This window comes from Nyctibius grandis, chromosome 2, assembly GCF_013368605.1.
Source record: "Nyctibius grandis isolate bNycGra1 chromosome 2, bNycGra1.pri, whole genome shotgun sequence".
NCBI lineage: Eukaryota > Metazoa > Chordata > Aves > Nyctibiiformes > Nyctibiidae > Nyctibius > Nyctibius grandis.
The window spans coordinates 115,159,961-115,230,561 of NC_090659.1; the positions used below are offsets into that span (position 1 = coordinate 115,159,961).

At 46.8% G+C, this 70,601-nt stretch overlaps 2 protein-coding genes across 4 annotated transcripts; one reads left to right on the plus strand and one right to left on the minus strand.

The window, feature by feature from the left end:
- Window positions 1–8,210: 8,210 nt before the first annotated feature.
- ENDOD1 (endonuclease domain containing 1) lies at window positions 8,211–19,448 on the minus strand. Its single transcript, XM_068425161.1, has 2 exons — window positions 18,938–19,448; window positions 8,211–12,777 (listed from the first exon to the last, which is right to left on the minus strand). Exons 1-2 carry the CDS (start codon window positions 19,229–19,231, stop codon window positions 11,641–11,643), a joined length of 1,431 nt encoding a protein of 476 aa, XP_068281262.1. The 5' UTR covers window positions 19,232–19,448; the 3' UTR covers window positions 8,211–11,640.
- A 21,230-nt stretch (window positions 19,449–40,678) lies between these two features.
- On the plus strand, window positions 40,679–58,796 carry CWC15 (CWC15 spliceosome associated protein homolog). 3 transcript variants are annotated; one of them, XM_068395493.1, is made up of 7 exons: window positions 40,679–40,757; window positions 43,041–43,179; window positions 45,203–45,315; window positions 46,230–46,318; window positions 47,109–47,219; window positions 57,482–57,600; window positions 58,338–58,796. In XM_068395493.1, exons 2-7 carry the CDS (start codon window positions 43,049–43,051, stop codon window positions 58,465–58,467), a joined length of 693 nt encoding a protein of 230 aa, XP_068251594.1. In that variant the 5' UTR covers window positions 40,679–40,757; window positions 43,041–43,048; the 3' UTR covers window positions 58,468–58,796. The 3 variants fall into 3 exon arrangements, with proteins under 3 accessions (XP_068251594.1, XP_068251596.1, XP_068251595.1); XM_068395495.1 differs by having other exon boundaries at window positions 40,723–40,741; XM_068395494.1 differs by lacking the exon at window positions 40,679–40,757 and adding an exon at window positions 42,686–42,730.
- The last annotated feature ends 11,805 nt before the right edge of the window (window positions 58,797–70,601 follow it).

A 70,601-nucleotide genomic window follows, 5' to 3' on the forward strand; every position in this document is an offset into this window, starting at 1 on the left:
TTTTCTCCTTTTGCTGGAAAGCCACACGATGAATGTATATGCTTTATCTTTCTGTCTGACATAACTGAAAATCAGACTGCCAACTCCTTATTTTGTATTAGCCTTTTTTTTTAAAAAAAAAAAAAAAGTTTGTGAGCAATATATGTAGCATGCTGTGAAACGTCTGTTTTGATCTTTATAGTTACCCTTTAATCCATCAGTATTAACACCAGTTCTATTTTGTGTCCCCCCGGTACTCCGTGTGCGGTGTAAGCAGAAGCTGTGATCGGCTTTGCAGTCCTGTGCCGTGTTACTGTAACTCCTGGATTTTTTTTTTAGGACGCACCTGACTGTGGGCCACCCTGGGGCAGGCAGTGTGCCTGTACACGACTGCCATTTCGGTCTCTTGTACTATGTATAGTTTTTAAGTAGAATAAGCTTTTTAACAGAATATTGATGCGGTTTATGAGTCACGCAGGCTGCAAGTGTCTGGTGTGTGAGAGTCTTTGTATTTATAGTTGTTGGGATTTGATTTTTTGTTTTTTCCTTTTTTTTTTTAATTCATAAAGTAGCAAACTTGATAAACATAGCCACTTTAAACTGCTCTTGCTAAACAGACCCTGCTGTAGATAAAATACCACTGTAGATAGCGAGAGGCATGCCGGCAGCGCGGGGGGACCTCTGAGCCCTGGGTGGGCTGAACCCCTCTCTGCCAACAGCACGGTCCGAGCTGCACGGCTGCCCCAAGTTTGGCCACATGTGGACCCAGACGCCAGGAAGGCCGGGGTCTGGCGCGTGTTTCAGCCCCCCGTGGCCATAAGCCTGCTGCCGGCTGCCCCCGCGGTCCGCTCGCCGATGCACAGGGGGAAACGTGAGCCGCGCTGGATTGGGAGGGATGGACGGACCAGCCGCTGGACCAAAAACATGGGCACGGGGTTTCTGCAGCCAAAAAGCTTCCAAGCCTCTCTCAAGTGCAAAAATTAGCCCTTGATTTGCTGTCTGCAGAGCCCGGCACGTCGGAGATAGGAAGCGGCGTTGGGTCCCGGTTCGGCTGCGGGTGTGAGCGCCCTTGCCCGCAGGCTGGGCAGCAGGGCAGGACAGGGCAGCACTGGGGTGCCGCATCGGTGCATCTCCCACCTCTCACCCCCTGGACAGGGGGTAAATTGTCCCCAGCCCCAGCCCAGCAGCTGTGAGCCCCCTCCTGCCGCGGCCGCGCAGGTGTTTCGGGACAGAGGATTAAGGACAAAGCTCTGATCCTGCTGCTCCCTCGCACCACCCCAAAGGGGGCAGCTCTGTGGGTCCCACGGTCCCCACAGCATCCCGCGGGCGGGTGGCACGTCGCCTGTCCTGCCTCCCGGGCCACCACCTGCCCTGAGCTCCCGAGGCGTGCCACGGGCTCCATGCTTTCGCAGGAGCTCTGCCTGCGAGGTGAGGCAGCTGCTGGGAGCTCACTGTGGGTTCCCGCAGCAGCTTTCATCATCTATTTCTTTCTGTTGTTGCTGGTTGGGGGTATTTTTTGGTGGGGTTTTTTTTTTTTTGCAGAGGACAGACTGACCTAGTGGGATGGATTTTTTTTTTTGTGTGTGTGTGACTTTTGTTAGTTTTTAAGTTACCCGACTTGAATTTATCTGAACAGATGCAGAAGGAACTTTCTTTTTTTTTTGTGAGTTAAGAGACAAAAATGCATTTTTAAACAAAGGAATCATGTATTAACATTTTAACAGCAATTCATAAATCTGCACTTTTTATGAGGTTTTGAAAAATCTATTTATAGGTACGGAACAATGGGGTTTGTTTAAAACTGTATCGCATTTATACTTGCTGAAATTACTTTCATTGTTATCAGTAGGAATTTCGTTGGTTAAATAAAATGGATAAAACCCGTCTCCTGTTCAAGCCATCATTTGCCACGTCCTGGGGAACATGTCTCTGGAGCAGAGCGTCATGTGTTTTGGGATGAGGTCCAGGAAGTGTCCTTCCCCTCCATGCCCTTGTCCTGGTTTTTAATCTATGTATTGTTTAATATATAGATTATTTAATCTATACATAGATATAGATAATAATTGTATTTAATCTATATGAACATAGGTCCTGAAAAATGTATAGTGCTCACCGAAGGGGAGCAGTTGTCAGTGGTGAGGGGTGGGGTGATGGGCATCGCGATGTTCACTCTTGATACAGGGCTTGTCACCTTCCCCTTAGAAACTTGTTTTGTTAAAGCCCTGGGCGGTGGGATGCACCGGGAGCTGCTCCCTCCCTCTTCCAGGGAGCCCTGAGCGAGCCCCGGAGCAGAAGTTGACGAGAGCCACAAAACCATGAAGGAAATGCGAAGGAGAGAGGTACCATGTGCCGAGGGTGCTGGCTTGGGGCAACACCAAGCTTATCTAGCAGCCGAATGGCCCCAAGCCCCTGTGGTCCTGCCATCGGCCCCATCCAGCCCCCGGGGAAGGGGGCGTCACCAAGGGGCTCTGTCCTGGGAGAGGTGCTCCTCTCCCCTCCCAAGGAGCCAAAAGGAGTTAACACAAGCCACGGACCTGGGTAGTTTGGGTGTATTTTACCCTCCAGCTGCTGGGTGCTCAGCTGGCCTGTCCTCGCCTCACCCTGCAATGGAAATAATCCCCCCCAAAAACCCCTGTCACAGCATGGTCATTACCTGCTGGCATCTTAGGCTGGTTCAGCTTCATCCTGCCCTGAAAAATACACTTATCACAATAAAAAAAAAAAAAAAAAGTAGATCTCTAAATACATCAAGTGCTTATTTATTTGCTTTCAATGAGAGTTTCAAAACACTGAAAACATCTGTCATGTCGGGTCCAGGCAGAGCTTCCTGTCCCCTTACGGGCACTGTGGCTGTCACCTCTGGGCGCCGGTGCAGCTCCGGGCGGGAGGGAGGGTGACTGTCGCCAGCACCATCATGAAAAAGATGAAAACCTTGCGATACCCCTCCAAGCCAAGGGCTGCTGCAGGGTTCCTGCTTTGCTTCCCAAAGGCCCCCCAGAACGGGTAAGCAGCAGGGCAGGACACTGCCCACCCCAAGGGAGCCCAACCCTGGATTTGGTCCCTGCACCTTCACCCTGCATGTGGTGTGAGGGCTCGGGCTCCTCGTGTCATGGCACTGGGAAGAAATGGAGACCAACTCCAGACACCCGTATAGGGCCACTGGTGGATCCTCTTTACCAAGCGTTTGCATTAATTGCTGCTGCTGAAGTGCACCCACCAGCACAGGACTTTTTATTTCAACACTACAGGCTAAATTAGCCCAAATTACAGGCCATGTGGGAGCACGCAAACTCCCCACAATAACTTTTAATTTGATCGTGGTGCAGCAATCTGGTGTGACACCTGGACAGCAGAGCTGAGGCTCTGCAAATCCAAGCTCGAACTATAGATGTTACCAATAACATCATTCATCACGCTAATGAGCTCAGGTAAATATCACTAGTATTTTGTAAGCTTGTCAATGTATAAAAGAAGAGAACCACTGGATTTGTATTTCCTGCTAAATTAAAACCTACCCTCTGCATCCTCTGCACGTGCTTTTTTGTCCTTGGGCTTTTCTTCAGGCCCTTGGAGCAAAACTTGAACGTTTCCAAAGTGCTTTTGCAGAAGGGAAGCCTCCTTCTCCTCCTGCCTGGGGCTGGTGTGGAGAGGATCAACATGGCCAGGGAACAGAATGTTGCCAAAAAACGGATACAGAAAATACAACAAAACCTGTGATTTCAGCCCAAACCGAAGTGTTCCAGCCGTCAGGACCTGCGATGTTCAGTGTTGACTTGCCCAGGAATGAGTTCCCCATCAGTTTGCTGCTGCAACGTGCAACCCCACAGAAGAGGGTTTAGCTCAGCCCACACCACCTTCCCATGTTGTCCCCAATGTCTGGTGTCTCTCATGATCCACCAAAAGCCCCAGGAGGAGAAGAGCTGGGCTGGGGAGATGACGGTGCCTGAATACAGATGTTTAATTTATCTTATCTTGCTGAATTACCTAGCTAATCTTTCTTGGCTTCCTCTGCAACCAGTGGAGAGATGGAGAGGCTCCACCAGAGGGTGGCATCTGCCCTGAATCGTCATCTCCTGGGAGAGTCTCATCCACCTCCACCCTCCACGTCAGGGGAAACGCTGCTGGGTTGCAGCGTTCAGTTCACAGAAGATCAAACTCCAGTGCACATCTGCAATACAGCACAGTGATACTGAAAACATTTTTTGTTAGATGTAAGCTAACCCCGAGGTTTTTTCTTCAGTTTTCCTGCTGAAAAACAAATCAAGAAAAATGCGATTTTTGCAGAAAAAAGGAGCAGAAGGAGCTCAGATACATCCCACTCCACCAAACCTCCCTCTGACTGGCCTTGGGGGGATGCCGCTGCACCCTGCACTGGTGAGGCCGCACCTCGAATCCTGTGTTCAGTTTTGGGTCCCTCACTACAAGAAAGACATTGAGGTGCTGGAGCGAGTCCAAAGAAGGGCAATGAGGCTGGTGAAGGGTCTGGAGCACAAGTCTGATGAGGAGCGACTGAGGGAACTGGGGTTGTTTAGTCTGGAGAAAAGGAGACTGAGGGGAGACCTTATCACTCTCTACAACTACCTGAAAGGAGACTGTAGCGAGGCAGGTGTTGGTCTCTTCTCCCAGGTAACAAGTGATAGGATGAGAGAAACGACCTCAAGTTGTGCCAGGGGAGGTTTAGATTGGATATCTTCACCGAAACAGTTGTGAAGCATTGGAACAGGCTGCCCAGGGAAGTGGTGGAGTCACCATCCCTGGAGGTATTTAAAAGATGAGTAGATGTGGTGCTTAGGGACATGGTTTGGTGGTGGACTTGGCAGTGTTAGGTTAGCGGTTGGACTTGATGATTTTACAGGTCCTTTCCGACCAAAACGATTCTATGATTCTATGATCTGTGGCATTACAGGATCTGGGGATGAACAAAACTTTCCTCCATCGCTGGAGCCTGAGTGCCTGTTCCCTAGTCCTTGATGATACCTGCCATCTGAGTTGTCACCCTTTCTCCTTAACTGTCTACTGGTGGGATGATAAGCCTCAGAGATCATTTGCATCTGGCACCAGGATGCTAATTGTTACCATTCAAACCTCTTCTGCAGCCACTGGGCTCTGTGGTCTCACAGATCCTTGAGAAGGCAGCCCCTTTGCTCCACATCAAATAACTCATCTCAGTTTTGCAGAGTGCAGTGGTTTTTTTAAGTGCAGGCTATCACCTACAGTGCAAAGGGGTACAGTTACATCCCGCAGATGCCTGAGGGTGAAGGATGCACTCAGCCACCCCACAAATAGGCATGTTTTCCATGAACTTAAAAAAATTGTGGTCCAAGTTCTTTGAGGGATGGGATCACTCCACACCAGTCAGGCCAACTCATAGGATTTGAGTTGGGTTTGATTAACCACACAGTGGTTAATCCCATTTGTTGCAGCAGGACCACACACAAATCCCTACCACCACCTGAATGTGGCCATGAGCACTGGGGGTCATTTCCAGCAGCACTCAGGAGGCATCAGCCCCTGGTATCATTCCTACCCGCATGGATGGACTTAGTGACCAAAGAGCCTTCCAAGGGGCTGTGGGAAAGACCATCCCACCTGTACAATCATCTGGGTGACCCCCATCAATGGACCCCTCAAAGGTCTCCGTGTGTGGGGCAAGCCTCATCAGCCACCAACCCCAGCTAAGCTTCATTGGCCCCAGCTTCAGGCGTGCAGCTGAAGTGCCCAGGTGAAAGCCTGGTGAGATATTTATACTGAATGGAGGGAGTCCAGTGCCCGCAAAGAAGAGATTTTAAATGCCCACACTTGGGTGGCATAAATCCAGATAGCGATGTCTCCCTGAGTCTATCGTATCATCCCTCTGGAGCTGCTCCACTCATCTCAGCAGCTTGTTGGTGTCAGGACCAAGCAGAGATCACTTCTCAGCCATTACTGTTCACTATTTAGCTACCAGCCACTTGGTTTCATAGCATCATAGAACAGTTTGAGTTGGAAGGGACCTTTAAAGGTCATGTAGTCCAACCCCCCTGCAGTGAGCAGGGACATCTTCAACTACATCAGGTTGCTCAAAGACCTGTCCAGCCTGACCTTGAACGTTTCCAGGGATGGGGCATCTGCCACCCCTCTGGGCAACCTGTTCCAGTGTTTCACCACCTTCATCGTAAAAAATTTCTTCCTTAAATCTAGTCTGAAACATCCCATCCATCTGCTGCTCTTCTCCCACCAGTGAGGAGCTCCCATGGTTCCTCCCTGCCCACTAGCATCGTCCTGCTCACCTGCTGCAGCTCCTGGCTTTGGTCCATAACCATCTTCTACCAGCAGACACTGGGAGGTTCAGCAAAATCCACAATATCACAGCAGTAAATACGCAGTGACATCTGCTCCAAATGTCCATTCTCCACCAAGTTAAATTAGTTTAAAACACCAAGTTATTAATAAAGATGGTACTGCAGAGGAATTTGAAGCCACTGCTTTGGCTTTGCAGGCAACTTTGCTGCTGGCTCAGTGGAAGATGGCTTCTACCTCCCAGGAAAATGGTCACAGTATTTTCGGAAAGGAAACAGGTTTTTTTTTTCACCCTGACAAATGGGAGAAAATGAGACATAAGCTCAGATGGACCATGGCTGGAAGGGCACTCTGAGATGGAGACAGCCACGTTCACATGCCAAGCCTGGCTCTAGGCAGGAGTGGGTGCCGAATGTCCATGTCCAAACCTCTAATCCACACCCTGGGCTGCTCTTCGATGATTCTGGTCCTCGTTCTAGCCTGGACCTGAAAAATCTTTTCCACTAAAAATGGCAAACAGCCAGGAAAAGAGCCCTGTTTGATAAATCACCCTGTTCTGACAGGATACATTTCCTTGGAGATTTTCCAACTGGCTGTAACTCTAACACCGCTGGAAAGTCTGTAGGCCTTTCTGCTTGGGTGGAAACACCAGTTGGTGGAAATCAATGGCAGATGTCACCCAGTGAGAGATCCATTCCCAAATCGAAGTAAGTCCAACAGCCTGGGATACCATCACATGAAGAGAAATCGTCCCATGCCAAACCCACAGGATCACAACCTCGCTAACACGCACACCCCAGACACACCTCACGCTCCTCGCTCCCAGGCAATCCTTCCTGGCCAAACGAGTTACACTGGCACTTATTTTCCAATATCTTTTCAATTTTCTGGCACTGACTGCTCTGGAGGGAGAACCTGTGAACAAGCGTGGCCAGGTTCCCGGATGAACTGGAGCAGCTCCCTGGCCGGAGGGAGGTACAGAGCTGGTGATGGAGCTCCACGCAGACGTGAGCCGCTCCAAAACACACAATGGCAGCAGAGGTGTGACCCAGAGGAGCTGAGCCCAGGGTTGTGACTGAGGGGCTGTGCTGCCAGGGTTGCTGAGACCCTCTGCCATTAGCAGTGCCCAGCCCCAGGCTGGAAGCAGCAGAGACAAGGGCCACCTCGAGGTGCACACAGACACCCGTGCCAAAGTGTTGGGTGATCTGGTGGAGGCAGGGACATCTTTCACTAGACAAGTTGCTCAGAGCCCCATCCAACCTGACGCTGAACACTTCCAATGATGGGGCATCCACAGCTTCTCTGGGCAACCTGTTCCAGTGTCTCACCAGTTCCTGCAGATCTGAGAGGAACGCAGACTCCGCTGGAGGGGTTCATCTGTCCAGAGGTACCTGCAAAATGCAGGTGCCAACATCTGGTTTACTCATCCCAGGATCTCGTTTTCCTCAGTGGAGGAAAATGGCTACTTTTAGGGAGTGCTTGTTCTCTCCTAAAGAAGTTGTGATACAACCAGGAACGGCATCGCACAAGAGGGAGTTTCTCCCTGTCAGCTGTGAAGAATCACCCTGCTGTGATGTGATTTTTCTGTATCAAAACCGGCCATCGTGTTGCACCCCAGGTGCACCTCACCAGACTAAAACATCCCCTCTCTCTTCTGGCACACACAGAGCTAAATTCGCTGCCTGCAACCCCGCAGCTTTTACCTACATACTCTGCAGCTTAATGAATTGACTCTTTTAAAGACCTTTGAGAGAGGAAAGGTGTTTTAAAAGCACCAAAGGGCCATTAATATCAGATGTCAAGTGGTAACAAAGAACAACTGTGCTGCTGGTGCTTTCTTGATTAGTCAGGGCACCCCGGGTTGCGTTATCTCGTTTGCAACGGTGACAGAAACATGATTCCAGCCCCTCTTTGGAAAAGTAACTTTTATTTTGTTGAAGCCATATGTTTCCAAGGATAGAGCAAAGCTCAGAAGCCATAAATCATGCCCAGATGAGAATAATCTCAAACAACAGTTAGTCTGTAGCAGGATGTTGCTTGTTCTGCGATAATTGCTCAGCGTTCAAGGCAGATTTCCCATCGCCTGCTCAGACACGCAGTGCAGACAAAAAATGCCTCGTGCTGGTTGCGGTTCTCAGCGTTCGAAATCTGAGCACGTTAAGACAATTTTAATAGCACTGATCCACATCTGGCCAAATTCTACAGTGCTGTAGCCCCTCAGATTTCAAACACTCGCAGTCAGAAGACAGGGTTGCAGCATGGAGACGTGCTGGCCTGACCCTAGCTAGGCTGGGTAGCGATGGTGATGGAGATGCACCAATGCAGACCTTCCGAGGTGCCTCAGCTTCGCTGGCTCTCAGCACGTGAGCTCCCACGTCACTGTGACCTGAGGTGCACTGGAGATGCTGGTGGGGCTGGGATGCGGGGGCTGCTGGGTTAATGTGCAGGGAAGCTGCTCTGGGCGCAGGACCCCTGAGAAGCGCATCACCGGCTGCTGCGCAGCACCGCACAGCTGAGATGGGTCAGAGATAAGGGCACAAGACAAGCAGCTGTGGGGGGCAGCTACCTCCACCCCAATGCTTGGGCTGCACTTGGGAGCCGCTGCCACCACACGTGCCTTCAGAGGCTGCTGGGACCCTGGGTCCCCCAGGCTGGCACCCCTGTCACCCCACCCTGGCATCTCCTGGGAGCTGAGCTGGCTGCTCTGCTGCCTTGACGGCGACCATGTAGCCCAAGAGGAGTGTTGGGGTTGGGACAGGGTCTTATGAAGGAGTGGGAAACCAGCTCCACATCTGGCTCTGCAGCAGGGAAGGCACGTTTGAGTAAGCAGAGATGTAAAATCTGATTTGGAGAGAATCTGCAAGCTGCTGTCTGCCTGCTGGGAGTAGCGATCTGGACCTTGCCCCTTGCACCCGAAATCCCCCCACCTTGCACCCGAAATCCCCCCACCTTGCACCCAAAATCCCCAAACCAACAGCTCCAAGGCGAAGGAGGGACTTGTAAAACACTGCTGACTTCACCCAGCGGTACCCATATTGGCACACAAAAGCTGCCTCTCCTTTCGAACAAAGCCAGCGCTGCTTGCGGGAAGCCTCTCTTTCTCCACAAACCAGCCGTGGCGTGCAAAGGGTGTGACAAGGAGTCATCCTCTCTCCCCATTCATCCCACCACCTCCTCACTTCATCCCCATCACTGGCATCTGCAGCAATGCCATTAGCATCACTGCTGAACAGGATGCCACCCGGTCAGGGTGCACTGGTCTGGGATGTGCGTGCACAGCTGGTTCCGTTGAACGCAGCCCCTGAGCTGAGGAAAAAGCCCTGTGTCACCGCCATGAACCAGACGGTTCTCCTTTACCCCCTGAATCCGTGCCCCCCAGCTCAGCCTCGCCACAGGCAGCGTGAGGAAGAGAGGCAAAGCTGCCGTGTTGAGTACTTGGACTTTCTTCAACCCAGAACTGGCCACTGCCAACGCAGCACTGCCGGGTCCCCCATGGGGACAGCAGCACTGGCTTGCACACCCCTAGGACTCCTTATGGGATGCTACGGCAGATCAGGGGGCCACAACCAACCTGGCGCTGGAGGGGGGGACAGAAGTGAGGGTGAAGGGAAGGATCTGTGTATGTAGGACTCCCAAATGCCTCTTGCAGTCCAGCCAGAGCAAATGCTGCTGAGACCGAGAGCCTCCCTCCTGCAGGCAGCTACACCAAGAGACCCAAAGCCCCTTGCTGAGCCAAGCCCCGGGGAAGGGCAGCACCCCTGTGCCCTCCTCCAGCAGCGGCGGGTGTCCCTGTGCTCCTCGTCTGGATGCAAGGCCCTGATGGTCCCCTGGCTCCAGCGTCCCAGATGTGGGGGGTCCTGGCTCACACCAGCAGGGAGAAGGGATGAAGAGCGAGCAGAGAGGATGAGCGATGCAGAAGAAAGGTTGGGTGTCCCTCTGACATAAACGTGTCTGCTTGTGCATGGGCTCACCAGGTGGGTATTTACACAGCAAAACAAGCACTGCACCCCAGATCCCCCTCCTGCCTCTCCTCCCACCTGACAGTCCGTAGTCCCTGCAGGAGACAGAGGCAATGCAACCACTTTCTCCTTCCTCCAGGTTTCCAAAACCAGCCAAGCAGGGGAAATGCCCAGCAGAAGGCTTTGCTGTTAGGGCTCAGGCTGAGCTTGGCCATGCTGGCTCCTGCAGCTGCGACAGCCACGTGGACCTCTCTTCCTCTCGTGGGTGACAGGGGCCTCTTCCATGAGTGCTGTCGGGACCTCCAAGTGCAAGTAACTCGCCACGAATATCCTATTCCCTCTGACTTTTCTCTCCTGATTGCAGGACTACCTTCCTTGACGTCCCTCAGGCCAGCTTCACCCCCTGCGAGGTGTGCTTTCAAAACAAGCCTCAGAAGGACAGCTGTGGTGTTACCCGCTGCCAGCCTGGGCATCGTCTCACGGAGACCTCAGGCACATAAATACCGCTGCATGTTTGGGGAGCTGTCAGCTCCCAAGAGAGGGAGGGCAGTTGGCAACTCATTCAAAGACAAAAGCGTGACTCCTGGGTGCTGCTGGGCTTCAGAGCAGGCACAAGGGCTTCAGGGCTGAGACATTCGGGGCTTAGACCTTCAGGGAATGCCACATCTAGAAGCTTCGGGGCTCAGACCTTCAATGGTCATCAGAGAGGAAGGAAGGGTTGGGGGAAGATGACCTTGGTATGGCTATGGGAAAATGTTTTCCCACCACACAAAAGAACGGGCAGCGGGTCCTTCCTCACAGCAAGATCCACGTGAAGTCAGCTGCCTGGAAAGGCCTGCGGACTACGAGATACGCCCAGTCGCATCCCCTCCATCAGTGGGACCATGGTGCAATGAGCAGTTCAACCAAGAGCAGGACCTTGCCCCCATCTCTCTCCACTCCCTGCTGTTTCCCAGCCCCAAATCCTTGCACCTTCGCCTCCTTCTCCTTTCTCCAGGTCCCAGAAAACCCCCCGTAACTAAAATCCTCCCCTGACCACGACCTCCTCCCTGGCAGGGATGGGCTTCTGCAGAGCTCACTGCCAGCGCACAGGTCTCAGTGTTATCATAGCCGGAAAGAAATAACCTCGTACCACATTTAGTGCATCTCCCAGAGGAAGCATCTTGACATCTGCAAATCACAGAAATTTTGTGGCCTGCACTGATAAAACCCAAACACTTTACAGCAGACAGAACTTGAGTTACAATGGTGGCGGCCTCCGGCGACGCTACCTCAGCCCTCCCTGTTACTCCCCAGTCTGTTCATTACCATTAATGTCACTACAATAAATACCAGAACAAAACTGACAGCATTTGGCCACGTATCTTAAAGCATTGTCCCACTCCTCCTTCACTCCGTGTCTTTGCGGCCTTGGTTTCCATCCCTACCAGTCACCAGAGGAGCCTTTAGGGATAAACCGTTTGACTATGTGACCAGCCAGGTAATAAAAGCCATGCAGAAGTGTAGCTGTGGCATCGATGACCAGCGAGAAGGTGCCCCCGATCCCGGTGACCAGGTCTTTGAGGACAGAGGGAATGGCACAGATGGAGTGGTAAGGGAAAGCAGCGAGGTGAAGGACAAACCCCACAGGGATGCGCAGGATTCCGTAGGTGAGGGACGCCACATCTTGAACAATCTGTAGGAAGCCCAAGAAGATGTTGATGATGACCCTCCCCACATCATAGGGGATGCTGATGAGCACCATAGTGATGGCTTTAAGGTAGGACACCACCCCGTTCCACAGGCTGTAGACTCCATCCAGAATTGTACCACCAACCTGCTTGATAACAAACCACAGAAAATAAAACACAAATTTCACCAGCCCCACTAACACATAGATGAGGAGTTCCAGAAGTTTGACAAAAGGGGTAGCAATGATGCCAGCTACTCTTCTCACAAAGCCGCTGTCTTTGGCCTCCTCGTTGTCACTTCTTGCTACTTGCTCTCCAGAGCGGATCTGACTGACAGCTTGCAGTATTGCTTCTGTTTTATCCTGGCTTTGGTTGTCTTCCCCACAGTTGCCCTTGAACAAGTGAACTCCTCTTAGAAGCTGCTTCTCCAGCTCTCCCACCGTGAGGTCCACCAAGCTGTTTTCATCCTTTATTTTTTTCACCAGTCCCAGGGACCACCCCTCCGGAGCATCACAGCAGGATGCCAGCCAGAGGGTCTCTGGCACCGACACCTTGCCTTTAACTCGGACGCTGGAAGGAATTGCACCTGCAAGGAGATACAGATGGTCCTTGTTGGAGCAGTGAGGGACCAGAGCTTGCTCCACTACCCTCCCAATGTCTCTGTGCCAGCTTTTGCTCAGAGATGGGCTCAGAGGGACAGCGTTTGTGAGCGTGTAAGTGGCCATCTGGAAATCCTTCTCATTGAGCAAGCTGGGATTGAGCAGCCCTCTCTCGTAACCAGAGCCCACGTAGTCTGAGGTCAGGGCTTGATTTGCACCAAGCTTGGCCACAATGCCAACGACATCGGCTTCATGCACCATTTCATGCAGGTCATTTTCCGGATCATCTATCTGAAATAGTAGAGAAGAGTTACTGGATGCAATTTGCCTTCCTAGAAAGCAACTTGTAAAATGGGCCTTGAAGTATATTTTCCATTATGACTGCTACTACCCGCTGTGCCTCGGACCACATCCTGCACTCCCTCCTTATTTTCCTTGCAGCGCTTCAGAGGAGCGTATGCTCTACTTAGCTGCCCTGCCAAACACACCGGTTTAGGCTGCAAAGGATGCTTGCAGCTCTCTAGTCTGGTCTGCAGCACAACACAGCCTTCAGAATCTCACCAGCCAGCCTGCACCAAGCTGCTAACTTGTGGTTTTCTTTCTGGAAGAGATTTTTAAGACCAATAGGATTTAGGGCCATAATCATAGAATCACAGAATGGTTTGGGTTGGAAGGGACCTTAAAGATCATCTAGTTCCAACCCCCCTGCCATGGGCAGGGACACCTTCCACTAGACCAGGTTGCTCAAAGCCCCATCCAACCTGGCCTTGAACACTGCCAGGGAAGGGGCATCCACAGCTTCTCTGGGCAACCTGTTCCAGTGTCTCACCACCCTCACAGTCAAGAATTTTTTCCTAAAATCTACTCTAAATCTACCCTCCTTCAGTTTAAAACCATTCCCCCTCCTCCTATCACTCCATGCCCTTGTCAAAAATCCCTCTCCAGCTTTCCTGTAGGCCCCTTCAGGTACTGGAAGGCTGCTAGAAGGTCTCCCCAGAGCCTTCTCTTCTCCAGGCTCAACAACGTCCTACAGTGGCAGAAGGTTATGGTCTCATCTCCTACAGTGGTAGTACCTCCAGTTCATTTAAGCACCTACTGTGGCACCTTAATTCAATCCATCTGAACTATGAAATCCAAGCCATGAAGAAAAAAAAACAACATGGTATATAAGATGCCTAGGGAAGGCATTTACCTCTCACCACTGATTGTGTAAGAAGCCAGAAGGAAGCCAGGCACCATGGCAGGTGACCTGAACTTCCCTGCCTTGAACACACACATGGCAGTGAGCTCCTAGGGCTCTCTCAGGGCTTGTCATTAGTAGTCTGAACCTCTTGTCATTAGTAGTCTGAGCTTCATCCTTAATGACCACACACCTCCTGGATACCATCACCACAGGTCCTTGATGGAATATGTGCTACCTACTCGTGTCTGCCTGCGCTGCGGAGCCGAAGGTAGCAATTGCTGCAGCAGGAATTCATCCTGGAGCTATGCACGGAGCCATGCGTGGGGAGGTAATGAGCAGTGGGAGCAGGATCACTAAACGCCAGAGCATGCTCAGGTCTTTCTCGGGTGGCCACAGCTCTGTCTGCTCCTTAGTCACTTCTATTGACACTGCCTGCAGCTGCTCTAGGGGGGTGTGCCAGATAGATTGTAATTTTCTTCCCCAAATTAGAGGGTGAACACGTTGGTAGAAGCTCAGGGGTGGCAGATGGTCTCTAGCAGTCCCGGCCTCCTGTAGTCTCTGTTTCAGAGGCTGTGGCCCTCAGCTCCCAGCACTGTGATAACCCAATTAAACGTGCTGCCTTTGCTCCTGGCCTATAAATTGTTTACTGCACCATATAATATGTACTTTGGACACATCTGCGGCAGACAATTCATTTTCTACCTTGAATCACTCCTCAGTCATTCTTCCTTGTCCCTTGGCCGTTGCACTTGGACAGATGTCCTTCAACCTTACTCAGAGTTAGTGCCGCATCACCCCCTCGCAGCTCTGCGCCAGCCTGTGCTGAGAGTCAGGGTGAGGGGGCCAGCACCAGTGCCTGTCAGCAGCTATCCATCACCCTCACCGTAGGACTGAGCTCTGGCTGGCTCTGAGTCAAGCCCCTGCGGTGCAGGCTCAGGGCTCCCTCTGCACCCAGGCTGGTCACAGGGCCAATGCTGGCCATTGCAGAGGGCTGCATTACCCCTCATGTCCTGCTAGGAGGTTTCTTGCACTTCGTTTTGAGGCATCTGATGCCTATTGCTTCAGGACTGGAAGGATCACAGCGAGTCCAACGTGCTGATGCACAAGCTGTAGCTTTTTCTAAATACACCACCTACAAAAGACTCGTCCTGCGCTGCTTCTGCCTCATTCTGCTCCTCTTGCTCAGACACCCCAAGCTCATGGGCTGCAGCTGGCTGATGAGGCCAGACATTTTGCCTTCCACAAAACCACTGTCCCCCCCTGCCCCCCCAACCCATTCTCCCTGTTCTGATGAGACAACAGTGTTGTGCCATGGGACAAGAGATGCACCCGGCGCGTTTAATCCCACAGTACGGGTGATGGGGGCAGTGGGCGTGGGTGTGAGGCTGTGCCTGGGAACTGCCCCCCATGCTATGGCCCTTTTGAGCCTGACACCCTGGCAGACACTCTTATCCCTTCTCGCTCCCATGGCAGCACTGCAGCCCCTTTCCTGCTTCAGGACCCTACTGCCTTCTCAATAAACGTAGGGAAATGGTGAAGGGCTGAGGTGCCACACCACAAGGACACATAGACCTGAGATGGGTCAGCTCTGCCTCCTGGCAGAGATTCCCAGCCTACGTGAAGCAGATGGTATAAACTTAATTTTCTCTGCTTATGAGCTGATGCATGCAAACCTTGAGGTGCCTATCAAGAAAATATGTCTCCGGTTACCTGCTCAGCTGCAGGCTTTTGCACATACCATTGGGATTGTTTAGGTGCAATTAACAAAGAACATGATAAAAATGCGGCTGTGTGCTGTTCGTGTGTAAGGCTCTGACATCACTGAGTTATGCTTATAATAAATCATATTATGGTTTGTAATGACTCATGTGTAACTCAGGTTTTCATGCCTCCTCCAGCTCAGCCCCAAAGGCAAGCTGTCTCCAGCACTGCATCTAATCTGCAGTGCAAGCTACCTTTCCTCACTGCTTCGAAAAGCTTTTGGCTTGTGTCACCATCAAAGCCTATCTGCATTGATGGAGTCAGCCATGAAACCACCTGTCCAAATAACCTGGAACAGCTAAGGGCAAGATCCAGGCAGACAGGTAAACACCTCATGCATAGGATGGGGATTTAAAAATAAATTATGCATCTGAACACCTGTACGGATGTGAGCACCTAACAATATTGATGTGCTTCATAAAGGGGGGGTTGTAGTTCCACAGAAGGGGCAGAGGGGGATTAAAAGTATGGCAACACACAATTATGGCAGGCAGCTTCCATCAAGTTTGGTCATTTAACAAGGCAGGACACTGTTACCTCTCACCTTCCCCACCCTAGTACTTAGGATCCCATGTGAAGTTCAGCAACCCACTCCCCTTGCTACTGCCGCAGGCACGCTTACGCCTTTGATTGCAGTGGAAATATTTCATCCAACCTTTGTGTGGGATTAGTTTCTCAGGGAGGAGGCTCAGTGCATCTTACGCCAAGGTTTCTGTTGTAGGACGTTCACATGAGCGGCTCTAGAAGTACCTGTTTCTCTTGACTGTCTACCAAGAGAGATGGCAAGAGCAGCTCAGAGGCAGCTATACTATAGCTGGGTGATGCAAATCCATCGTTGGTGGTGGTAGTCATCAACCAAATGAAAACACAAGGTGATTCATCCAGCCCCTCATACATTAGGACAGATAAAGCAACTCCAGAGTTTTCCATCTCTGTCTAAGCTACAGAAAGAGTCAAAAACACGTCTTCAGACAACCAAAATGCGATGAGGTGAAAGCCACCTAAGTGACTTGCTCTCAACCCCTAGGAAATCTGTGGCAGAGCAGGTTTTCAGACCTGAGCCTGGGGGAGTCCCATCAGTACCCTGCTCATCAGCCGACCCTTCCTGCTCTCTAATTTTTCACTAATTGCTGAATTAATTCTCTGTTTCCAGCTGCCAGTCGGCAGTGGGTGGCACTGACATTCCTCGCACTTCTCACCCAGTTACTGCCTCTGTGCTACATTTGGCATCTGTTTCTCCCGCAGACATTCCTGAGGAGGTAGGCACACAGGGAGTGAGGCAGTGCCCTCACTGCTTACACCATTGCCCAAAAAGAAAGCACGTGACAACCCTGAGGCCCTCACCAGCGTGCTCAGAACATTTTTATAGCAATTTCTTTTTGCTTGCTGTGTTTCTGCATCTCCACGTGCATGCACATAGGTGTAAGCACATATCACTGTGCAGCTGGGCCTGCTCATACCCAGTTATCCCTGTCTCCGTCAAGAAATTATCCAGAAAATAGGCAATATAGCCTCACAGGGCTATGCTGCAGAGCAGGTGTTGCTAAGGGTTCCCTTCAGCAGCCATCTGACCTTTCCTAACCATCTGACCTAGCCTTGATAGGAACACACATAACAGGCATGAAATCTCTTCCCTACTTTCTCCTCCCAGATCCGGCATGGCGGTGTCCGAGAGGGGTGTACGTGCTTATTTCTTGAGTTGTAGGAATTTTACAGTCCTGATTTCTTCCTGTTACAGATTCTTCTACCGATTTTTTTTCCTAGTAGTCTTCTATCATCAGACTGAGGTTCTTCCAGTGAGCCACAGAGCTGCTGCCTCCCACCTCCAACACCTGCATTTCAGCAATGAGTGAAGGGGACCCATTAGTGTAAACTAAGAACGGACCCACAGTAACCCATGGGGATGCTCGGAAGAAGCCAGAGCAAATAAAGGTAGCACCTGGCCAATTATTTCTGGAGCTGCAGAAGGTTTTGGTGGCAGGAGATATAAGGTTTGGGGCTCTGGAGTGCTGGCAGGGACAATGACAAGGTGAGAGGTGAAGAGGGATGAAGTGGGGAGGGCAGGTGAGCAGGCTGGAGAGAGGTGCTGGAGAACCGAAGATGCTGTGGAGGGGCTGCCCACTGCTCCATGGCAGGAACGGCTTTTGAGCCTGCCTGGGCAGGTCTGGTGAGTCAGATCATGAGGAGCAGGAGGAGGTATGGGGGCTAGAGGTGATGAAGGATGTCAGTGGCCAAGGCAGATGGGAAAGGATCTCACCTCTGCCGCTTTGCCTTGCTGCCACCATGGCATTGACCAAAGATCCTCGCTCGCCTAGGCCCTCTTCATGCTTAAAATATTCATCACTCTTCCTCAACTCCACAATGACATAGTCTGCAAAAAGCTTCCCTCTGTTTTAAAAGGGCAAGCAGACACCTCCCACAGCTGTCTGTGAAGTGGAAGGAGAGCAGATCAAAAGACCCTTGGGAGCTCCTGCAACTTAAAACCCAGCCCAGAGAGCACGGAGACAGTCCAAACTGAAGACAGGGATGTAGGATCTCCTGACTTTGCTGCCTGTGACCTCATGGCCTTAGTATCTCATCACCCCACATGAGGAAAACAAGCACAGCAGCCATTCTCCTGGGACAGGGGGGAGCCTTTTGCAGACATCCAGCACCCAGCACCCGAGGGCCCTGCGCCCAACACGCTGCTCTGATACTGCAGCCGTTCCTGCCCTGAGAAAGCAGCCCTGCACACTGCCAATCCTCCCTGAGCTCAATGGACTGGGTAGCTTGATGTTTGCTACAAAATTCCCCATGATCACTGCTGAAAAACCTGAAACATGGCAGAAAAAAAAAAAAAGGTAAAGTGTACATGTTATCTTAGGGCACCAGTAATTTTTTAAGGATTTCCTTTAAATTTAACAGCCTGAAGGAGTTGCTTAAACATGCCAAGTGTCAGGGGAGACAAAAACCACTGAGGCTCCAGGGAAATTCATTTTGTCCTGGCCACTTCTGACCTGACTGAAGCCTGCACGCTCCAGGATACGGCTACTCATTTCCCTACTGGAGTCTGCAACACAGGGACACAACAAAAAGCTGCAGTGTCAACTTGGTGAACCACAAATGGATGTTTTATCCCTGTGCAGCGAAGCTAAAGAGCTCTTATCAACACTGCGATCACGCTGGCAAGAGAACAAACTTGAACTTGACACTGCGCTGTTTAACCCTGCTACCCACCGCAGTGCTCCCTGCCTGCCATAGCTGGCCAGGCAGGACGGGCGCATCAGCTGGGGGCAGAGATGACTTGCCTCTCCCATCCCAGCTTCATTAGAAGCCCCGTGGGAAAAGCAACTCTTTGTTTGCTCAGTTCCAAGCACAAAAATAAGTTCTGCTTGTGTTAAATTAATATAGAAAGAAGTTCAACAAGCAAGAGCTCCTGCCTCCTCTGCAAAATCCTATCCCCAGCTTCACCCCAGAGGAATGTTCTCCAGGAACGTTTGCTTTACAGGGAAGGAAAAGCTGACTTACCTGCGGTTCAACCAGCCAGTTCTCCTCCTCGTTTTGGGCTGGCTTTGTATACTTAAAAGCTGAATAAAGAGGGATTTTGTCCTTAGTACTGTAGAGGGTCGCAAAACGTGGCTCTTTGTTGTACTGCTGACAGATTTTCACGTGGAACGGCTCTGTAAATCCTTCGGGTGGGACTTGTGCAGGGAAGAACACGTTACACTCAGCAAAACCAGTTTCATCCTCTCCAACAACTCTGCCCTGGGAAAAGCCTGGGAAAACTGAGACACAAAGCAAAAATACAATTGACGTCTTCATGGTCCACTCCCTGGAGCTGAGGGAAGCCCCGTCTGCCTCCGCTGGGTATGGCAAAGGACCTGTGCTCTGAGTCCATGCAGCAGCGCAGCCAGAAAGCGTCTGGAATTCGGGTGTAGCGTGCGAGGGAAATGAAATACGAAACCAGAGCCGATCCCTTCGGGGAGCCAGCGCTGTCCGCAGGCAGCGCGTCGTGAAACCGAACGTGCGCCACGGGCTGCTCTGACGCCCGCCGGCCGCCAGCTGCCCGCCGGAGATAACGCCGGGCAACCCGAAGTCACCAAGGCGCGTTGGGAAGGGAGGAGGGAAGCCTACGGCAGTGCGGGGCTGGGGCTGAGCAGCACCGGCTGTCCAGGCTGGGGCTCAGCGCCTGCGGGGGTGTGGTGTGCTGCATTGCAGCAGAGTCCCCGGCAGGAATTTTGGCTGACGCAGCCAGAAATCTTCCTGGGGCTGCCAGGCGGATGCTGCAGAGTCAGATTCACCACCCCAAATAACGTGTTAGCTGCCCTCTCCAGCCATGAACCTGGCTAAGGGAGAGGGAGAAGGTGAGGGAGAAGAGAGGTGGCAGGATATTGGCACTGCTGGGAACCTACTTTGCCCCTTTTTGGGGTGTCTGTCACCGCTGTTGCTGCCAGCCACGTGCTGCTAAGGCACCACGGTAAGGCATTCTCCTCCCGTCTCTCTGCGAGGCACCTGAAACTCTCCTGTGGAGCAGTATCACCTCACTTTGGCAGATCCCCCCTCAGGAGAGATTAACAAGAGGCAGAAGGATGAAGACCCTCGGATCACATAGATACCCCTAATCAACACCCACCTCTGAATATTTTGACCACACCCATGGAACTAACAAAAAAAAAAAATCTACCTAAAGGGAATGAAACCACTCCTCTGAGTTTATGATCAGCAGAGCTACTGCTGGGTAAAGGCTGTATTCCTTCAGTGACTGCGAAAATTGATGTTTTCAGAATAGTGGGGATGGAAAGGAGACTACAGAGCAGTTCCTCAGAGTCAAGAAAATGTGCAATGGCCCACCTAAGAAGTTAGATATGATCAGATGTGTTGCCAACAACCTTAAAAAAATCCTGGGTCCCAGTAAGGCACGGGTCTCTTTTGGACAAAGCTGGTTTATACTGTTAAAGTGATTTCCAAATGAAAATCTCCAAGTGCTACCAACCCACAAGTGCTTTGCAGATGAGGCAGGAGTAGTCTATATTGCAAATGACAAAATGGGACAGCGGGTGGTTAAAGTTTCTGTCCAAGGTCAGAGGAGGAGCCTATAAAAGCGCTAAAAATAGACTGGACTCTAAGACTACCATTCCTCTACTCAGGGATGACTTCTAGAAGTATCAAGGCAAGGGAATACCTTGGTGTGGTGTTATCGGTTGGGTGAGAGGGAGGTGGGCTGGACAGGCTGGGGAACAACAGGAAATGTAGTAAGTGGGCTTGGTTTTGGTCCAGACAGTTGCCTGGTCACCCAGCCCTGACAGAAAGAGTTAGTCATGTTCAGGAAAGATGATGGAACTGAAAGCATGGACACAGCCTGACCTGAAGACAGCAGCTCCAAAATACAGACTTAAAATTTCATTTTCCTGGATATAAAAAGGCTCCTGGGAAATCAAGAACTGAAGCTAAACCTTAGCTATTAGACGTTTGTCTGATCCCAGGCTTGCAATTACCTGAGCAGCAGAGGAAAAGACTTTATCAAGCATGGTAAGCCCTGCTCCCCAGGCAAACCTATGCCAAGCGATGCCTTTGAACACCCCACTCGAAGACGGACACACATTACCCCGTTACAGGCATGGTCCCGACCCAACGAAAAGGCAGCACGAGGTGTCTCAAGACGAGCATGACAGTGACCAGCACGCTGAGTAGATCGATGACTTCCATCAGGAAACACGGACATCCTGACTCTGCCCTGGACCTGCACATCAACCTCCTCCCTCAAAGCGGCACCTCTGTCTCACTGGGATGCACAGCCCCAGGCTGTCTTCTGAGCCTCAAGGGCTTCTTGTCTGCTTTTTGGGAATTCTCAGCAGCTTTTTCCTTTCAGGCTGTGAGGCTGGGGGCTGCCTGCCTATTTAGCTCTGTATTTACCAGCAAACGGATAACCCTTGACTCAGCCTGAAGAGCAAGAGCCTCAGGCTCTCAGCTCCTAAGAAGAGCATCAACGTTAAAGGCAGCATGGAGCCCCGATCCTCTACTCTGAATCCCATTTTCTCTCCAAGCAAGGCCCCTCTGTAGTTTCTGTCTAATTTAAGATAGCTGTTGTGACCTTGAACATGGAGCTGGATTTTTTTTTTCCTGTTCTGGTTAACATCCCTATTAGTAAAGAGACTGGGTGCCTTCATCATGGTGTGGCACTCTCTGTGCTGGGAAGATAAATGCCGAAGGACTGCCCTGCCCCAGGAAGATCACGCTGTCAGCCAAGGAATCACAGACAGACAGAGCAGTCAAACACAGTGAGATAGGGTCGGTCAGAGGTTTTGATTGACTCGGTGCTTCAGTAGCTTATCTGCTATCACAGGCTTTTATAGGCACTGTGATGCCTATATGGAGTGATGCAAAAGGGAATATTAATATTGGCTCCAAAACAGCTCTAAGGCTGTTGATGTGAGCAGAAGGGCTCTGGGAAAAGGCACATTAGGTTGGAAGCAGGCAGCATGAGCCGGCAGCAGCAGCATGGCCTCGCAGGGGCTGCCTCCTCCAAACCCACCAAGGGGTGACAGTGCAACAAGCCCGGCAGTGCAGGCAAGCACCTGGTGTTTGATGTGATGGAGGAGAGGGGGCCCAGGGGAGATGCAAAGAGGCAGTGATGTGGTCTAGAGGGACATATGAGGAAAGTGATCTCTCAGTGGTAGGCAGATGTGTGGGGGAGGACAGGAGATGCTGCAGGCCATAGACTTTATGGACACAGAGTTGGCAAGGCATACCAGAGATAAAGGGTGTCGGGGAAAAGAAATTAGAGACAGAGCGACTGGAGAGAGGGAAGGGCAAGAAAAGAATCAGTGATCCAGAAAATGGTATTGACCAGAAGGAAAAGGAAGGTATTGGGCAAAAATTAGAGTTGAGGGGAATCTGCAGTCCTTAAAAACTGGGGTACCTAAGCAAAGGTTAAGAAGGAAAATGAATGGAAAGAGGTGTGAGGAAACCCTGGAAGCAGATTGTGATGGGTCAAGTGAGGAGATGAGAGCAAGCTGAGTAAAGCTGTCTCCTTCTGCGATAAGAAAATGAGGAGAAAACATTAGGAGGAAGAGGAGGAAAGGAGAACGAAAGGAGGTTTTCATCCATCTTCATTGACCTGACATGGATGACCAGTCCTCCTCTTCCCCAAGGGTCTCAAGCACCAAGACCAATGTCTCAAAGAAAAGAACACCCCTTTGCAAAACAAACATGAAAAGCATGCCAGCATCCAAACCCTTTAGCCACGAAGAAGCTGACGGGCTTGTTTGCCTGCTTTCCCACACTGGGCCTCCAGCCCTGTCTCTTTGTTCACAGAGCTGACACTGGATTTGCTACAAATAGCAAATCTTTCTCCTCGCATGCCTGACCCCTCTAGTCTAGTCTTTCAAAACATTCTTGACTCTAAATATTTTTCCAGGCCAGATCTCCTGTCTCCTACCACGACCTCTGGGCAGGACCCCAGTGCTGTATGTGACTGACCCATTCTTCTGAGAAGGAAAGGAAGAAGAAAGTGTCTCCAAGGGCAAGCAGTCCCACTGGAGAGACACCATCTGATTCAGTGGAGATACCAAAGATTGGGCTTGGAGCATGGCAGTGCCAGCAGACATGCCATGGCATGTCAGAGAGCACATCAGCCTCCTCACTGTCTCATGGGGAAACAGCTTTGTTTTAAAATTAGCTTAAAAACTTGGTCTGGGAAAGGAGCCCAGTGCTGAGCTAGGGAGAAAAGCAGGAGTGAAAAATTTTTCCTGTTAAAACGAAGAGATTCAAGGGCCAAGGGGGCAGAAGGACAATAAACTCATTGGGGAAGAGCTTAGCAACATGCTCTTGGGATTTTGATTCCCACCTTAAACCAGGTCTTGATGCCAGTCTCTGCTGCCCACTTGTTAGGTGTTTACATGGACATCTTCACGCCTTCCCCACGGTGCCCCTTGTGCTGGTGAGGAATGGCCCACCGCCGATGGTACTGCTTCGTTGCTCACCTTCTGCTGTGATGCTCACAAACAATGGTGGGCCAGCGAGAGGCCAGTAACCACCCTGAACTGCCAGGGATGCTGATCTGGCTACTCTCCTTCCTCACTTGCCTTTCCTCCTGGTCACACTCGCAGTCTCTGTCCACAGAAGCCAGTGGATGCCTCGAAGTGGTGTCACAGCTGAAATCAGAAGAGGAAAAAGATGGGGAGGTTTAAGATATAAGATGATGGAGGAGGTTCTCTGTGGTGCACAGTCAGAGGAAGAAGGTGACAAGTGGGAATGGTGAAGCACCCAAACATAGTGCTTTCTGGGTGATAACACCATTTGGACAGGGACTGGTTCTGAGTTTCTACAAGAACTTGCACAGTGGGAGTCTGACAGGGACCTTGTAAACCATGAAGTAGAAATGCATTGCATAAATACTGAATTAAATTAATAAAATCCAGAGGCTACATCCTTTGGCACTTTATCACAGCCTTTAGACTCAAGAGATGTCTGTTAATCTTCAGGCTGTTAGAAACAAGCATGACGACAGCAGAAGTAGAGTAGATTTAGAATAGCGGTACAAGACAACGTTTTTAATAGTGCAAATGATTAACTATCAGAATGAGTTATTTAGAGATGTGCTGAAAGCTCTAACACTTGCATTCTTTAAATCAAGAGATGCTTTTTAACACAATAGCAACTATGATAAAAGAATTCATGCTTCAAATGTAATGGCCTTTGTTTTACAGCTTGTCAGTCAATCAGAGCCACAATAGCTCTTTCACACCTTAAAACTGTTTTGGACAGCAAAGTTACCCACCTGCATGCTTTTCTAGGTATTATTAATGACTTCTTTTATTTGTTTGTTATATTTTATTTTTTCAAAAGTGCATTGTGGTTCAGTCAATGCTGAGAGCTCGCCGGTGCTAGGTGCTGCCTGAAAACAAGGTGTGAGACAGCTCCTGACAGTCTGCACTGACAGGAGACTGATGGGTGCGAACAAAATTAGAGGCCCAGACTTGTTAGGCTTGCATAATCTCAGAAGAGGGAATGAGAAAGCCATAATCCTTGAGAAAGCTAAACCTGCTGGCAGGATCCAGAAGCTTTAATCAAGAGGCAAGATAGCAGCCACACCCAGGACTGCCTGTCTCCAGTAACACCACCGTGTTTTGGAACCAAGGAGTGGGAGGAGGAGTGAGATGTTCTGCATTAAGTGTTTGGCCAGACTTGACAGATGGAGGTGAAGTTCCAACCATGCACCCCTGCTCCAACACCCTCCGTGCTGCTCGGATCGGCAGTGGAGACGCCCCCATGGAACCCAGTCATCCCAACAACCAAAGCAGAGAAGCAGGCACTGCAGGGGTGTGACTTGCATCATCCTACATGGCCAGGCAGGGACGAGATGGCATCCTCCAGATGTGCCTCTGTCTCTGTGTCAGCTGTAAAGCAAGCCCAGGATGCCCACAGCTGGTCAGACAAACCTTGGTCAGGACCTAACATACTTCTGCCACCACAGGGATTAAGCCTGTGAAAGATCAAGTGCGTTGGTGTGCGAGGGAAGAGCGAGCAAGTCGTCCTCCATGCTCCTTTCAGGCCTTGGCCTTGCCACTGAAATACATATTGCAACTGCTGCTAGGCATAAACGTAACATCATATTTTCCACATCAGTTGCTTCTTGGCCAGTTCTGCCTGGGGAAAGATTCAGATGTGAAAAACTGGTGATCCAGTCCCAGGATCCCGTCGCTGCCGTGAGTACAGCGCACAGCTTCTGCCCTTAGAGTTCACAGGACAGCATTGGTGTACGACAGCCAGGACAGAGTATTTCCTCTAAAAAACAAAGGCAGCAGTGCTTTTAGTCACACTAACTGACAGCAGGGTGGAAGGAAGTGCTGGCCTTAAATCAGTGCTTTAAATAAATGGGTGGCTGGTTGGGACTGCAGGTTGAATTACAAGCGCGAAACCTCAAGCCTCTGGAGAGCAGACCTGGGAGCCTCCTGACTTCGAAAACTGCTCAGAAGAGCCAGACATTGCAGTGTCTCAGCTGGGATCTGCTGTATAACTGTCTGACCTGACTTTTTTGGGAGATGGTATTAACTTGTCTGTGGCTGTGTAACGCTTGTCATATACCAGGCTGAGGAGCAGCCAGTCCCCAAACACATGGTTCATCACGTGATATTCAGGGTGCACTCAGCTTCGGTGCTGTAGTGTCTCATGTCTAGATCTCCCTCCACGCAGTAAAGCTCAAGATCTCAGAGTAGGCATTACGGCTCCCCAGATGCAGCAGAACAGAAATCATAGTAGCCAGCACATTACACAGGGACCCTCATAAGCTAGACAGTCGCTAATGACAAAATATAAGGCTTCAGCACTGCTTTGCAAAGCACTGCCTGCATATCCTCAAGATCTGTAGCCATCAATCCTCGCCCGGCTGCAGGCACTCAAGGACAGGTAACTTTGTTCTCTCTCTCTTAAGCTCAGTATCAGCATCAAGGAGATTGAGGTTTTAGTCTTACCTCCATCAGGAGGCAGGAGAGGTTTGGGGCCAACTGTCTCACTGCAATAACAATGCTCCAGCCACTGTCCTGCTGCCTTGGGCTGCTTGCTATTGGACTTTGCACAAATAGTCACCTATTCACAAAGTCAGAAGGCAAAACACCCTCTGCCCTTTAGCTCTGTAGTGGAAGCATAAGAGTGAGAGACCCATAGTCCAGCTTGGACCACGTTGCTTACAGTGTCTCTGAGCAGCAGCCCCTGTGACTACAACAGGAGGGTGTTAATCTTTTCTCCCAGGTAACAAGTGATAGGACAAGAGGAAATGGCCTCAAGTTGTTCCAGGGGAGGTTTAGATTGGATATCAGGAAAGATTTCTTCACCAAAAGGGTTGTCAAACATTTTAACAGGCTGCCCAGGGAAATGGTGGAGTCGCCATCCCTGGAGGTATTTAAAAGATGTGTAGATGTGGTGCTTAGGGACATGGTTTAGTGGTGGACTTGGCAGTGCTGGGTTAATGGTTGGACTCAATGATCTTAAAGGTCCTTTCCAACCTAGATGATTCTATGATTCTAACATGGTGCTCTCAATCATCTTCTCTGTGCAGCACTCACATGAACTAGGACCCCACGGAGAGCATCCGAGCCCTCTACCCTGCCCCAGCACAAGGCACTGCATAACCACTCCACATGTTTCTAACTGAACATCCTTACACCTGGTGCAGAGCGCTTTGAAGCCTACCTAGCACAGATTATAGAGCTCACAGCTGGTAAAGACTGCAGGAGTTGGAGTTTTTGTGCTCATTGTGCTCAAACACAATGAAAACTTGAAGGGGGGAGAGATGCAAATAGTGCAGAAAGTGCAATCATTGTACGCCAAACATTCCTGTGCAAGCCCTACCCTCATGGGCACCAGCCCCATCGGTGCTTTTTTCCGCAGCCATTCATCCAGCCGCTGTGCCACGGTGGGACTCCCCACCAGCAGGACGCAGCATCTTGCACAGGGCCGGGACTCCTGCCTCTATTCCTGCTTAAAATCTTACCTACAAGGATGGCAAAACAAAGTTACTAAGGGCACGCTACTGTAGTACTGGATAGGAGCAATGAGGTCAAGCTGCTTCATGTGCATATTTTTGCAGGGACAGATGTGAGATGTGGCTGCTTGCACGCTCATGGCAGCGGACAGGCCCAGGAGAACACGAAAGGGAGGGAGGGAGGAGAATGCCAAGTTCAGTTTCAGTTACTAATCCTCAGCAGCAATGATACAGAAACAGGCAGACTCTTGCCAAGACGAGGCATGTCCGCAGATGCATTTGCAGCACACACCTTTTCGCTGTGCCCCGAGTCTGCAGGGGAGCGTGCAACGCCCTATTCAAAAGTCCTCCTGCTTTTACAGGTAAGGCTTTGCTTACGCCCGCTGTGGAGCTCCATGTTCAGCTGAAGGGACTGAGCACCACAAATCCTGAAACAACCAATGCTGCTAATCAGGTTTTGATACTCCTAACCACCACAAACCACCTACTTAAACTCTAGCTGAACACCTCCTGCTCCAGTGCCCAAATCCCAAAACACAGATCAAATCCCAGGAAGTGAACAAATTTTGCCAGGCTCATCTCATCCAGGAAGGGCTTCAGTCATGGTTACTGATCTTGCAGGAGAAGCCTTCCTCATCCCTAGCCTGTGCCCCACAGGAGAACTCGGCGTACCAGCCGAGCTCAAATAGAGGTGATGGTTCTGATGGCAAAATTACACAGCAAAGCCCTTTGGGCTTTGTAATACAGGAAATCAAATTTCGTACCCTGCTTTTACATGGGATACTGCATCCACAGATCGCAGAGCAAAAGCCTTTGGTCCATTATCTATGGTTTTATAAAGAAGGAACTGTGCAGGAGAGGGGGTTACTTTTTCAAGGTCCCCAGGCTAGTGGCAGCACTGGGAAGAAAATACCAGTTTCCTGAGCACCATCCCTCTGCACTGACACGGCCCCACGTAAGCAAAAGGCTTCCTTGAGGCCTCAGCAGCTAAAATACTGTGAATTTGCAATCTAGAGCTAAGGGAGAATCAACCTGGTTGATCTCACTTGTGGGTCAAGAGTTCATTGTTTTCCAAGCTGTTGTTCTTTGTTTTCCTCTGAATCAGAATAAACTCGCTTCTGCCCACGTCTGAAAGAAACAGTGCCAGTGGTTAAGACTCTTCCAAAGCCAGAACTGCCTCGCTACTGGGCGAACCCTTTGCACAGTGTCTTAGTTCAGTAACTAAAGGATAACTAAAGGTTACTAAGGATAAACTAACTAAAGAATAACTAAGTATAACTAAAGGTTATCACAGTGGTCAAGTGACCTCAGCACTGGCAGATACCAGCTAGAATCCTCCTAGGGAGGAAAACATGATATATTCATATGGCATCTTTGGAGGAGGTGGGGACAGATCCTACGGCTGACCTTCTTTTCAATGAGTTTGAGGACTACACTAGCAAGATGTCGCTGTAAAGGAACCTGAGCTGGGTTTTAACTTGGTCAGGATGACACTTAGCTGTTTTACTCTTCTTATAAACTCTTGTGTTCCTGGTTTGGAGACTCGAGGTTAAACATCAGGAAAAATTTCTTCACAGAAAGGGTTATTAGGCATTGGAATGGGCTACCCAGGGAGGTGGTGGAGTCACCATCCCTGGAGGTGTTTAAGAGAAGACTGGATGTGGCACTTAGTGCCATGGTCTAGCTGATGCAGTGGTGTTAGGTCAAAGGTTGGACTCGATGATCCCAGAGGTCTCTTCCAACCTAGCTGATTCTGTGATTCTGAGATAAATTAGGAGATTCTGTGTTTTCACGGTGGCTGCTCTGTTCGTTACGGCCCCATTTATAAAAAGTGCATAGCTGTATCTTGAAGCTTTCAGAAATTTTAAATCCAGAAGGATCTCATCTAACCTAACCTCATCTTTGGAACAAAACTACTTACATTGTTTTACCATGTAACCTCAACATCTTCTGCCTGCCTTTACAACATACTAATGTAATACAGGGCAGGATTTTCTGAGATTGCCCAAGACAAGTGAGTGAATCACCTCCCAGATGAACCTGTCTCACTGTCTATTGAACAGAAAAGAAGCCTTAAAGATTTGCCTAGACTAGATACCTCACTTACCTGGAGACCTGTGAGAGTAATCCTAAAATTAAGGGAGAGCAGCACATAAATTCAGACAGAAAATATTGATAAAGAGCTAAAATAGAGAAAAAATTTGTAGAGCAGTATGGGTACCAGCTCCTTATGCTACTGTTGAAAGTTACAGCTGCAGCTGGCTCTTACAGAGATGAGCGCATCTCCACTCCATCCCGTCTGCTAAGCTCACTTGTGGAATACTTTACTGGTTTCTTTGTTCCACATCTGTATGGAGAAGACGGGGAAAACGAGCAGGTCCAAACCCAGAGCCACTGTGGTGTGTGGACTGCTGGCCCTTCCTTTCGTATAACGCCAGTTTTTCGGAGTCTGGGCTCTGTGCTCACAGAGGCTCTGTGCTCCTGAGACTCCTCCCAGCCAGACTGAGTCATCGTCAGGCAGCATTAAGAAAAGGATAAAATTAGCTTAGCTATTAGTAGAAATGTTTGGCTAATAAATAAAACAGTGGGACATTTTTGCTTAACAGTGGATGCAGCCATAGACAGAGGTATGTCCTGGCTGCTCGCCTGGATGTAAATACTGCATGGCTAAAATTATTTGCTTTGTCCAAGCTCAAAAAAAAAATCGATTTGGTAGAAACAAGAGAGCCTCCATGGAGCTGAGTGTGCATCTAAGACTGCGAGGCCAGGAAGTGTGAGCTGTGTGCGTCTTGGGGCGTCACTTGTTCCTCCAGCACCCTCGCTCCCCACCTCCCCGAGTGCCTTTCGGTTGACATCATGTCTCACGTTGAAAGAGCGCTGGTATCTCAGCAGAGAGCTGCGTGCATGAGGAAGCGAACAAAGACACAGTAAACAGAACATGCATTCAAAACCAGTATGTCGGACTTGCAGCACTGGTCCAGCCTGTTTAATGGCTGGCAAAGGAGCAAGAGCAGCAGTCTGCAGTGTCTGATGAAGGTCATCACTGCCTCAGGCAGGATCCCGATCAGGTCCTCACTCTGTGCCTTTTCTTGCAGGGAATTCCTGATGACTCCCAGGATTTTCCCTCTGTTGTGAATAGGTTACAAGGCTTCTCCCTCGCTGCAAAGCAGGAGTTCACACCCGCTACATCCACTCGCAACTGGAGCACTGAAGGCATAAAGGGAGACAGCAGCCAGGGGATGAGATGGAGCACAGAAGTAGAAAGCTTACAAATACGTTATGCTTACAAATACCTTAGGAGCGGTTGTCAAGAGGATGGGGCCAGACTCTTCTCAGTGGTGCCCAGCGACAGGACAAGGGGAAATGGGCACAAACTGAAACATGGGAAGTTCCATCTGAATATGTGGAAAAACTTCTTTACTTTGAGGGTGACAGAGCACTGGCACAGGCTGCCCGGGGAGGTTGTGGAGTCTCCTTCTCTGGACATATTCAAAACCCGCCTGGACACGATCTTGTGCAACATGCTCTAGGGGAACCTGCTTTGTCAGGGGGTTGGACTAGATGATCTCCAGAGGTCCCTTCCAACCCCAACAATTCTGTGATTCTGTGATTCCATGAAAGCTGGAGAGACAGTGCAGTGAGAGGTGGCAGGAGACAGGTTAAGGGCCAGGACGATTTTATGAGCACGGAGAAGCAGCAGCACAAGGGTTTTACTGCCCCATGGCAGCAGGGGAGGGTGTGATGGAAAGCTAAACAGCACGCGATGGCCTCATCGGAAAGCAGCCCCCGCTGACTCACCGGCTGACTCACAGCCTTGCCCAGCCTCTGTTCTTTTCCCAATCAAGGAAACAGCGACTTCCCACAAACTTCTTTTAAGGCTGCCGTTCAGATGCTGAGCATTCCTGCACCAAGCCTCTACTCCTGACTATCCCCTGTGCCCTTCCCCATCTGTAACCCAGCGGGAGGCACAATCCTTCAAAGCACACGGTGTCCCGAGGGAGGAAACGCGCAGCCTCTCCTAAGCAAGATGGGATTTACTGCTGCTCGGCCCACGCAAGCTGTGCCCCGGAACGCAAAAGACAGGCTCCTACAGGATGGGAGGCAAGGGGAAAATTCAGGCTGGGATATTTCCATTCTGGCACTGAACCTCTGCCCTGCCAGGGGAAAACGCTCCTGTTCACGGTACCACGGCGCTTTGGAAGAGGAGATTGCACGCCCTGGTGCTCTGCTTTAAGAGTGGGCAGAAGGCAGCCCCAGAGTCTACAGGGGGAGACCCAAAAATTCAGGAAAGAAAATTGCCTTGACTAAATTCCCATCTGGATTCAGCAACAATCAGTGAAAAGCAACAATTAAGAGTAATGTTACAGATGGAACAAAGGGGAACCAGATAGCAAAGAGTATGCATGAGAAGCTTTAAAGAACAGAACAATGACACAGGAAACGGGGAAAAATCCCTGCACTGGCAGGGCTAAGAGGGAGTTTTTAAAGTCCATTAGGAACGTCAGCAATCTTCATAACGCTACAGGCCAAGCAGTAGATGAGAAAAACATTAACAAGGTTCCAAACAGGCACAAGGTTTTTATAAATGTTTCTGTTCTCTTTCAGGACACGATGATGTCCTTTGCAGTCTTGCAATAATCGCAGAGAAGGACCAGCAATTAGGAGAGACCTGCATCTTAGAGCACTGAGATTACCAAAGAATGTTGGTCTCCTGGTGTGATCCACAGCAAATATAAAACTGCACTGAGAACATGTACAGGTACCACAAAGAATTTGGGACGGTAACTAAGAGGCCATGCCAGTGACACCAGCGAGGGATTTCTTTTCAAGACAGATGCCTTTAACACAGCCAAACATGATTATTCATCTCAGCTCAAAGACTACATGGAATTTTCTAATCCAGAAAGCAACAACCCTGAGAAGGATTCAAGAGTCACCACGGACACGCACCTGGACTCCAGCACCCAGTGTAGTGGTGTGGGTAAAAAGGCCAGTGTGATCCTCAGGTAGATAAACAACCATGTAGAAACCTGGAAGAGGAAAGTGATTTTATCTCTCTAGTTCACATTAGTGGAGCTGATGCTGAAACAGTTCTTATATTTTTAATGTTGATAAATTGGTCAGGGAGCAAGAAAATGCCCTCAAATAATTGGTGGGAGGACGGAAACAATTGTAAGAGACTAGAAGAGCCCAGTCTGCTTACCTTATCGAAAGGCAGTTGCAAGACTAGAGTACAAAGTATAAATACCTGGTGAGAAAACAGGCTTTTAAAATTACCAGAGAAAGGCTCAACAGGCACCCATGATTGGGAACAAAGCCAACTGAAATTAAAAATAAGGTGCAGTTTTAAACTGTGAGGATAATTAATCACTGGAGGAAATGATGAAGGGAAGTGGTGACTTCTCCTGCTTTTCATGTTTTCCACGCAGTCCACAATACCTTTCCAAGGGCAGCCACAGCCAAATTGCTCAGCAGAGGAATAACTGAGGGTGCATCCTTGGTGCCAATTACTGTGTGCAAAGAGATCCAAGGCTTAGTGTGCCACAGGAAGAAATAAATCTTCAGCCTTGAGCTGTTTTGTGATGAGAGCAGCCATGGGAAGGGGGAAGGCCTGGGGTTTTGTCATGTCTGGTTGGTTATGTTATCCGATGACATTTTAATGCATAATCCTGGAATCCAGGAATCCCCACTTGCTGCCTGTGCCATTGAACTTGACTGGTGCTCCCTTCTACATACATGCTCTCTCTCTCGATGAATCTTTAATTCCTTCCCTTACACTCAGCTAGTCAGCTTCAAAAACATGGGGAGAATGTCCCTAAATATCAAAGCAGCCTAGAGCTGCCTGACTGACAGGGCAATGATTCTCCACATGTGGGGTCAGCCCTGCTCGGGAAAGGGCTATAGGATGTTCCCCAGAGGGGCTGAGAGGCTGATAGTGATATCCATGAGTGCTGGACATGCTCTGAAAATAATGATTGGATAAAAGCTCTCTGAGCACTTGAGCTGGGGGATATATCTGTTAGGCCCTGGTGAGAGCATGATGCTAAACTTTTTAGACCTAAACGAAGTCCAAACAAGGTCAAGACTGGCCAAAACTCTGTATGTTTAGAGATCTTTAAACCCAAAAGTTGTGGACCTGTGAAGGTTAGGTGTCTCTGCAACAAGACCAAGTAGGGATTTTCAGGAGTCTGGACTCAGGCACCTCCGCTCCACCAATAACTTTCTTTAGTGCCCAAGTCTTCCAAGGAAACCAAACCCTTGACTGTAAAACACATCTGTAGCTATTTGTACTTCACATTGATACACACAAGTTCAGGGGAAGGCAAGCACCTTCGGGTTGTGGGGAACAATTTTGGCCAAACACACTAGACTACTCCTTTACTATTTGAAGAATCATTGTATCTGTTCAGAGTAGGGACTGTGCTAGTTTTTTAGCTCTCATCTTCAAGTAATCCTCCACACAGGGAATGCTTGCCATTTACTCTAACGCAACAGCAGGATAAGTCTCTTCATTTCTTGAGGTCTTTAATCAAGACTTGATACCTTCTGCCAGATGGCTATTACAACTGAAGAGTAGACACTGCCTTCAGGACAAGTTACTGAGCAAAACACAACATTCTGCTGCACCACGACAGTCAAATTAGCATAACAGTTCCTCCTGATTTAAAGCCCACAGATTCATAATCTATGAATAACAACCCACCATCATAGGATGATGCACTGATTTCAGGCTGCTGTGATCTGTAGCCTGACACTACTGAATTCCTGACCGCCCAGCTGGGAAGACAGACTCCTCTGAGCGGTTTGATCTTGAGTCTGAACTGCCTGTAGTGAAAGAAATCATAAACCCATTTCACAGGGTGCAGACTGAGGCTTGCAGATAAGAAAATGCAATAGTGGATACTTGGTTACTGACAGGTAAAATGGAAATGACACAGTAATTATTGTTACTCTTTACCTGACTTCTGTGTGAAACTTAACATCCCGTCACTCCAGAAATACAGATGGATTCTGCCCCTTTGTAATCTGATGGCATTAGAGTACACTGTGCACCAGTGTCCACTAGAGCTTTATACTCCCGTGGGGCTGATGTGCCAGGCCGTCGAATCCACACAGTCTAATAAACCCAGTTGTCCCTTTCCTCTGCCTGGCCAAAGGCAGGGCCCCTCTATTCCTGGTCAGAGTCTTCATTACTTGATTTTTGTAACTGCAAAACAGAAGTCCCTTCATCAGGATCAAAAGTACGATCAGCCCTTCTACCTGTCTGCCCAACAGACACTGGAGCAGTAATTTTCCTGGATAGATGCTTTTTGGCTGTTGTTCTTCCTTGCAGTTCCTGTACTCGAGCTTCTAGTCTCCAGGTAGGTTCACCATTCCACTTCCTCATGTCCTCCCCCTGGTCATGCAGGAAGAACCACAGGCTTGCATGTGGTGTGTGCCACCGGTACCCTTTCCCTTGAACAGAAAAAGGCTGACTTTTAATAGCTGAGGCCTTGGCTGGAGCGTGTGAGGAAGACCTACCCTTCTCAGCTTGCTCGGACTTTTTTGGGCCAGTTTTACCACAGCCGAGACACAGGCCCACATGGAGGAAGCGAGATTATCTTCATATTCTCCGAGTTGTCTGGCCAGTTCGTCTAGAGTTGGTGCCTCCGTGTCTGCCCAGCTCGTTATCGGCAGGGTGTGGGTGTATGTATGATGTGGTGCATTTCGTACAAACTTTCACTACACGGACCGCATGCACTGGATTTCATCTGGGTCTTTGGATGCCTGGTTGTCATCCAGGTTGTTATAGATCACCTCCAACACGGCTAGTTCCCTCAGATACTGGATACCTCCCTCAATGCATATCTCACAGCTCACTTAGGGATAGGGATTGGGTGGTTTCTGTCTCATTTGCGATTTCAGTCTCTTCCTCCTCCAGTTCTTGTGATTGCTCTGCTGCAGAACAGGCTGCCTCTTCTGATTCTTTCTCTTGCTCCCTCTTAGGAGAAGCTTCTTCGTCCCTTACTAAACAAGCTGACTTCTGATTCCGTTGTTTCTTTTTAGTTATAGGGGTGACGGATACAGTGTCTCATTTAGCCACAGTGCCTGTTGGTTTGTTTTCCCTCTCTTCTCCCTGAGGGTGCTGCATAATATCAAGCAGTGTTTGGCAGATGCTGGCCAGGGCCCAGCAGAGTGTGGTAAGATGTGCCTCTTTGGAATAGTCATGGCATTTTTTTTTCAAGCATTCTATCACTTCATCAGGATCCTGGAGTTGTTCGGAGTGAAGTTCCAGACCACTGGAGGTGAGAAGTTCTCTAAATACCTGCCTGTATTCTCCCACATGCCATGCCACCCATGACCATACTCCTGCGGGGCCTGGGTCATATTCCTAAATTGCTTGTTAACCTTAGACAAAACCAAGGCAATATTCCTCAGAAATAGCAATAGAAGTAGTTCAACTATCCAAAGGTGTTCAAGATACTGAGAAGTTATTGTAACGAGGGAGAAAACATCACAGAAGAAGGTAGTGAAGGTGCCATTCTGTCTCTCCTTCACAAAAAACCTCTCAGAGGAAGAAGTATAATTGTTGATTGTCTCCATGTACCATAATGGCTTCAGTACAGAGCCCAAATACCAGATTAAGCTCCAGGTCAGTGTTTTAATAACAAAATGTCCCAATCTTTAACATGTACAGCGAAAATAAGAGCATGGCGCAAACCAGATAAACTACTATCGAGAACAGATGAATCAATACCAGGATGAGCAGGCGGACGAGGCGTTTTACAAGCGGCTGTCAGAAGCCACCCGGTCGCCGGCCCTTGTACTTGTGGGCGACTTCAACTTGGCGGATGTCTGCTGGAAATACAACAGGGCAGAGAGGAAGCAATCTAGGAGATTCCTCGAATGTGTGGAGGACAACTTCCTCATGCAAGTGGTAAATGAGCCCACTAGAGGAGGGGCCCTGCTTGACCTGTTGTTTGTGAACAGAGAAGGACTAGTGGGAGATGTGAGGGTCGGTGGCCGTCTTGGGAGTAGCGACCACAAAATGTTAGATTTTTCGATAGTGGGGGAAGTAAGGAGGGGCAAGAGTAGAACTTCTGCCTTAGATTTCCGGCGGGCAGACTTTAGCCTGTTTAAGAGGCTGGTGGACCGAGTCCCTTGGGAATCGGTCCTGGAGGGCAAAGGAGTCCAGGAAGGCTGGACATGCTTCAAAAGGGAATTGCTAAATATTCAGGAGAAGGCTGTCCCAGTCTGTAGGAAGACAAGGCGTCGGGGAAAAAGACCGGCCTGGTTAAACAGGGAACTTAGACTAGAACTTAAGGAAAAAAAGAGAACCTACTTGCTCTGGAAGAAGGGTCGGGTAACTTGGGAGGTCTATAGGGACGTGGCCAGGTCGTGTAGGGAGAAGATTAGAAGGGCCAAAGCTCAATTAGAGCTTGATTTGGCTGCTACAGTCAAAGATAACAAAAAAAGCTTTTACAAAGACATCAACAGCAAAAGGAGGGTCAAGGAGAGCCTCCACCACTTGCTGAATGAGGAGGGTAGTGTAGTGTCAGGGGATGAGGAAAAGGCAGAGGTGCTCAATGCCTTCTTTGCCTCGGTCTTTAATGTCAAGATCGGTTGTCCTCAGGAGACTCGTCCCCCAGAGCCTGAAGTTAGGGACGGGGGGCTGTGTGATCCTCCCATGATCCAGGAGGAGACGGTTAGTGACCTGCTGTGCCAGCTGGACACCCACAAGGCTATGGGCCTGGATGGGATTCACCCGAGAGTAATGAAGGAACTGGCAAATGAACTTGCCAAACCACTCTCGATTATCTACCGGCAGTCCTGGTTAACTGGAGAAGTTCCAGCTGACTGGAAATTAGCAAACGTAACGCCCATCTACAAGAAGGGTCGGAAGGACGATCCAGGGAACTATAGGCCTGTCAGCCTGACCTCGGTGCCAGGCAAGGTGATGGAACAGATCATCCTGAGTGCCATTACACGGCACATGCAGGACAATCAGGGCATCGGGGCCAGCCAACATGGATTCATGAAAGGCAGGTCCTGCTCGACCAACCTGGTCTCCTTCTATGACCAAGTGACCCGCTTAGTAGATGAGGGCAGGGCTGTGGATGTAGTCTATCTAGACTTCAGTAAGGCATTCGACACCGTCTCCCACAGCATCCTCCTGGACAAACTGGCTGCCCGGGGCTTGGATGGGTGGACTCTTAAATGGGTTAAAAACTGGCTGGATGGCCGAGCCCAGAGAGTGGTGGTGAATAGGGCAAAGTCCAACTGGCGGCCGGTCACTAGCGGTGTTCCCCAGGGCTCAGTTCTGGGGCCGGTGCTGTTCAATATCTTTAGAGATGATCTAGACGTAGGGATTGAGTGCACCCTCAGCAAATTTGCAGATGACACCAAGCTGGGTGGGAGTGTCGATCTGCTGGAGGGTAGGAAGGCCCTACAGAGGGATCTGGACAGGTTAGATAGATGGGCCGAGACCAACGGCATGAGGCTCAACAAGAACAAGTGCCGGGTCTTACACTTCAGCCACAACAACCCCATGCAGCTCTACAGGCTGGGGGAAGAGTGGTTAGAAAGCGGCGCGGTGGAAAGAGACCTGGGGGTGCTGATCGACAGCCGGCTAAACATGAGCCAGCAGTGTGCCCAGGTGGCCAAGAAGGCCAGTGGCATCCTGGCCTCTATTAGGAATAGTGTAGCCAGCCGGTCTAGGGAAGGGAACGTCCCTCTGTACTCGGCACTGGTGAGGCCGCATCTTGAGTACTGTGTCCAGTTCTGGGCCCCGCACTTCAAGAAAGATGTTGAGGTGTTGGAGCGAGTCCAGAGGAGGGCGACCAAGCTGGTGAAGGGTCGGGAGGGTCTGACCTACGAGGAACGGCTGAGGGAGCTGGGGTTGTTTAGCCTGGAGAAGAGGAGGCTCAGAGGTGACCTTATTGCAGTCTACAACTACCTGAAGGGAGGTTGTAGTGAAGTGGGAGTTGGCCTCTTCTCCCGGGCAACTAGCGATAAGACAAGAGGACACAGCCTCAAGCTTTGCCAGGGGAGGTTCAGGTTGGACATTAGGAAGAATTTCTTTACAGAAAGGGTTATTAGACATTAGAATGGGCTGCCCAGGGAGGTGGTGGAGTCACCATCTCTGGATGTGTTTAAGAAAAGACTGGACATGGCACTTAGTGCCATGGTCTAGTTGACAGGGTGGTGTCAGGGCAACGGTTGGACTCGATGATCCCTGAGGTCTCTTCCAACCTGGATGATTCTGTGATTCTGTGATTCTGTGATTCTGTGAATATAATGACCCGCAACTATTAACAGATATAAATCCTTTCTAATGTACTCTGGTCAACCTGTTATTATCTCGAATCCTTCGAGCCCCACGTTGGGCACCAATAAGGACTGTTGTGGTTTAACCCCAGCCAGCAACTAAGCACCACACCACTGCTCGCTCACTCCTCCCCAGCTGGATGGGGAGAAGAGAATTGGAACAGTAAAAGTGAGAAAACTTGTGGGTTAAGATAAGAACAGTTTCATAATTGAAATAAAATAAAATAGTAATAATAATAACAATAACAATAGTTTAAAAAATGTAATGAAAAGGAAAATAACAGAGAAATAAAACCCAAGAAAGACAAGCGATGCAAATGCACACCGCCAACCAACCCACATCCAGCCAGTCCCCAAGCAGTGGCCCCTCGGTCAACCTTCCCCCTAGTTTTATTGCTGAGCATGACATCATATGGTGTGGAATATCCCTTTGGTCAGTTGGGGTCAGCTGTCCCAGCTGTGTCCCCTCCCAACTCCTTGTGTACCCCCAGCCTACTCCCTGGTGGGGTGGTGTGAGAAGTAGAAAAGGCCTTGGCTCTGTGTAAGCACTGCTCAGCAGTAACTAAAGCACCCCTGTGTTATCAAAACTGTTTCCAGCACAACTCCTAAACACAGCCCCATACCAGCTACCCTTTCTTCACCGAAAGGGTTATCAAGCATTGGAACAGGCTGGCCAGAGAAGTGGTGGAGCCACCATCCCTGGAGGTATTTAAAAGACGTGTAGATGTGGTGCTTAGGGACATGGTTTAGTGGTGGACTTGGCAGTGTTAGGTTAATGGTTGGACTCGGTGATCTTAAAGGTCCTTTCCAACCAAAACGATTCTACGATTCTACTATGAAGAAAATTAACTCTACCCCAACCAAAACCACCACAATGACAAGTTGCTTAAAATAACTGGTTTCTTTGTATACCAAGGGCCTACTCCAAGTGCTTTCTCCGATGGCTCGCTGACCCAAGGGTTGTAACTTACATTGCTGCTGTAGCTCTCTGGATAGCAATATCTTTGGGGACCTCTCGTGGGCTCTCTTCTACATTGCACGTTGAGTGAAGAGCGCTCAGGAAAAAGTTTATGTGTTAATTTGTAGATACATCAAAGAGCCTTTTACTTCACATGCCTTCATGTGGACTGGCAGAATTTTGATAATAAGATGCATTTAAAAGCAACATAAAACACAAGAAAGGAACTGCATTTTAAGAGGGGGAATTTTAATCCCTGAGCGATGCTCATTCATGCTTTGGCTTCTTTACAGAGACAGCAATGAATACACACCATGTAAAGCAGTTCTTTGTAAGGGTGTGTGTGTGTGGGGGGAACAGACTTGCTGACTGACAGTCGGGCTTAGGCTGATGTTGCTAAGATACACCTCTGAGCAAAGAGAATGACCGATGCACTCCCTCTTCCTCTGCCTGCCATTGTTTGTCCTTCTCCATCATACCCACAAGGATCACAACCCTATCTATCTCCTTAACCCATTCCCTCTTCCATGGCCGTTCCCTTATCCCCGCTTGCATTGACACCCAGGGCAAGCGCTTTGAAGCCATGAAGTGCCGTTTCACATAACTAATACACTGCCCTTTTCCAAGCCTCCTACACCAAGTGAGCAGCCTCTGGGCAGACTTCTCTGAGATATGCAACTTGTAGGTCTATTCATGTGCTAATTTGTGAGAGGGTCCAACAGTGGCTCACACCAGTAGGTTACAGTTATGGTTGCAGTATGTCCTGAGGCCATCTCTCTTCACCTGCCTGTCCCCTGGCTTCCCCTCACCCCACTGGCAAGAGTCACAGAATAGTTAGGGTTGGAAGGGACCTCTGGAGATCATCTAGTCAAACTTCATGCTAAAGCAGGTTCACCTACAGCAGGTTGCACAGGGTCACATCCAGGCGGGTTTTGAGTATCTATCTCCAGAGAAGGAGACTGCACAGCCTCCCTGGGCAGCCTGTTCCAGTGCTCTGGCACCCTCAAAGAAGTTTTTCCTCATATTGAGATGGAACTTCTCATGTTTCAGTTTGTGTCCGTTGCCTCTCGTCCTGTCACTGGGCACCACTAAGAAGAGTCTGGCCTCATCCCCTTGACACCCTCCCCTAAGGTATTTATAAGCCCTGCAGCCTGCACAGGCCGCTGCGGGGAGGCCTTGCTCAGGCAGGACCAGCGCAGGGCCATGGCCTGGCAGCACCTCAGAGCAAGGTTCTCCTCCAGGGCAACCCCAGGCCCGCAGGACGGGCGCCCCAAGCTCCCTGTTCCGAGCTGGGCTCGCCCGACCCCGGTCTGAGCAGGAGGAGAAGCCGGGCAAGAGGATAAGCAGGTCAGGACGAGGCCGCCATCGCTACGCAGGCAACACCGCCGCCACGGCGCCCACTTCCGCCTCGGCAGCCATCATGGCGGACACGCCCCCCTCCCTCCCGGGCCCGTCCCGCCGGCCCTCTCTATGGTAACTCCTCCTCCGGCGGCGGCTTCCGCCGCGCCGTGTCTGTGGTTCCCGCGCGGTGCCTTGTGGGCGCTTGGCGGAATGATGGTGGCGGCGTAGGGCCTGGTTGCGCAGGGTGGGCGGAGGTTGAGGTGTGAATACCTGGGGAGGCGGTGGGTGGGCGACTGGGAGGGCTGTGGTGGGGTCCCTGAGGGGGAAGGAGGCGGCCGTGGGGCAGGGGGTGCTGGAGGGGTCCCTGTGTGGGGACAGGCTGCGGCACGAAGGAGGCCCTGGGGGCAGGTGGGGCGGGAGCGTTTCTGAGGAGAGCGGCGGAGGGTGGAGGGGCGGCCGGCGGGCCCCGCGGCGGGGCGCCGGGTACAGGCGGTGTGAGGGAGCCCGGCGGGAGCGGCGCGGTGCTGCAACCCCGATCCTGCTGCGGGGCTGGGCCTCCGCGGGGTGATGGCCGGGGCTCGGTCTGGAGGGGCCGGCGGGAGCGCAGCCCTGCGTGGCCGGGGCAGTTCGGCTCCAGGCCGAGCCCAGTCCCCTTCTCCTGGCTGATAACCCGTGCGTGGCCGGTCCTGTCTTCGTGTGGCGCTAAAGAGGCTTCTCCAGGGCTGTGTTTCTGACACTTAAGAGGTTACTGTGACGGTCCCTGAGTGGTTTCAGATTGAGTTTGGGTCCTTTAAGGCCAAGCCAACTATGGACTGACTTCAGAAAGAAGCAGAGATGGTTTCTAGGGGATTTGTGAATGCTTCATGAAACTATGCAGCCGCATTGGATCTGGTTCTTCACCTGAATTCGTGGATCCCCCGGTTACATATAACTACCACAGATAAGTTCTGAGAGCAAGTGGCTTTCTTGGATCATGGGTCTGGCAGAGTCTGTGCCAAGACAGAGCTAAAATGACTTGCTGAGCTCCAGCTGACTTGCACAGCGTCACTGAAAAGCGTCAGCAATCCTTGGTTAACTAGCCAAGGCCAGTTACTGCCTTGCTTCATTTTAAAGGTGTTTCTGTCTCTTGTTTTCTGAGTAGTAGTTCCGTGGCAGGAACTGTGTGTGTTCTGCCTGATGGGATGTTACTTTGAACGACATATATTTTATAATTTTAACACTGAAGTCGTGTGTTTTGTGGTCTCATTAAAAGTGAAAAAATAATAAATAATGCAAGCAGAGCATAACTAACTTTTATTTATGTATCACAAAAGCATATGAAGCAATATTATGTTTTTTTCTTTGTTTTTTAGTATTCTTTAATCTGTTCTCTTGTCATCCTTTAACATCCAACCTTCTGGTTGGTAGGACTGATGCCTTTATGTACCCCTGCAGATGTCTCTCTCTTGTGTCTTATATATCTTTCGTCTGTGTTTAATGGATGGGCGTGTCTTGGTGAAGCAGGAATGAGCGTAGTTTCAGATGGTAGATTTAAGGTGGCGCTAGTTGATCACGCAGGGTTTTTCGACATTGGTTGACCATGTTAAACTCTTGGCACAGTGGTTTAGGATCGCAGAGTCTCCAGCTCCTGTCCAACAGCACTGAACGCAGTGTGTCTGCATGACTGAGGCTGGTTGGAGTCTGTTTCGCTCCTTTGCCACAGACGAATTGATAGTAGCGATTTTGGGCATTGGCCCGTTCATTTTTTAGGACATGCTGGCAGTATGTGTGTTCCTGCAGTTTCTAAATGAGAGCTGGTGAAAACTTCTGCATTTATGCAAGTTTTTTTAATTGCACTTTGTTTACATAAGGATAAAGCTGTTGGCCTTGTGCTGCCAGGGAAACATTAACCCTAGCCCTTCAGAAAGTTTTGCTGGCCAGCTGGAGCTCTGTGCAGGTAGGGCCCAAAGGACTGTGCTGCAGTATTAATGACAGTGCTGTGCCTGTACTGGAGAACTGAACAGGGCCGTGACAAGGGCTGGAGCACTCAAGTTGCATGATCTTCATCAGTATTTAATTATCAACACCATCCTAGGCATGCTATGGTCTGTGTCAGCCAACATTTCTGGTGATGATGCCTAGATATGGTTTGGGAAGTAATGGAGGGGTCATTCCCAGTAGGCAGGCATTTTTGACTGTCATTTTTCAGGAGGGGAAGGAGTTTAGTTACAAGACTGTCCGACGTGCCTGAAGGGTAAGAGACGGGATGCTGGGCAGTTTTATTTACTTTATAAACATTACTTCACATTCTTGTTAGAGTCTGTGTGTTATCTTTCAGACATGTTGGAAAAGACTGTTTTGAAAATCTAAATAGATTCTGTCGATTCTGTCAATTCTGTCAATAAAAATCTCCTTAAATTTTAAGGATCGTGAGCTGAGTCATAGCTGGTGTTCTCTACTGGTACTTGTCATTGCTTCTACAGTTCCAGGAACAAAGTAGCTTCTAGTGAATGTCTTTCATTGTAAGTTGTAGTAACGACTGTTTTTATCCCTTGATTCTGTAGTAGTCAAAATGACGACAGCAGCGAGGCCAACGTTTGAACCTGCGAGAGGAGGAAGAGGAAAAGGTGAAGGAGACTTAAGTCAGCTATCCAAACAATATTCCAGCAGAGACCTTCCTTCTCATACTAAAATCAAATACAGGTTAGTTTTGGGTTTTTTGGTCTTACAGCAAAACAGTCTGGCAATGATTTCTTGTTATGAGCTGTACTCTGAAATTTTTCACAAGAGATATTGATGTGCTTGACACTGAGCAGACACCAGAGGTTGTGTGGCAGGGCTGAAAGAGTGGACTGAAAGTGTAAGTCTCAAAAACAGACCTAGGAGATCAAATGCATTGCAAGTAATTGGAGGGGTTTAATTTGAGTGATATTCATTAGTGCTTGTGGAAGTGAATCCTCAGAAGAAGGTGAGCTTGGGAGACAAAGCATGGCAGGCAGTGGAGTGGAAAGAAAATCATTAGGAACAACAGGAGCCAACTGAGCTGCTGAGGGTGCTGTCACTTGCAGAGCAAGATGGGATAAGAGGAGTGAAGCTGAGCACATCTTAAAAGCAGGGCAATCACATCATATATTTGGCAAGGGATCACTGGGGAAGGGGCATTAAGAGGAAGCAGGGAAATCATGGAACAGCACTCAGGCAGTAGTACGTGTTGGAAGAGCTGATGTTAAACACTGCAGGTTGTTCATGCAGGTTGTGGTGGAGGAGATTGCTTTAGTCAGTGTGAAAAATAATGGGATCTTGTGGATATTTTCTTCTGTTTGAAATGCATAATAAATCTTCATTATCATTTTGAAAAATTAAATGAAATGTGGAGTCAATGTGATACAGATACCTAAAATTTAAATGAAATGTGTCAAGTGGAAATATTTCCACTTTTTTGTGCAGAAGCTTACCCTTTCACCTCTTCCCTTCTGTTTTGAAGAATACATATGGATAAGGAAGTTGGAGTGTTCTGGATCAACAGCACAAAAAGTGCTGTCAAATGCATTTTGTTTTGGGAAAAATTGCTGGTGGTTTCTTTCTTGAAACAAAAGTGGGGTTTGGAACACCAATCTGTTGCTTTGAGGGAAGTGTGTGGGGACAAATATGTACAGAAACAGACAATGTATGTTTTAACAAATCCCCTGTGTGTGTGAGAGAGAAGGATGGAGGGGGCATCGAGTGTCTTCTGTTCTTTCTCCCAAATACCTAATACAAAGTTGTCTTTGTTAAATTGCCAGGCGTGCATCGTTGCAGGAAAAGTTCAGTGCTTTGGTCCCGCTCATGTTCACTTGAATGACACAGGATTTGGGGGGATTTTGCAGCTATATCAGGGTTCAGGTTTTTAATTATGAAAGCAAATGAAATACTTCATCATAAAGGCAGGCTGTGCACACAGTGTATTTATAATGGCTCAAGTCTGGGTTTCTTCCAGGCACTCTTATTTCCAGCACTGGGTTCACAGAAAGGTGAAAGGAATTGCTGCTTGTTTTTATTCATTAGTTCTTTTCAAGATTTCCACAGAAAATTTAGCGCTCTCTAGGTGGAACTTAGCGTGACTCAAATACAAATAGTCTGTTGCTTTTGGCAGGTGTGTGTTATATAAAAGAGGGAAAAACATGTATTTGCAGTATGTTTCACTAAAGCTAATGTTTTGCCTGTTCTCCCAACCTTTTTTTTTATGGCCATGGGAGATTCTCCTATGTCTCTTGGAGGGGAAAAGGTTTATGAATAGTATGTTCTAGTCTTGGTCATATCTCTCAGCCTTAGAGACTGTGTTTGCAGCAGCCACTTGGGATAATAAAACAGTGAGGAAAGTTGACCATAATGCTGGTGGATGTCTGCTAGGACACGGGGTTGGACTGCTGGAGAACAGAAGATTTAGACGTAGCTACAAGAGGTAGATGCAGTCATCCTGTTTTTGCAGGAATTTCTGTAGGGTCTTTTAATTCATTTGAGAGCCACTGGAAGGAGCGTGTGTGTGTGGCATTGCATGTCTGTGTGAGTGTAATGCCTACAGAGAAGCGGGCTGGTGAAGAGAATAAAGAAATGTATGTCTACATGGTACCCAGTTCTTATTCCTTATACTTCCCTGTTCACCCCAGGATTTATTGACCTCCTTCAAAAAATTGCTCCCAGCTGCAGACTGTCAACTTCAGCTTTTTTCCCCGTCATGTTGTTTTAGACAGGCCACTCAGGATGCTCCTGAAGAGGTGCGTAACCGTGATTTCAGAAGGGAGCTGGAAGAGAGAGAACGGGTTGCTGCAAGAGAAAAGAATAGAGACAGACCAAACAGAGGTAAAAACAGAGAAACAAAAAAATCTTAATACCTTTGTGTGGCATTGCTCTTGCACAGAACTTTGTGGTGTAAGAAGTTTGCAGGTTGCAGACAGCATGTCATGAGAGTAGAATTTAGGGTATTGGTCTGATAGTTCAGAACTGTTGACCTGCAAGGGAATGTCTGCTGGCTTCGTGCTAGCAAAAAATCTAGGCCAGCCAGTAGAAAAGCGTAGGCCATCATGCAGGCCAGCTGATACAGTATGATTGTAATGAATTGGCAACAAGTATGTACAGCTAATAAAGGGCTTTTTTGTACTTGGACTAGCGAGACGGGAAGGGGAAGGGAAATGACTCATCTTCTAGTGTTGCAGCACCAGTGTAACATTAAATCCGTTTTTGAAGATTCTCTTCTGGTATAGTGAAGTGATAATTTAAATGAATCGAAGGTGTGTTTTTTGAGAAATAGTCATTTCTGATATTAAACTTGACAGAATTTAGGTACTTTAGGTTTAGGTGGGAAATGTACAGAGATATTGTGGGGCTTTCAAGTTCACAGACAAAAGCAGATGTGGTTTGGACCAAACTAGCCAACAGTAATACTTTGGAATGGTCTCCAATAGGAACCCTCCAATTGGATATATGGAATAAGGATATTTCTCCACAGCTTTTTCTTCTGCTGTTCCTTCTTCTTGAAATAATGACTTCAAAAAACTTTTGGAGGTCAAATTGTAAGTTTGGGGATGTTACTGCTTCCCTTGAAGATACCTACAGGGGAGGAATTAGCATGGGCATTAAGACTGAGAAGTGAGGAAAAAGTAAGCATCAGCTTGTATCTCTTACTCTACTGCAATCTTTGTGAAGATTTTTGCTTTCTGACATTAGATGCTGTTAAATGAAGTGACTTAGTAATTTTTTTAAATCTTATGCCATAGAACACACTACATCATCTTCTGTGTCTAAGAAGCCTCGGCTAGACCAGATTCCTGCAGCAAATCTTGATGCAGATGATCCGCTTACTGATGTAGGTATCTCTTTTCTGTCTTATTTCCTTTCATTGTCCTGCCTACAGGATTTGCTGTTAACAGAATATGTACTTTTAGATCTGCTGAAGATTTAAGACAGGTTCCAACATATCTTCCTTTTACAGTTACTACGCTGTGGTGGAAGTCCAGGGTGGTTCACAGGATTCTGGTCCGTGCTGTAATGGTGTTCTTGGAAAACACACAGAAACTAGGGAACTGAAAATACCACTTTGAGTATGGGGAATGGGTGACTTTTTAGACTCTGTCAACTACTGGGTTAGAATTCCCCCAAGGTAGAACTGTTGAGATACACTGACTGTCTGCATGAGCAATGGATTCTTGCTCTTGGCTCCTCTCCTCGTGCTAACGTCTAGGAGCTAGGACTAAGGCTTGGCAGTAAGCTGAGGGTTTTGGGTTTTTTTTTTTCAATCCTGTTATATTTGGTCCCAACAATATTGGACAGGGTATTCAGGCACACTATTATAATGACTTATATTACAATGATTAGAGAGTGACTGAGAACAGTCATCCTCTAGAATCTGTCAGCTACATAGCATTTGAATTATAAAAAATTAATTGCAGTCATCCAAAAAGCACAAACATAGTTTTGTCTTGACTTTACTGTACAAGAGCAAATAAACCATTTGTATTGTATTTGCTGCTGCTACAAGCACCGAGGTACTTCAGAAATTAGCCAGCAGTAAATTGCAGCCGTAGCTGGGCAGACCAGGGCTGTTTTTATTAAATGAAATGAACGAGCTGCTTCTTGTTTCCATTTGTTGCTGTTAGGAAGATGATGAAGATGAGGACTTGGAAGACAGTGATGATGATGACACTGCAGCTCTTCTGGCTGAACTGGAAAAAATCAAGAAAGAACGAGCTGAGGAGCAGGCTCGAAAGGTAAAATCTCACCCGTTGGAAGAGCATCTGTTTTTTGCAAACTGGTGTTTATTAAAACTGTTGTCCCTTAAGTACTTAGGACGAGTGAGAACTGGTAAACAAAGTAAGTGCCCTTCAAAACTCTTCTCAAGTAGAGTCTGATGGATTTCTTCTTTTATGTAATAATTGTTTTCAAGAATTTTTTCTTCAGTAGACATACTGAACATTTTACTCACTTAAACATTATATTTGCTTTCCCAACACTTTGTAGAGACATTGAGTCAAGATAATCTTGCTTTTCATATGCAAGTCCTCTGAAGATGGCTATCATACCAAACTATATAGTGGCATTACTGAGCTACATACTATCCAGTGTAATTTCATTTGTTAACTAGCTTTTATGAAACAAAAAATACGATTTTTTTTTGTATTTATGAAATAAAAAAATGTATGTGCTTTTTGATGCTTTTGTTTGTGGCTGCATGTTTTATACAGTAGTTGCTCTTTCACAGCGTTGGTGCTGTGTTGCCTTGGCAAGGAGCACCACTTGTAACAATAAGACCAGCACTGTTTTCATGTGATTATACACAGGCGAGTTTATTTGATAAATGTCTCCACAAAAATTAATAATAATACAGCAGTCTTCAGAACTTGGAAAGTTAGCTCACATGTAGACTTCAGACCTCCCTATAATCTCTCTCTCTACAGACAGAAAAACCATGTTCTGCCCTTGAAAGGGAAGTCCCTGTAGTTAGAGATTGTTGTCCTGTGAGTGGGATCAAATCCTATGCCATTGGCTCCCACACCTGCTTGGTGTAAGACATGTTGTTGGGATGGAGTGCATTAGCAAAATCCCTGGTTGATGAGTGGACTTCTAGGGACTGTTTCTGGGCATAGTCTGTGTTGTCAAACTGATCAGGATTTAGGATGAACTGTACTGGCTCTAACATTGTATTGCAACAGAGTTTAGCGTCCAGGTATTTCAGCTGCACTGCTGAAATGCTCTGCCTCTGGTGATGGAACAGAAGCGGTAGATACGTGCAGCAATCCCTCTTCTGCTTTTAGTAAGCGCTTTCTTTTTTTTGACTAGGGCTTAAATCGTTTTAGCGTTTTTGAAAAATGTTGCATGCTTCAGTTTGAGTACTTTTGTATGTTGTTGTACGTGTATTCTACATCAGTGTAAAAAACCAAAACACAACGTTGTCATCTTTGTATAAGGTGATCTGAGATGTTTTTAGAACATGCTAAATAAACATATCAAATGCTGATTGGGATCTTTGCTGCTGTGACAACTTAATGTTTTGGTGCCTCTGCACTACTCATAACCTTATCATAGCTTAACATGCATGCATTATAGTTTCATGTTTTTCACAAATGCTCTTCGTTAGGGTCAGCTGGCAGTGAACAGGATGTAGCACCCAGCAGACACTAGGAACAGCTGGGAGAGAATCATGTTGTAAATGCTGTAGGCAGCACCGTAGTGCTTGACCACTCTTGCCTGACGATATAGAAATTTACCTTTAGAATCAACAGGGCCTGTAAAACCATTGAGCTCTTCAATTTTGGAGGTAAGTATTTTGGAAAGCTAAAAACTCTAACCATGCTGCTTCAGCGCAGAAATGTTGCTGCAGAAGCCTGTTGATACTTGATTCTCCATCTGGCCCATGAGTGGTCTTTTACATTAAAGTGTGTCTGAAAGCGTCTCTCATCTCTTTATCCAGACATTTGAAGCACGTCACGCAGCAATTAAATTGTGTTCTGCAGTAATAACATGGTGAAAATGACTTAAAAACACTGGCAACAATTCTTCCATGTATTCCTGTGTGAAATGTACTAAACTGCAAATTAAGGGTAGCAATGTGTAGCAAAGACTTCTACTTCAGCTGTTCTTGCATAGTGCTTAAAATGAAAGCTTAGATCTGTCTGGATTTTTCACTTTGCCTGATAGTTGAAATTACACATCTAGATTAAACAGCATAACTTGTCCCATTTCAGTGTAGAAACCTTGCATTAGGAAAATAATGGTAGTAAATAGCAGCACAGATAACCAAGGGTTATCTTCTCGGTTCGTGTGTAGAAAGCAGGAATGTTCTCATCTCTGAAATTCTTACTTTGTCACTAGAGGGTGCTAAAACCTATGAAGTATTTAGTACAGTACTTGTTTTATTTTCCTCTCTCTTAACTGGTGGTATATTTTACCTTCATGGATATTCTCCTTCCCCCAGAAGCAGGGTTTATAATGTCCAATGCTATGTGCATACTGAATACATGCATGCTTATCTGAAATGAATACATTTGTTTCTTCCTTGAAATAACTATTGGATGTTTATTTTCAGTAGTGCACCCTATTGCACACTCACTGCCTGCTCTGTTCATCGTTTCACTGGTTGGTGGCAGATAGGCTCTCTTAAAAATTGACATCTTCGGTAAATAGTGGGTGCTCTGCAAGTACTTGGAATTTTATTTTCTTGGGTTTTTTTTTTAGAGTGGGAAACTAAGACTATGTTGATGGAAAACGTAAAAACCAAGGTGGGGCGCAGCTTTGGAAAGAGTCTTTAGGAGTAAGGGTCTCCTTAGGAAAGATCATTTCTGTATGTTGGCTTTAGGGGTGCAGTCTGTTTGATTATGCCTTGTTTTCCATGGCTTTGAAATCAGGTGTTACTGGCAAAGCATTTTATAGCCATTTTATATAAATCCCTTTTCCCTTCAGATATGTGGGATTTCATATTATTATGTATTGCAAACTGTAATTTAAACCTAATTTTATAAGTAACCTTATGTTAGTCATCCAACTGACTTCAGGATAACATCTCATGTGAAGTCTTAACTGTGTAGTTGCTGTTAGTCCTAACCCATGTACAGGGATGGTTTATCTGCTTAAATGCTGCTGTCCATAGTAGACAGCGTGGGTAAACCAGTGGCAAGGCAAAGGGAAACTGCAGAGTGAGTGCCTGTTCACTCTTCTGCACGTCATTCTCAAATCTCTTTGTTGTTATACAGACAGATTAACGTGTCTCTGCATCTTCTTGGAACATGCCAGGGTCCTAACAAAGTGAAGTGGGTAAATTACAGTAATACATCCCAAATTTGTGCCATATGTAATTTTTTTTCTGATACTTTATTTATTTTTATTTATTAAAATGCTAGTCCAGTTATTTCTGAGACTTCATTTAAAATAAACTGTATTTTTGTTAACTGTTTTCACTCATCACTTTGGTGTCCAGTATTTAAGTTACCATGAAAGGAGGACTGCTCTTTTTAAAACGCATCCCTGGTGAGACAGCAGTTAAAAACGAAACATGAGAATTTGCTTTTTTTCAGATCATCATGCTCTCTGTTAACTTCCCTTATGTGGTAATATAAATTTCCGTAGAAGTCCTCTAAATCTGGTTTTGACAAATATTAGTATTAAGAGGTTCTGACTTCCTTCACGTTGATATTTCCCTGTAATCTGTGAAGCAGATAGTTTGTCAACCAAATAAGCAATTCCCATCAAAGCTTGTTAACTTCTCAAAATGCTTAAATTCCCTTGAATTCTGTAGAAACATTAAATAACTACTACGAAAGTTTTTTAAAAAATGATTGAGCATGGGAGTCCTCCTGACTTTTCTCATGCCCTCCACAGATTTAATCTCTCAGGTTGTTTCTAGTACAGACTAAGCTGACCAGGAAATTTTAGTTTTGAAAGCCATTTCTGTGGAATAATTCTGGGTCTGTCTGAAACTGTACAAATGCTAGGTCTGCTGTCTGTGTGAACTATCCATGGATAGGTTTCATGGAAACATTTCAATATTCCAAATTCAGCAGTACAGTGCTCTTGATTTTCAATTTTCAAGCAATTCCTTAAAAGGTAAATGGAAATAATTAAAAACAAACCTCAAAGCAGTGAGCAGCTTAATGCACATGTGCAGTTCCAGCAAAGCTATTTTAACATCCAGTTATTTTATGCTTATCTGAGACCAAATTAAAGTTTTTGGTTTGTTTTCTTACAGTTTCGTTTCACCAAGTGTTTCTCTAGAACTGAATATATTGCTTTACCAATGGTCAAAATAGATCTTAGCTCTGTCCTGTGTTTTAGCCATGATACAGACTTTCAAATAAAACATTAGAAAATGAGTCTTGATAGTTATTAAACCTTTCCACTTAAATTTTAGGGGTCTGACTAAAACTAGAGTATCAAATCAGTGATTAAGAAAGAATTTCAATGAAGAGGCAAAAGCAGACGGCAGAGTATGTTTCTTCATTAAATGTTTGAGACACAATAGCAATCCTCACCCTTGCCAAGAACTAACGATAATGTCCCCTCCCTTGTGGGCAAAATGACAATAAATCTGCGTATAGACACTGCACTTGTGATTACTCTGTGCTCTTATTTTTTAATGTTTCAATCAGTTGAATCATTGTATTGCATTTAGTTAGCAATTTGCATAGGATCAAATAACTGGGATGGATCTCTGCATTATTAAGTTTCGTTCCCTGCTGCTAAAGGCAGTTCTGTCATAGTTTGTCATTTAGAAATTAGTATTTACATAAGGTTATGTGATTTTTTATTTTTTTTTCTTTTTTTCAGCCTTCAGTGAAATGTGAGTATTTCAGGTTTTCTTTCAGCTACTCAGTATCTTTAAAGACTGAACAGCATAACTTAATTTAATACAATGGAGTAATTTCAGGAATTTCAGCACTTTCTGTAAAAGTAATCTTGCTCTGTGCTAAGGGTAGGAATTATACTAAAAAAAAATAACCATGGTAACAATAATGTTTTTCTTTCCTTTGCGGTCAGAAACAAATATGCCAAGGGACTGCTATTCTTAAAGCAAGATAAGGAATAATTGTTTAGTTAAGGTTAATATAGTTTTGTCCGCTTTTTTTTCCCCCAGCTGTGATGCCACATGGTGAGTTCATTTGTACAGTGGAGGCTTGCTGTGAGCTCTAATTCGCATAGCAGCATCTCCATCTGCTTCCTCGGGGTATGGGACTCCCTCTGCCACTCCAGTCTTATTCCCCACACTATAATATTCCTGTTCTGTTGCCTCTGCTTCTAACAGGGTGGTTACAACATGGTTGATGTCTTACTCGTCTCTGCAGATAGTTGGTGCAGCACGCTGCCATTGAAAAGCGCAGCGCCGCTGTCTGTAGCGATGGAATAATCTGTAGCATGGTTTTTTTGCCAAATGGCTTAGGAAAAGGGTTGTATACCTCGTCTCGCTGAACGGAAAGGCAGGCAGAGAGGCATTACTTTAGAAAGGGTGGAGTGAATACAGATGTATTATTTTCCCCCTTAGGCTTTTCTTCTGTTGTGGGTTTGTTATATCCATAGTGTTTTAACTTAATAAGCCTTTGATCCATGACACAAAAGAAAAACGTAGGCTTTGGAGCAACCGGAGCCACTTATTTTGTGAACAGCTGTGCTTGATCATGCCTCAGAGGTGTGAAGCTCAGACAGCTATGAAGGTTATGTCTGGTCTGTTTGATTTGATACAACCCATGCTCCATCGCCTGGAGTGTCCCGGCTTTCAGTGGAGGAGTGGGCAATGGAAGATTTATGTGGAAAATTCTGAAACATAATAAAAACCTCTTTGGCTGGAGATGAGGGATTCTGCAGCTCTGGCCAAAATGTGTAACTTGGCTTAAGTGTAAATGTCAACTTTACACCATGTGAGTTACACCTACTATTTCCTCCATGACATGTCTCTAAGATACAAAACTTAGTAAATTACCTTTTTTTTTAATCTTGAATACTTTCTGTGGGAGGTTTCAGTGAAGCTAAAAAAAAAATCTTCAAGACTCATCTTCAGAATTAGCCTGCTTCCTAAATCGTGTAACAAATGTGTTGAAATGTCATCCAACCTAGAACAGCTTTGAATGACTGTATTCCATAAATAAATTACCATACGCACCAGGTCTTTGTAAAGTGACTAAAACTAGCAATGCCTTACTCAACAGGTCTCTCCCCTGTTTGCTTTCAGACTCTAATGTGTTGATCTTTAATGACAAAGATAAGCTTATGCAGTTTATTACTACTTCTAGTTGTGCTGCCTCTGCGGGTCTAAAAGACAGTGGAAAAGGACCTGGGGGTATTGGTGGACAGCCGGCTGAACATGAGCCAGCAGTGTGCCCAGGTGGCCATGAAGGCCAACAGCATCCTGGATTGTATCAGAAATAGTGTGGCCAGCAGGACTACGGCAGGGATCGTCCCCCTGTACTCGGCACTGGTGAGGCCGCACCTCGAGTACTGTGTCCAGTTCTGGGCCCCTCACTTCAAGAAAGACACTGAAGGTGCTGGAGCGAGCCTCAAGCTTCGCCAGGGGAGGTTCAGGTTAGACATTAGGAAAAATTTCTTCACAGAAAGGTTCATTAGGCATTGGAATGGGCTACCCAGGGAGGTGGTGAAGTCACCATTCCTGGAGGTGTTTAAGAAAAGACTGGACATGGCACTTAGTGCCATGGTCTAGTTGACACATTGGTGTTAGGTCAAAGGTTGGACTCGATGATCGCAGAGGTCTCTTCCAACCTAGCTGACTCTGTGATTCTGTGACAGCAGAGTTCTGTTTGTGAACAGAGCTGCGAAACAGCGAATGGCCGCACAAGTGCCATGGGGCTCTGCAGCATCTCTGACAGGCGATAGGGAAAATCAGGCTTTGAAAATAAGATTCATGGATGTTTTCTGTAACTGTTGTCACTCTAAAAGAATGTTTGACAGCTACTGTTAGTGCTGTGTTCATAATTGGTTTTAATTGTTTAATAGGTGCAAAAGTAAAATGTAATCATTTTAAATTCCCAAGATTGCCCCTACCATTTATATTTTGATCGTAGTACAATTTTTGCTACCCTTCAGTCCTCTGGTATTGTAGTTGACTTGAGTCAATGTTGGTTTTTGCTAGCAATTACCAGTTCTAGATAGAATTCAGTTGAGCTTGAAATGTCAAGTTGTTTGGGTCAGTGTACAAGTTACATATCCCAGCTTCCACGGTGGTGCAGAGGAGAAGCAGTCAGTAGAGCCTGGAGCGTGGTTGGTCTCTGGCTTGTGTAATTTAGTGTGAGCAGAAGAGGTGTCTTGACTCATTGTATTCTCTAGATCTCTGCTGAGATGTGAGCTTGGGTGCCTATAAGCAGGTGTCTAGATGTAGGTGACTTAATCTGGAGCTAAATCCTACTCTTAGTCTTATACTACTATTTGTAGTGTAATGCTTCTTAGAAGTGTTACTTTGATTTTGATTTTCCTTTTTCTTTTTTTCTGTTACCACATTTTATCACTTCAGTCTGGTAATGCTTTTTTCGTTATCAGAAAGCAAACTGTGTCAGACTAACTGAGGCTGAAGGATATTCCATGTGTTATGTAAAGCAGATAAAAGTTAGGATGATGCCTAACATGCCTTTTAAAAATCTTATAGAAAAATCAAATGTGCCTCTGTGTGTAATAAGAACACTGGAGTACTGTATGGATATTTGTTATGATTCTTAATATTGGCTTTATCGTCCTCTAGTGATTCTGAATGTTTACAATTCAAATGACTGAGTGCTTTTAACTTCTCTTCGTGCATGGTGGAGAATGCTGGAACCATCAGCTTTGTAGGAGCTGTTGAGATTAAATCTGAAATGGGGGAGGGAGGGAAGAACTGTAATTCCTCCCAAAAGACGGTGTCTGACTTCCAGCGGACTTTGACCATCGAAGAAGCGCTGTGTGTGGAGTGCATTGTAGTTCTGTGTTTGTCAGGGGTGTGTGGATGCATTTTCGTGCATCATAAAAAAACGGCATAAGATAGTTCTGCGTGCCCCAGATAAAGCGGTACGTGATGCGCAGGGTCAGTGACTTTGGATCACGGCCGAGATTAATGCCGTAGAAATTTGAGAACAAGACTATGCCATGCTCTGCATGCCAGCTTGAGAAGAGTTCCCCCAGAGTTCAGCTCTAAAACAGAAAACTGCTGCGTCTGTTTGCATATCTGGGACTTGGAAGAAGTTGTCTCTACAGAAGCATTTTTCAACAGGGGAGTATTAATTTCTTACAATGATCTTATTAGTGCTACCTTCTCTTGAGGATAGTCCAGTATGAATTTCTGGTCTGTAGCATTCTTCTTTGCTTTTAAGATTTGTCCCAGACCTCTTGTTTTTTCAAAGTCTCACTTTCAGTGGAGTATCAGGGATGAAATTTAATGATGCAGAGCCCACCTCATTTTGGACAACACAGAGAATGTTTCACATGCTTGCGTCCTGTTGTAAATTTGCCTAATGATCTTAAACAGAATCTGATCACCTCTCGGGAGGTACCTGAAAATCAATACTGATTTTTTCACTTGTACCAGTATCCTGGATTTTGCTTGGTTTCAGATTAGTGCTTTGCATGCACGTGCTGTACGGTGGTCTGAGGGCTGCTTGGCTTCTAGCGGGAGCACGTGAGACAGACTGCAGTAAATCGGATTTCACTGCTGTTGGCTCTTCCATGCTACAGGGAAAGAAGATGGTAAATCAAAGGCTGGCATGCTGTGCAGAAGAAGCTGCATACATTTCTTATCTGTAATCCACAGAGGAAATAAATGTATAATTTGAATGTGTATTTCTGATATGGGGGGAAATTGCTGTTCCATATCAAATATTTTTGCTCTCTGTGTTTCCTTATTTACTGGAGTGGTAATAACAACTGAAGTTGGAATGCAAATGTTGGATTTAGAGCTATGTTTGAAAATGCAAAACTTTGATTTATTTGTGTTAGTAACTTTTAACTGCTGCGATTTGTGTTAAAGCTCCGTGGATACAGCAGCAAGGGCAAGTTTTGCCTACACACATTTCAATAAGAGCGTTACAGAGCTTGGCCTGAAGCTGTGACATGCTTTTAAGCAATATGCCCTTTTGGGGAGCTTTTCCCATCCCGATGGCAATTAATTGCAGCTGGTTCTAAATTTCATTTGTGAGAAGCAGTGTAATGGTAGGTGGTTTTTGATAACTAAAATTTGGGTAGATTTGAAAGGTAAAATCTTTACCAGTGATCCTGTGTCATCTGATACTCATATGTATGTTTAGTTGGTAATGTTCTTAAGAGGGTTGGGTGTTTCATAGGAATATTTCACACACCTCATCAGTCTAGTTGAAAAACATAAATTGTAGATAGTTTCAGTAATATATCACTTAGTATTGATTAAATGTTTGAAGCTGAAAAACTCTGCTAGCATCAGTGTTCAAGTTTAGCACTTAAACCTTGTAAATGCTGTCATCAAGAAAAACATTTCCTCTTTTGGGATCCCCCCGTAGCAGCCCTCAGCCATGAATTTTCTGCAGTTTGGGGAGGAAAAAAAAAAACCAAACCAACTTTGTGATCTCTTTGTCTTTAGTTTATATAACTTTTAAAAGCCATGGTTTGAGACCCCCGCAGTGCTAATGAGTCTTCAGTGCATTTTTTAAGTATAATGTCTTCAGACCATACTTCAGCATACAGGGAGCAGGAGACCTCGTTAGTCATCTAAATGAAAGAATTACTTTTCTTTTTTTTTCCTTCTGGTACTTTCATCAAAGAGCAGTCCTTGTAATACATTTGAAAGGTTGTGGAAAAGTATGTTGATGTAAAATGAATATTACGTATTCATTTTGAAGTCTGTGAACATTTAAGTCACTAAATATATTAATACAACTTGGAAGCGTGGGCAGTGAAATCTGCTTTGTATTGCCTGTAGTGCAGTGCTTCACTTAGGCTTGAGTTACATGCTTTTGACAGTACAAGGAAAAGAAAATTGTTCTGCTCTAGTATTGGAACTCTTAAATAGTCTTATGACATCCACTGCTCAGTTGCACCTTAGATTTCTCAGTATTCTTTTTAATTGGTCCCTAGGGAAGTTGTAGTTGTAAACCTCAAGCGAATTGCTGAGATAAAGTTTCAACATGCTGTAAGGTTTCTTCCACCTAATGAATATTGTATAATGTATTCTCTTTTCTCATGAGGATAAAAAAAAATAATCTGTATACAGTTTTTAGTATAATAAATATGTAAATGGTAAAGCTAGAATCTAACTGAATGTTTGGTGTAACATGAGGGGTAAGTAGAGCAGATATGAGTGTTGCTAGATTGACAGTTTATTAGCAATGTTAAGCTCTTTAGAGTATCTCTGCTTCTGTCCTTATTCTACTCATACGTGTGTCAAACGCTTTGAAAAGCCTGAGCTAGGAATTAAAGCTCTATCTGTGTGGGTGTTTGCAGCTAAATAATCTTTAGCTCTCTCTAGAGCTAAATCTTTACCTCTAACTAGAGGACAAAAATGGCCCAGAAAAGTAATGTATCCATTTCTGGTTCTCAGGAACAAGAGCAAAAGGCTGAAGAAGAAAGAATTCGGATGGAGAACATCCTGAGTGGTAACCCACTGCTGAACCTTACTGGCGCAGCACAGCCTCAAGCAAACTTCAAAGTGAAGAGGAGGTACTGTGCAGTCTGTACTGTGATACCCATCCCTTTGCTCCCTCTCGATAGTCTGAAAATGTCATCACTGCCATTGGGTTTTATTTCCTTCCTCAGATCTTGTCACAAGTGGTGTAATGTAGAACTGGGATACTGATGCGTGTGGTGATTGTCTCGTGCATTTCTCTGAACAAATTGTCCTGCTACTTTGTGTTTAAAAATGAGAGGAAGAGAGACTGAGAATTGTGTTTGTTTGTCTGACATTGTGCATAATGATATAAAACATAACGGGACCGAAGTTCCTTAAGAAATTTGATGTTATGCTCCCCTTTGAAATCTAGCTGGTTTGGGGTTTTTGTTATTTGGGTTTTTTAGTGTAACTAGATTTAATAAATAACAGCCTTTTTCTGAATACAATTCTTGTTTGCAGATATTCCAGTTACTGTTGTGTTTATTGAAACTAGGGCAAGTAGGGTAAAGGGGTTTTTTTTCTGCTCTGTTCAAATGCTCATTATTTTCTGTAAAGATAAATTAACTTTTAATCTACTGATACTCATCTCGCTTCTAACTCAGGAGCATGTAGGAGATGGCTTGGATTAGAAAAATAGATCTTTTTTTGTTAAAGACTAAAATCTAATCCTAATGACTAGTTGTTCTTCATACAGGTAAACAGGAGGGCCAAACTTCATTTATATACTTTTGTAAATTGCACCTAATTTTCATGTAAACTTACGGAAGTTAAAAACTTTTGTTTTCAGATGGGATGATGATGTTGTCTTCAAGAATTGTGCCAAGGGGATAGATGAAACAAAAAAGGACAAGAGATTTGTGAATGATACTCTGCGATCAGAATTTCACAAAAAGTTCATGGAAAAATATATCAAGTAGTACAGTCTTACGGGCGGTGGTGCTGAATGACTTGGAAGATCATGGTTGTTCCCTCCCTCTCCCTCAGAATTCAAGGCAGAATACTTGGTCATGAATTCTCAAATGCTTTTTCAAGATCATCAACAGCTTCATAATTAGTAATTGCTATACCTGGAGTTTTTATTCCTGCAGTGTGTTTTTCTTTTCAGTTTTAATTAAATCAATTTGTGTTTTGTGAATGTTTTTCTGTTCACGTGCATTTACTTTTACTTGCTACCTTCTAAATGGTAGAAGAGAGAAGTTGGTTTGCAATAAATACTTCCAACCGTTTAAATTGCTTTCCAAAACAACCTGTATTTTAGTGATTTGTAATTTATGCAACTTATATAAATGTCAGTATTATCAAAGATGGGGAGTAGCTGAGTATGATAAGCAGTGTGAACTGGAAAGAGCTATACTTTCTGTAGCAAACTGGACTTCCTCTTAATAGCTAGTTAGAAACTTAGTTAATAATCTTCCATTTTAATTTCTTCTTACTGTCAACCAAGTTACAGTTTGGTAGGGTAGCTCCAAGTTCTTAGCAGCCTTGCTTTCTGGGCTCTCTTGGCTCAGCACTTCTGGGGCAATACCAAGTAATGCTTGGGGGAACACTGAGAGGAAATGCTCTGTGGAACCGCGGGGTTTTTTTCCTCGTTAATAAACCATTGGTCCCTCAGCCCCAACCACGTGGCCGCAAGGCTCAGTCTGTGTGCATGTGGTTCAGTAGTAATAGTGTTGTCAGAAACGTGCAAGTGAGTGTTTTTATTAAACAAGTGATCTCCTCAAGAGACCATAGCACACTTTGTTGACTTCTTAAATATCCATTTAATAGGACAATACAAAATATGAATGACTGAAAAAAATCTCGGTTGTGAATGCTTTTTTTTTCCCCCTCTTCTGTCATCTCAGGTGCGTTTGAGATCTTGGTCAAGTGATGCGCTGGATATGAACCTAACATTTGCAAAATGTAGTAGTTACCTCTCTACCTAGAAGGCTACAGTGGCAGAACTGAGATGTGTTTATGTAAAATTCTTGCCCTTTTCCTTGCCTATGTTATGCTCAGTCTAGTTCATTCTTACAGACACTTTTATAGTAATACTATTATTTTCAAGCTCTTAATCTGAAAATATATCTGATTTTCTTTTTAAGAGAGTAATTGTAGAGCACAATGGTTTAGATTTTTGTTAGGCATGACTCTGTATCCCATAAAAGCTTTCATTAGCTTTAGCTGTATTTTCCACCCTTTCATTAAGCTATGTGCAGTGTACTAATGCCAGCAGCTAATACCCATATTTACTTGAAAGCGAGATTTTCAGCATGCTTAAGGTCATGTGAGCTCCTACAGCTACTGGAGGAATATGTGTTTGTGTTACTTCTACCTGCCTCACGATTCTTGGGAAGCACAAAAATGAGTGTAGTTTGTAATTCTCTCTCTTTAAATTAAAGCTACAAAAATCTTGGTATATAGGCAAGATTTAGAAGGAAAAAAAAAATAAAGAGCTGTACTTGTCAGGGTCTGGCAGTGGAGAAACCAGCTGCTGCTTTAGGTCTGACCTAACAGCATAGTTGTCATGACAACAACAAAAAATACATTGGTCTCGCAGTATTAGGAGATACAGTCACAGTGCCAAAGTGAGCAAGTGAGCATACAGCTTTATTGGAGAGGGGGAGACATAGCTGAAAGGCCAGTTCAGTGCCTTCGTGGAAATCGTAAGTACATAATGCCATCGTTTGTGTTCTTGGAAGTAACGTAACTCTCTTCTTGGAGAAAATAATACATTTAAGAAGTCAGATGGCTGGAGTTGGATGAGGTCTTCTCCAGCTATGCAAGCTGTTGCTCTCCACACCAACTTCTGCATAATGCATAGGTGTACACAGTCATTTTTTCCAGTAGCTCTCTCCCTCCCTGATTCTGGAGGAGGAGTTGTATGGACCATATAGCTCCAGGCTGCAGCTTTATTTGAGGCTTTTTGGTGGCATTGTTGTTCAGCTCAACCACAGAATTTGCAGATCTCTAACCTCCCCCCCTCACAGCTTTTGTATTTTAGCCTCCGGCAGTGTAAGCTGGCCCACAATCTTGAGGGCTCAGCAATACACAAACACAGTATGGTAATGAAGGAATCTCAAGCCTTATCTCTTGGTGGGTTTTGCATCATTAACTACTGAATTTTCTTCACCAGTACTGGAAAACTAAAGCACTCTGTGCGTTTTGTCAGGGAAGAGCCCTGTGCTTTCAGTATTGATGCTGTCCTGATATTTTTTTTCTACTGTACTTGTACTCATCTAGGAAAAGATGAGCAGATAATTTTTTTTTTTTGTAAAACTGCAGTGTGACTGTGAGTTCTTAAAAAAATCAGACTGTGATGTTCTACACCTCTGCTCCCAGAGTAGTTTTTTTTTTCCGGGAATCTCTGTGCAGTATGACAAACAGCAAAGGCAGTGGAGCTGGCAAGGCAGCTGCTCCAGGGGTGAAGTGGAAGGAAGTTAACATTCAGCACCTCAAGGAATGTGATGTTTTACAGTTCCTAGCAATCAGGGTTGTTTAATCCTGTGGTTTTGTAAGCAACACCTGAACTCACTGTAACTCGTGGCTTGAAACAAAGCCACTTGCTTTATAAACAGTTTCCCCCTTGTTTATGGTTATCTGCAGTGTAGCACTGGAACTGAAAACCAGGATTTATTTTCCATCGGGACTAACAGTTAAGCCTCTAAGGGGTTTTTTTAAAGCCTTGTCTTTGAAAATTTTTCTTGGAATATGTTTTATAATTCTAAAGGGATTAATAGTATAAGGAATAAATCTTAATGATAGTCCTGCAGCTGGAAATAACTGTGTGGTGTGTGTCCAAGGTTCTAAAAGGTTTAGCATCTATTTGTCTTCCTCAAGTAGGTGGCTGAATATTAAAGGCTTCATATTGCAATGAGCAAAATTATTATCTGCATTTTTCAGGATTTCATGTAGTCATAGGTACCATGTAGCGAACCTATGAATGCCTGGAAGGAGAATTTTTTTATTTTATTTAAAAAAAAAAAAAAGCCTTTTCGCTCTGTTTACCTTCGCGTGCCTCATGGGCAGCCCAGCTGGTGCCTGGTGTGGTGACAGCCTGGTGTCTCCTTTCAGCCGTGCACCTATCAATTCCCATCGAGCTGAAATTTCTCTCTGCTTTTTCCTACATCTACAAATACCTTCAAGTCTTTCATGCTGTAGGCGAGATCTGAGCACACGGTCAAACCATCACATGGATGGGGGATGTTGCCTTGAAGCGCTTCACTTCAAAGGCAGATCTGTAGGATTCAAGCCTCGAAGGGATGTGCTGATGCTCAGAAAGTGCTTCAGGCTCAAGTGTTTATTCGTATCTGCAGTCTTGGCTACTTGGAGCCTGAAGCCTCAATTCTCTTCTACGGAAAGTCAGAATCACATGTAGCGGCTTCTCTGATTTTATTTCTCTCTCAGTGCTTCGTGCTCTGCAATACAGATTCAGGGGGAGGGCAAGAAAATACCCGCAGAAATGTTTCCATCCGTGGAAGCCCTCCTTCCATCTCCTGACAACTTCTAGAATGAAATTTAGTTAGTTGTTGGTCAAGAACAAAACTCCTTGCTAAATTTTGTCTTGCTTATTTGGGAGAAAAATTTTGGGATGCTTTTTCCAAAGAACTAAAGTCTATGTTCTGTTGTAAGTTCAGCTACTTTTTCCCTAGGCAGACTGACGTATTGTCGTATTTAGCCGTAAAAGCAAACGCAGCCTCATTACCATCCTTTATGTCCCCCAAGATATGGTTCAAGCAGAGCGTAAATAGGCACGTTTGGAATAGTCACGTTTCTTAAGGCTCCTCTGAGCTCTTTTTTTGGATTGGGGATAAGCAGAAAGAGGGATGATGTTTCCGTAGGTGTCCAAGTAATTCATTTTGAATAAATTTTTAAAAACCCACTGAATTCTTATGTTGTTCAATCATAGATGCATTTTACTGTTGTGCTGCTTTCCTCTTTTGACTGAGATCATACAGGCTGGCTTTTATGAATTTCAGACTTGACTTCATTTTCTTTTCCAAGGGAGACATATCATGGGATATAGGTGAAGAAGAATGACCGTGATACTGTGACTGGCAGGGAAATATGATTGAAAATTAAATCGTGACTATGTCTAGTTTTTAAATTCCTTCAGTTCACAGACTTGGAATGTACCTAAGGGATACAATAAAAGCGTGTACGTGCAGGTGGTTTTTTTTTTTCCCCTTTATATGCTCTGACCAGCAGTTCAGGAGCAGAAGCTTAATGTCGCTGATCTTACCAAAATTTGGTCTTTTGAGTGAGAACTGCGGCTTGGTGATTTTAAAAAAAACACACACACAAAATTGCTGGGAATTCTAATGTACCTAGTGCAGCTCTAACCAGAAGGAAGAGTCATCTAGATCTAAACAAATTATATCTCCTAATCCAAATCCCAATTTGCCACCAAGCCTAAAAAATACCTTCTGAAGTGGAGGGAAGCGGCACTGTACAGGAGGTAGAAAAATGAAACAAGAAAACGGGTAAGTCTGCTCTCTGTTGAAATCAGTAGCATCTGGATAGGAAAAAAAGGTTATTTCTAAATTGCCCTGTAGTATAATTTTGTAGCTGACAGCAGAGATCTGTTATGAGAGGTTTTATGCAAACAGAGGCTGTACAGCAGGCTGTGTTCTGAAGAGCCTAAATGCTCAGAAGTTTGGGCGAAGGGCAGGATGGAGACAGACTGCTCCGTCCCACCAAAAATTGTATCTGGGAGCCCTTCTCCCCTCGGCACCTGCCCGCTCCTCTGCCTTACCCGCAGATCTGCCCCTCCTTACAGCTCTGTTCTTAGAAATACTCTTGTTAAGAAGTTGGGCTATTTATTTTTTGAGTGAGTTGTTTCCAGTGGATGGGATTTCAAGCAGCTGGTCTTGCTCCAGTGGGAAAGGTTTGTTTTTACTGCACTGGGAGAACAAGTTGTAAGTTCGAGCTGGATAAGGGTGGAGGATGGATCTGCCAGTCGGTCTGCTTGCTTTCAGCTGAGGTCCTCTGGGGTTGATCTCTGTCCTTTGGAGTGGCCTGGTTGGACTTGGCACACGAGTTGTTGGGATTGGTGGGGCATGTGGATGGTACACTCTGCTGAGGCATCGTGTGCTGAACCACCGCCTGGGTGGGTGGTTCAATCCTAGCACTAAACTTTTGGATATCCTCGTTGCAGGATAAATTAACTCTCTGAAAGAAAAGCCTGTTCTGACTGAAATCCCCATGAATCCTTCCTCTGGTGTGCATGTACCCTAGACAACCCGTGTTCCTGTGCCCCAGGAAGGAGCCCCAGATGTGCTGTTGTGGTGAGACCAGCACGATTCAGAGTTCTGTGAATGTTCTTGCTGAATTTGTTCTGGTGCAGACCAACGTCACGAAAATGTCACAGTCCCTTTGAGAACAGGATGACAATGAGCTTGAAAAAAAAGCAGTCGTAGCCTAATTCATGACCTGGCTTGCAAAGACCGATACTCCTGTGTGCTTTTTACCAGCCCTCAAGCCTAGTGTGTGATAGTTTTGGTCTCCTCCCTTGCTCTGGAGAGGTACTGCAGCTGGAGGCTGCTCTGAAGCCAGGCAGCAACAGAGGTTGTCAACACCAGACAGGAGAGTGGAAGAAGTTGGGGTCCTGTTGGGTTTCTTTCTTCTGATGAAATGAAAAATTTCTTCACTGAAAGGGTTATCAAGCACTGGAACAAGCTGCCCAGGGAAGTGGTGGAGTCACCATCCCTGAAGGTATTTAAAAGATGTGTAGATGTGGTGCTTAGGGACATGGTTTAGTGGTGGACTTGGCAGTGCTGGGTTAGCAGTTGGACTTACAGAATCATAGAATCATTTTGGTTGGAAAAGACCTTTAAGACTTGATGATCTTAAAGGTCTTTTCGAACCAAAATGATTCTATGATTCTATGAACTGTCACTTGCACCTCTGTTAAATCACCTTTCACCAGTAAAACCTACTCCCGCCAGCAATATATGGATTCATCACATTTCTTACTGCAAGGCTTGTTTTGGGCAGTGCAGCAAAGACAGTGAACATTGTGATTTGTTTCAGAAGATGATACTTCACTGGAATATCTTTCCAGTTTAAAACTTTTAGGGCTGAATTAATTCCAGTTGGAGGCACAGGTAAGGTGATGGTAACGACAATGAATCATGTTTTCTGAGAGCTTTGGAAGTTATTCATAGATGCTGGAATCTATAGCTGGTTTATGCCCACCTCCTCCTTTAATTTATACTTGCTTTTCAGACACCAGCTTTTTAAAAAATGTGTATTCTCTCTTTCAATGCAGACAGTGAAAGAAGGAATAATTTTAGAAAATTCCACAGCCAAAGAATTAAAAAAAGCAGCAAATTAAAGTCCTTCTTTATGTAATACCCCTTTCTGCCATTTCTTCCAATAAAGAATAAAAGCAAGATGGTGTTATGTAAGCGTTCGAGCAGGGGATGGTAGTCAGGACTCCTGAGTCTATTTCCAGCCACTAACCCAGGATGGTGGCCTGGTTTTCATTCCGCTTGATGGACTTACGCTGAAGAACTTGTTATATTTATGGAGTCAGGTATGAAGCTAAGGGGTGAAGCAATGCTTTCAGCCCTACTCTGAGATGTGAGGAAAGCAGGGGTCGGGTTTTGGCTCTGCTGCAGTTTGTGTGAATTTGCAGGAGCAGCGCAGGCGTGTAAACCCTTCCAGTGCAAACCCCAGATCTGAGCAGTGTGCTGGCATCCCAGCTCTGCCCGGCCCCATTCCTGCTGAAGGGAGTGCGCCTTTACGCCTGCACTGCTGAACCACGGGGAACAAGGCAAGGACCCACCTTAGAGCATCTGATAGCCTCGATGGTCACAACAGAGATGCAGGAGGTCTGAATGAATGTTGCTGGAGGCAGGGGATAGAGGGAGAAGTGCTCAGCGTTGGTCCCTTGGGTAAGTTCATGGCTTAGGCACGTATGGGTCCCTCAGTCTGGAGGCTATGGGCCACCCGTGGTCCTGCGGCAGGACCTAGGCAGCGATGTCTTCTGCTGGTCTGGGTGGAGCACTGAAGTGGGATGAAGCAAATGTGGTTCCTGGTGCAGAAAGGTGCATGTTGGCGTAGACAGTGGCTGCACCGCACTTCTGTGGTGGGCAGTGATCGCAGTGGGGGGACACAGCCACCCTCTGGGACGTGCCTGGGGTGGCACTAGCCCAGCTGGACTTCTGCTTTCCATGACAAGCTCCTGCAGGAGGTCAGAGCTTGGGACATACCTTCGTCTGCTGAGCTGCCCATGAGTTCAGCTGTAGCTGCAGAGCATGAGAGCGTGGCTGGATCTAGACTGAGAATGGGGACTTAGGGCCTTTGGCATTAAGATTTTATTAAAATTACACATTGTCAAAGGCAATTTTTTGTCAATTAGCAGTGATCTGTCTCAGAAACATATTTTTAATTTTACTCTAGAAAGCTACTAAGAACTCCTGGTTGCAGATAGGAGCATTTATGGATAAAGCCTTTACTCTTCATACTGCTGCAGCCTGGCTGTCTGGCTCCTCTTCAGCGTTTGTTGGTTTGGACTGGGTTTGTTATTTAATTTCATCCATTTTTTCCCCAATAGTTACTCCTTGCCAAGAATATCAAATCTGAGAACTGGGGCGAGTGTGTTGCAAGAAAATGGAGAGATGCCACGAGGTGCCTTGGTACAAGGGAATGCGAGGAGGGACTTGATAGAAGACCCGGATGGTGTTTGGACCGTGCTCAACTGGAGAGGGACACGGGGCAGAACTATCAGATGCAGAAAGTTAAAGAAAAAAAATAATAAAATGGTGAAATGAAGTGAAGGGAAGAGATCAGGAGATCGGAAGGAGTGTGACGGATAAGCAGGAAAGATGAGCAGAGTAACATAGACAGAGAGAAGCTCTTCCCACTCCTGTAATGTGCCTTAGCCGAAGAGGTGATAACTCACTAACTAGGACCAGATGGACTCATTTGTCTGCTCTCAGCTCGGCAGAACTTGTTTCAGCTTCCACAAAGGATGAGTTTCAGAGGATCAGCACAGATCTTTGCTCTTTTGACAACCAGTTCGGGGGTCTGTCAACAGGTTTTCCAAAGCACTCAACGTCTGCAGGAAAATGCTGAGCAACAGCTGAAATTGCAGTCGATTAAGCGTCTGAAAGGGAGCTGGGAGCTTTTGAGGATCTAATTTCTGTCCCAGGATGCTCAAAAAACAGTGCTCTGAGACATTAATCCTGTGACTGGCATGGCTCTGGTTTTATCCCAGCGTTACACAGCTGGATGCGGTGGAGTTATTCTTGGTCCTTGCTGCTGTAAATGGGAGAGCAAGACCAAGATGTTTCTAAATACTTGGAATTCTTTTTTTAGTGAAATGTGTTTTCTAAGTGGGAATAACAATAAACCAAACACTTTTTTGGAATATCCTGAACATCCTAAGAGTCAGCCGCCTCTTTTCCTGCCGAGTTCAGGGAGTCTGATAGGACGAGCCGCCCCCGCCAGCCGCAGGGACAGTGAATAACTGAGTGTCTGAGAGCACCAGCTGCAAATCAGAGGTGGCAGGCTGGGCTCTAGAGGGGTGGGTTGATGCTGAATGGCATCGTTACGGGACTAATCCAGCAGCTGCTCTTCTTAAGGAAAGAGATTTGTCAGCAAGTTGAAAACTCCCCGCAAGTTTTCTTTGTTGATGCAGCAGAAACAGGAGACGTGGCGACAGCAGGGTGGGGCCGTGAAGGACGCGGTGGGACCAGCACTGGGTCTTCAGCTAAGCCAATTTCTGCCAGCAGAGGAGTGAGTCCAGAGCTTGTTTTCTACTCCTGGCTATTAATTCTCTTCTTTCCTGTGTAATGCCTGAATTTTAAAGAAAGGCAAAGCAGTGGAGTTTTATTTTTTCCATGCAGCATTCAGTAGGACAGAATGTAGCTGGTAATATTAAAGGAATATCCAGGGGGCTCAGAAAGTATGAAGATACTCCCAAGCTTTCTCTTCCTTTTTATTGTGAGCTGGGAACTGGGAAAGGCTTGATATCTGCAGGTGCTGCCTTGTGCAAGATGACATGAATTGGCGTTGGACACCAAGGCAAGAGAAAGCTTTGCTGTAACAAGGGGTAACGGTTTTAAACTGAAAGAGGGTAGATTTAGATTAGATATTAGGAAGAAATTCTTGACTGTGACGGTGGTGAGACACTGGAACAGGTTGCCCAGAGAAGCTGTGGGTGCCCCCTCCCTGGAAGTATTTAAGGCCAGGTTGGATGGGGCTTTGAGCATCCTGGTCTAGTGGAAGGTGTCCCTGCCCGTGGCAGGGGGATTGGAACTAGATGATCTTTAAGGTCCCTTCCAACCCAAACCATTTCTTCCTAATATCTAATCTAAATCTCCCCTCTTTCATTTTAAAACCATTCCCCCTCGTCCTATCACTCCATGCCCTTCTAAAAAGTCCCTCTCCAGCTTTCCTGTAGGCCCCTTCAGGTACTGGAAGGCTGCTAGAAGGTCTCCCTGGAGCCTTCTCTTCCCCAGGCTAAACAGCCCCAAATCTCAGCCTGTCTTGACAGGAGAGGTGCTCCAGCCTTCTCTTCGTCTTCGTGGCCCTCTTTGGGACTTGCTCGAACAGGTCCATGTCCTTCTTATGTTGGGGCCCCCAGAGCTGGACACAGTAGATAACTGATGTAGGGGCATTAGAGTGTGCTGGACGGGGAGTCGCTGTGGGCTGGGTGGCTCTGCAGGTCTGCGTGGGTTGCTTTCACTCTCTCTCCAGCACAGTGGTATCGGAGAGCGATGGAAAGCACTCATAGCTCTGAAAAACTTACTTGCAGTTGTTCTTGGAGGCAGCAAGGGAGGCAGCAGTTGTGATTCGGGTGCAGAATGAGAGTTTAAAATACTGCATCTCTGGGGAAGGAGGAGAGACCCCTCAAACATGCCGCCTATGTTCTCCTCTGCTTCGCTGAGTTTCTTTTAGGGGAGCCAAGCAGCTCTCAGGGCTGGAGAATGGAAGACAACACCCAAAAAGGGGGGTGTGGAAGGGGAAGAGAGAGTGCAGCTGTGCTCCTCTCCCATGAGACCTTCGAGTCATCACTTCAGCACTGAGAGGAGAGACTGACCAAGCTGCTTTCCAGGACACCCTGTGCCACAGGGGACAATGCCGTTCCATGGGGGATATGTGCCAAAGCCCTCTGGCACGGGTACAGTGGGAAACCCAGCACGCTGCAACCAGCCCTGCAGACCCTGGCTCCCCACCCATTGGGAAAACTCATTTTCAAGAAGCTACCCTGAAGCCTTCTCATTTATTTTCTCCTGGCCACTTACTTATGACATTTTAATAAGTTTTGAGCTGTGGTGTTTGAATTCCCCCAAGTCCATGTGTCCATCATTATGCCAATACCTTGTTTCTTCTCAAAGCATTTTCACTCAGGGCTACCCGCTGGGTTTCCAGTAGCCAAAACTGGTTCCCACAAGGCTCCCACAATGAGCAGGACTCACCGGGGGCAGCTGGGAGGGCGAAAGCCTGCATGGAAACACAGGGTCACCCCTTCTCCTCAATGCCAGGCAGGTGGAAGGAGCCCAGTGTTTATGAAAACACCCCCATTTTTTTTTCCCTGCTTTGAAGCATTCAGATCCCAAAGCCAAGTCTTGGGCTCGCTGAGCTGCTTCTTCGCAGTCCCTTTATGCTACCCGGGTATGACGCAGAGGTCACGGTGAAGACAAAATAACCTCGCTTGCCCGTCAGGGATATCTCTTGCCATGGCCTCTTTGTTGTTCCAGCCCAGGGGACTCTTACACGTTCCCAGCTGTAAGACACAGCGCGACAGGTCAAGGCAAGGCCAGAGATCCCAAGAGAAAGAAATGAAAACAAGCTCCTTTAATATAAACTACATGTTTTCGTGTCCCCACTCAATTTACACGCCGCATTTTTGACTCCTCTCTGACAAGCAGTGTTTATCTGGCTGGGGACAGCTCTCATTGGCAACGAAGGGCAGCATCAGATTTTTCCGTGCTTTGTTTAAACAGTATCTTTTGCTTGTGTTTTCCTTTTAAAACGATTGAGCAAACGGCTCAAAAGCGACCAAGGCGAGACTACAGCACCCTGCTCCCTTTTCACGTGCCTCCGACTATTTTAAAAGTTTGAGGGGAAAATAAAACATTGAGTCAAGTCAAACATTTCAACTCGCTGATTCAGAAGGGTCAAAGAAAACCCATCTCCAGGAGACAAAAAAAGAAGTGAGATTTCAGCTTCTATCAAAACTGCTGGCTGGCATTTATGAAAAACGTTGGGTCATAGTAACACAGACTAATATTTTAATAATATTTAGAATAATCTCTGTTTACACAGAAGTGTTTTACGCGAAGGTCATTTCTGTTAAGTCAGTATCTTTTCCAGGAATAGAACTCTCTTTGGAAAACCAGAAGAAAAGTGCAAAAGCTGTTATTTATATAAGACTGACCAGTTCTAGTACTTTTCTCAGCCCCAGCGTGGCTGGGCAACCACTGCTCGAGCAGGGCAACCATTTCCCCATTGCACTAGTCCATGCCCAGTGTAAAACCTTCCCGTTGCCTCCCCGAGCCAAAGAAATGCTCTTTTCCCAGCTCATGTCCTCTCCCCACTTCGCTTTGATCACAATCTGGAGCCGAGCATCCCACCCTGGGCCGGCTAAACCAGAGGGCAGATTTGCTTTGTTGGCTTTTGGAAACAATAAGGTGTTTTTGGAGCCGAAGGGGCTCCTGGCAGCCCTGATATCTCACCCAGGAATCACCGCGGTTCTGCCAGAGGCAGCTCTCCCCCCCCTCAAACCCCATCCCACGCCAACGTCCCTCCCTGCCCATCAGCGATGGCTCCGTCCCAGCTCCATAAGTAATGTCCCCCTGCGCTGGGATGCTCTGCCTCAGCATCACCCATGGGAAGACACCATCTCATGCAGCACTGGCCATACTTCACATCTGCATCCATCCCCGAGGACCTTGATTCAGTCTTTGCTGACTTCGGGAGCATCCACGACCCCTGTATTTGGCACTGCATTTCCAGAATCACCTTGTGAATTGAGAGCATCGAAAAATATTTAGCAAAAGTCGTTAGCGGTGTCGCCGTGGCCAGTGAGCAAGAAAGCCCTCTTGTGCTTACAAGGTGG

Coding starts and splice junctions, on each gene's coding strand:
- CWC15 (XM_068395493.1), top strand. CDS start 43,049: ATGACGACAGCAGCGAGGCCAACGTTTGAACCTGCGAGAGGAGGAAGA. Junction 45,316..46,229: donor TAGAGACAGACCAAACAGAG/GTAAAAACAGAG, acceptor CTTATGCCATAG/AACACACTACATCATCTTCT. Junction 47,220..57,481: donor CTGAGGAGCAGGCTCGAAAG/GTAAAATCTCAC, acceptor TCTGGTTCTCAG/GAACAAGAGCAAAAGGCTGA.
- ENDOD1 (XM_068425161.1), bottom strand. CDS start 19,231: ATGAAGACGTCAATTGTATTTTTGCTTTGTGTCTCAGTTTTCCCAGGC. Junction 12,778..18,937: donor ACTGGCTGGTTGAACCGCAG/GTAAGTCAGCTT, acceptor CTACTATTTCAG/ATAGATGATCCGGAAAATGA.